Source organism: Ricinus communis, chromosome 9 (assembly GCF_019578655.1).
Source record: "Ricinus communis isolate WT05 ecotype wild-type chromosome 9, ASM1957865v1, whole genome shotgun sequence".
Classification (NCBI taxonomy): domain Eukaryota; kingdom Viridiplantae; phylum Streptophyta; class Magnoliopsida; order Malpighiales; family Euphorbiaceae; genus Ricinus; species Ricinus communis.
Genome location: NC_063264.1, coordinates 8,669,176 through 8,739,894, shown reverse-complemented (window position 1 = coordinate 8,739,894; position 70,719 = coordinate 8,669,176). Strand labels below are relative to the sequence as shown.

Genomic DNA, 70,719 nt, shown 5'->3' with positions numbered 1-70,719 from the left:
ACATTTGCTTATTTTATTTGTTTTTCAGTTCTTTATTATAGTAATGCATTTTTTTTTTTTGAATTACTTTGAACTAAGTAGTAGTCTTATTTTGATTGCTACTGTCCATGATTTGTTTGTGAAGTACAAGTCTTAGTATAAATTTTCCTGTGTATATAACTTCCACCTCCTTTCTGTTGTGTATGCTCCACATGGCTGAGGCGATATTTTTCCTGTAAACATAGGATGCATGTTTGGAGGAGAGGATAATACAAACTGTTCTCCTTTACTAGATAACATCTTTCCTGCATTGAATACTTGCTTACAATCTCAATATACTTGCAGATTTTCAGCTTGAGCTTTTGATGCAGTCGCTTCTCTTTTCTCGGGTATTGTCCCATAACTCTTAAATAATGAACTTTTGAAGGCTATATAAGATTACTGAACTAGTCCAATTTTGTTGCTAGGGATCTATCATGTCATAACTAGTGCTAGATATTCAATTTTATAATAGCATTTACTGACTCCATTTTTTTTTAATTTATTAAGATGCTATAAGATCTTAATCCAATTAAGCCTATGCTTTTGTTATTTAAAATGCCTTATTGTCTTAGTTCTCAAACTAGTCAATTCAATAGCAGGAGAACAAACAAATCTGCATTAAGTTGGACTGCCTAACTTCCATCATATTAAGTTCTAAAGATTTCCTTTTCAAGTATTGTTGGCAATTCACATAAATATATTATTTTGTTTGCATCAGTTGCATTTTTGAGTTCTGAGATTCATGCGAATTTTAGATCATTAAGCTGTGTGCTTCCATGAATTTTTATAAGGACTGTTGGTTGACATGATTTTTAGTAATGTGAGATTTTTTTGCTGCAATATTTCTTCTAGGCAACAGTCTCTGATGGAGAAATTGTCAATAATTTGACCACGGTTATGGTTGGTGGTCTTTTCTTAAGGTAACATTGATTGCTATTCTTTTATAAATTTGCATTAGTAATTATTTTGTCTTGTCAACTCATTTGTTTATTCTTTTTGAGCAAAGCTTAACTAAGACAACTATGAATCTGTTGTTTGGTAAGTGTTGGAAGTGGTAGCTTTTATGCATGTGGAGTTCCTTTAATAACTTCCACAGATTACCTTCACTACAATGTTAAAAAATTGAAATTAAAGGAAAGGAAGAACTACATAAATTGAAAGGATCTTGTTACATGAACAATGGCCTCTCCAAGTGTTCTGGACATTCGAAAAGCACAGTAGGAGAGTTGAAATTTTTTTAGTGTAGAATAAGGAATAATATGATCCACCAACAATCTTGTTGGGGAGACTAGAATCATCTTCTTTATTGATCAAGTTACCCAGTTTCTTTCAAGATTTGTGGGGAAACCCTTAGTAATAGAAATTATTATCTAAAACTCAATTTCGTTCCCCTAGTTATAGAGATTATTGTGTAAAGTTCAATTTTCTCATCATCCTCATTGTGATTCCTCTTAATCATCAATGAGGAACAATTATTGGCATAACTTTCTTAATTATGAATATGAACCATTCTTGACATTCTTTGGATCTCACAACTCCATACAAACTTTCCAATCTTATGGTCTCCCATTATTTCGTTGGCTGGCTCTTAGTTCTGATACTGAAAGAAAGATTTATTAAACTGTTAAAGTGGTTCCTCCATCTATTCTGCAGTGAAAGACTCCAGATGACTGATTTATCTTTTATTCTCTTTTGGGGTGAGAAAAGGGATGGGATTATGTTATCACATAACTTCGTTTTAATTAGTTTGAGCATTATCGAAATGCAGGGACACCTTCTCTCGCCCTCCATGTACTTTAGTACAACCGTCCATTGAGAATGTCACAGAAAATTGTTTGGAAATTCCTGCCTTTGGTATTATTTAAACCTTTTGATGTTGGATAAATTCTAATTTGACAAATGTAGAGATACTTTTGGATTGATAGAGGTTGATTAAAGTTTATCTATTATTACTCGTCTTTACAGCTAAGAATTTTTGCCCTCCAATACATCCTCTGGGAGACCAGCAGTTCCAGTTAAGCGCAGGTATTCCTTTGATATGCCTTCATTCACTTCAGGTCAAGCCTTCTCCACTCCCACCATCTTTTGCTTCAGAAACGGTCATTGCTTGCCAGCCACTTATGGTATGAGTTGATAATCTCAGTGTATTATTTTTTTCTCATCCACTTGGCTTTGATTATCATTCCCATTATTTTGTCAGATTCACCTTCAGGAAGAATCGTGTTTAAGGATATCTTCCTTCTTAGCTGATGGCATTGTTGTCAATCCTGGGGATGTTCTGCCAGATTTTTCAGTAAACTCCCTCATGTTTATTCTCAAGGAATTAGATGTCACTGTTCCTCTGGACATGAGTAATTCAGACAATCAAGCTTACAACAAAAACAATACTGTCCAGAGTTCCTTCACTGGAGCAAGGCTTCACATTGAAAACTTGTTTTTCTCAGAGTCACCTTCCCTAAAACTTAGGTTACTGAAGCTAGAGAAGGATCCTGCTTGCTTCTGTATGTGGGAGGGCCAACCTGTTGATGCAAGCCAGAAGAAATGGACTACTGGAGCCTCTCATCTTAGTTTATCTCTCGAAACATCTATCAGCTCTGCTGGGCAGCTGAGTTCTCATGGATTGACTTCAGGCTTGTGGCGATGTGTTGAACTAAAAGATGCTTCTATTGAGGTAGCCATGGTAACTGCTGATGGAGGTCCATTGACAATTGTTCCTCCTCCTGGTGGCGTTGTCAGAGTAGGTGTTGCTTGTCAACAGTATTTGTCCAACACTTCTGTTGATCAGTTGTTTTTTGTCCTGGATCTTTATGCATACTTTGGCAGAGTCGGTGAAAAGATTGCCTCTGTTGGAAAAAACAAGAGAACAGAGAGTAGAAATGAATCTTCTGATGATGGTAGGCTAATGGATAAAGTTCCATGTGATACTGCAGTAAGCTTAGCAGTGAAGGGACTCCAGCTTAGATTTCTTGAATCTTCTACGATAAATATTGAGGGAATGCCTCTCGTTCAATTTATTGGGAATGGTCTTTTCATCAAAGTTGCTCATAGAACCCTTGGTGGTGCTATTGCTGTTTCATCCACTTTACTCTGGCAGAGTGTTCAGGTGGACTGTGTAGAGACTGAGGGACGTTTGGCGCATGAATATAGCACAGTTTCAACTCCCATTGAGAATGGTTTGGCAACCACAAATGGCTATCCACAGCTAAGAGCTGTCTTTTGGGTGCATAACCACCAGAAACATCAACCAAATGGTCTTGCATGTACAATTCCATTTCTGGACATAAACATAGTACACGTAATTCCATTCAGTGAACGTGATAAAGAATGCCATAGTTTAAGTGTGTCAGCCTGTATCTCTGGCATACGCCTTGGTGGTGGAATGAACTATGCAGAAGCCCTGCTACATCGATTTGGAATACTTGGGCCTGATGGTGGTCCGGGAGAAGGGCTCACTAAAGGGTTAAAGAACTTATCAAGAGGCCCACTGTCAAAGCTTTTCAAAACATCACATCTCAGAGTTGATTTAGGAGAAGGTATGAAATGAAATGTTTGTTTGAATGTTTTTTTCATTATTTTAGTGCTTACAACTACTATGGTATTGTTTTGAAGTTTCTTACACCAGCTGCAGTTGTCTTAAGCTCTCAGTTTTTCTACAGATAGAAGTCCAGAAAATGGGAAAGATGGTGGGATTTTGCACTTGGGGATGCCAGATGATGTGGATGTGTGTATAGAATTGAAAGATTGGTTATTTGCTCTTGAAGGCGCACAAGAAATGGCAGAAAGGTGGTGGTTTGACAACCATGAAAATCTGGGTAGAGAAGAGAGGTGCTGGCACACAACTTTTCAAAGTTTGCTAGTGAAAGCGAAAAATAGTCCAAGGCATGAGCCGTATGCCAAAGGGAACATGCCTGGAAGACACAAGTATCCTGTGGATTTGGTCACGGTAAGGATCTTTATTTCTCTATCCATTTTCTCATCTCTTATTTTAAGGAACTGATATTAGTGTTTGTTTTCAAAGCTTTTTGAATGCTTTATTAATTAGACAAATTATCTTCATAAACATAGTTTATAAGTCAAAAGGCAGTAAATGTTGGGACCTCCTGCAGTGATCTTCTTTGAGACCTGTATTGTAGCCTCCTGCAGTGATCTTCTCCGAGACCTGTATTGTAGCCTAGGTAGTTTGACAAATAATTACTGGGTTCCACTGCTAGGAAATAACCTGTTTGAAGTAGCTTCAGTCTAAGTTGGTGAATGTTGAGGATATATCTTGTGCTACTTGGTTATCAGTTGAAGTCAGTGTTGATGTGGTTCCTGTAACCGATCTTTGGTTTAGAATTCCGTTTGTGGTTTAGGTTAAGAAAATATGTAATTGGGGCTTAGACCTCAGGTATAAAGGCAAGTTGCCATTCTGTTTTTAAACTCATTGATTGTGTTCCTTTGCCTCTACTTGTTTTTTTGCTTGCTTTTTATGATTGTGTGAGGTGCTTGTAGGTTGGTGTGGAGGGCTTGCAGATCTTGAAGCCACTGGGACAAAATGGTATTTCTCTGTCAGAGAATGAGATGAAAGAAGTTGTTGAGACATCTGGTGGGATAAATCTTGAAGCTCGTTTGGTGATGTCAGAGGAAAGTGTTGATGATGAAATGGCTACATGGGTTGTGGAAAACTTGAAATTCTCTGTCAAGCATCCGGTAATGAGATTAACACTTTCTAAATATATTATTACTATCCTGTGAACGTTTTAAGGTGATAATATGTTATACTGTAGATTGAGGCTATTGTGACCAAGGATGAATTCCAGCACCTTGCTTTCTTGTGCAAGTCTGAAGTTGATGCAATGGGTCGGATGGCTGCTGGGGTCCTGAAGTTGCTCAAACTGGAGCGATCCATTGGCCAGGCAACAATAGACCAACTAAGCAACCTTGGTATGGTTCGTCATTTCTACTTGGATAACTTTCCTAGCGTTCCACCAACTTAGTAGATTGAATCATGAAAAATAATGTTGTGTTGCAAAACATATTATGGTTTAACAGTTGATGAATTGCAAGTTGATTCAAGTCCAGATATCAGTGTTGGTAGTCCGATATTTTGTTATTTTCTTGAATCTCAACCCTTATACTGTTGATTAATCTCTTAGTCACCAACTTGCTACTCTTGGAATATGATTTAGATCCTATGGTAGAAATAAATTATTTAATACTAGAAATAATAACCTGGTTACCTCTGCATACCCCAGGTATAGCTTCCTTTTGTGGGTCTTGGTGTGGTTCATAATTTCTTGAAATGAAAAATATATGATATGTGCAGGAAGTGAGAGCTTTGACAAGATTTTCACCCCACAAAAGCTTAGCAGGGGTAGTAGTCCTCGCAGTATTGGACTCTCTCCATCCCCATATCCGATTTACGAGATTCCGCAGACAATAGAATCAACGGTTGCTTCACTCGAGGAGGCAGTTATGGATTCACAAGCCAAATGTGCTACTATTATGACTGATTTATCTGCTTCTGAGTCCTCTTTACAGTATCTTGCTGATATCAAACAACTAAGTCAGAAGCTTGAAAGTATGCAGAGTCTAGTGAGGCAATTAAGGACACAGATTTAATTTGCCTTTGCCATTCAGTCCTCCTTGTGAAATTTTGGGGTCTTATAGTAATACTTATTCTTTTCTGTATATAGAAAAAAATAGGATTATAGATGCAGGTTGAGTGTTGTGATGAGGAAAAGAAATGAGAACTGTTCATTTGTTGTAGTAAAACAAATTTTGTATCCTTATAGTTGATAAAATCTAATGTGAATTACGTTTCATATTTCAATTATAAACCCGGGTATATTTTCTGAATTGTGGACACTGTTGATATTTTCTGCATATTGTACTGTTACCTCAATGGCAGTGTTGCTGCCTGTGGATTTGATTTTGGCGCTTAGCTTGAGGATTGGAAATCTAGAACCACAGAATCAATGGTTTAGTTCTTAGTTAATGCTTTGCTTTTCTTGAAGGGAAAGTACTACTATGTATTCAGCATCGGTTCTTCACTTCTGGAAAGAAGTTAATAAAATGTGTGGTACCACATTGTGCATGGCTGAATGAAGTGAAGGGAAGGGGAAGAAAATAGAATTATAATTTTAAGACAAATTATTATAACTAATTTATTTATATATTTGAGTTTTTTATTGACAATAAAATGACCCTTCTTTTCTGCTCCTTTTTTTTTTTTAAAAAAAGAATTTTAAAATTATCATAATTGTCGAACAATTCAAGAAATAAATTCAAGCCAACCTTAAGCAGTCAGCACCATTAACTTGAAAAAAGAGTTATCTTGGTTCAAGGCTCTTCAACTTGGTTTTCAACATTTAACACTTTTTATAAACAATTCTAACAATTGAAATACATTGGTCCAATGAAAACAGACACAAGGAGAAGGAATATAAAAAAAAATAAAAACAATAAAAATAAAAATTAACAGTAGCCCTAAAACTACTGAGTCAAAAACAAGCTATCGTAAGAAAATTCTGAATTGGCCACTCTGGATATACCTAGGAAGAAGTTGATATTACATCCCAGCGCCATATTGTCCCATCCTCACAGCAACTAAGGATTGTGCTGCAACACATAAGTTTCAGCATTTAACAAATTGATGAATTAAAAAGAAATGAAGTGAACATAAATTATTCTTCATGTGGGCATTACCTTCCATCAAAGGACATTGCAGTCTGTCTAATTGGAGATTTGGACTGATTATGAGATAGCCTGAGTGAGAAAAACAATACTAGTGAGCCACTGAGCATGAGCATGACAATCGAATTCATGTGCAAACAAGTTTGTTTGAAAATAAAGGTTGGAGAATTGTAAAAAGCACCTTGCAATTAGAACTGGGGGACTACTTTGTAATTCCCAAACATATATCTTCCCTTCCCTATTCCCTGTTAGATGGAATTCAAACAGGCTGAGACCCACAAAATAATTGCACAAATTTGTGAAAATATAAAGCTCAGTGAAAGTGCTAGAAGCTTAAATTGGTGGCACAGAGCTGAAAATTAGATAAGCAAAAGTGCATATGAAAGAAAGCAAAAGAGGTGCTTAAATTGAATTACCTATAGCAGCTGCATTGTAATGGAAATCACAGGAAAACTTGATAAACCAAATATCACATTCAGGAACAGGGTATTTTTGAAGGATGTCAACAGTACCCTACGCAGGATACATTTTTCAATACATCCAAATAGCCAAGAAAAATGTGCAAGAAACAAGAAACAAAGAAGTATAGGTAAGCAGAAGTGGATTAGAAATCTCTAAAAGAACAAAAAAAATCGCCAGCACTGACCTCCCCAGGAGACTGTTCCTTTGTTTTTGGTTCCCATAGTACAATTTCATTATCAACACTCTGCATTATTGCAACACATATTACTGACATTAGCTGAGCATAGACAACCATTGACAATCTCAACTTGGAAACATATATCAAGGGGGCGTTGAAATATTTCTTATAATTAAGAATTTAAGTTAAGCTTTCATTATGCTGGATCATGTTCTGTTCTAGGCAGTAGTACAATAAGTTGTCTTACTATCAACTTCTAAAAAGAAGCAAACAATGACGACCGTAGAACTTTAAGGTGTATTACCAGGTTAACTTATGTCCTAAAGTCTTTGCAGCAGTATTATAATTTATAAGATCCCAGCTCCCAACCCCAACCAAATATAACACCAATAAAAAGGAACATATGCTCCTTGAGAATGAGAAATGAAGACTTTATAGGCAATGACAAGCCAACTTGAATTGAAGTGCATTAGGAAGTTCATGCAGCTTCATGTTAAAGCAGTTTATCAAATTTTACTTTCAAGTATCAAAAGGCCCAATTTATCAAGCAAGTCTTGTGACTCACCTTTGACAGGACAAAATCACCAAGCCACCTATTACAATCAACGTAGTTTGAATGGATTGAAGCTATGAAAACCTGCAAAGACAAAATTTTAATCTGTAAATTACAGGAAAGCCTTCCCTTATACTCAAAACTCAATAAGACAGAAAATGCTACTCACTGGAAATTGCACATATTTTGTTGGGAACTTTGAAGGAAGATCTGTCCATGTGAATGACTTCTCTACGTATGTCCAAAATTCTGCAGAACAGCCAAAAGCATGACAAAAGGGAATCTAACAGTAAATAAACAAAATAAAACCTAATTAATAATGTGACTGAATATTGCAATCGGTTTTTTGGAGAAGTACATTAAATCTAGCATCTTATAAAATTATTTTGTTGTATCCAGATTATTACCAATCCAATTCATTTCAGGAATAAAACGTAACCAATTAATCAATGAAAAAACTACTTGTTGCATTAAAACCTAGAAATGTAGACTAATCTGACTCGCATTGAACTTGGTAAAATGAAATGGATAAATAGTTGAAAAATGAGCTAGCTTATCAGACCATTTAACCTTTTCACAATCGAATTAAACTTTCTTTTTCCTTTTCTTGTGCCAGTGAAATTTTTATCAAGATCCATATTTATTTGAATGAAGAAGTACATTTTGGTTTTCTATATCATCCTGTGATCTATACAGTAGATACAGACTAGGCTATCACCCATGGAACAGTCCAATGCCCAAGCCTATCAAGAAGGAACTTGTTTGCTGCGATATACACAGGAATGATGACTAGCTCACCTTTCATTGACCAAATCTTGACAGTGTTGTCCATTCCACAGCTTGCAATCCGGTATATGTCTGATGGGTGAAAGTCCTAAAGCAACCACCATAATCATATTTCATAGTTCAAACTGACAAGAAAATGTGACAAAAGAACTACACATTTATGTGCTTTCAAGTTGCAAAGTTGAACATACAACTATCATTTTTCGCCACTTACCACACTCAAAACTTCATTGCGGTGACCCCCAGCACCAGCAAATATCAAAATGCAAATTCCAGTGTCAACGTTCCACAGCCGAACTGATTCATCCTGGTTCACTCTTAATATTGGTTATGTAAGACAATAAACAGAAGAATATGAAAATAGCATCACTTACTTTGCTTGCAGACACAACAAGTGAAGGTTTCAGAGGTTGAGTCCTTATTTCATTTATGGAGTCCCCATGGCCAACAAAACTCTGCACATAATGAAGGGGCTAAGCAAGAAAGGTCCAAGAAAGTTCAATTGCTCATAACCGAATATGAGCTTTTCAAAATGAAGCCTAATGATAGTGTCACCGATATAACAAACCGGCTTCTAACCATCATCAACGACTTGAGAAAATTGGGAAAGAACTATGAGCAAATTGACATCAACAATAAAATTCTTAAGGCACTCCTACTTAAGGACTATCGCTCAAGGGTTGCAAGTATTGAAGAGGCTAATAAGGACTTGGGTAAAATCTTAACGAACGAATTTATTGGTAAGCTTCTCACCTATGAGATGGCTCTCAAGAAGGAGGAAGAGCAAGGAAAGGAAAGAGAAGTTGAGATGTATGTCAGAAATCAAGGAAAAAGAAAACTCATCCTTTTGTGTCTCATTCACATTCTATATTATAGATTATGAGTCCGTCCAATGTGAAAACAAAATGTATTTTAATAATCAGCTCAAGAAAATAAGAAGATATACCTTGTGTATCTTCTCATTGCTGGCATCAATGACACGGATAATACCATTTATTCCTCCAGCTACGGCAAACGGAGTTCCATCAATGTTACATGCCCAGCTCACCGTGTAAAAAGATTCATCCTTCTGATCTAAAAAGCACATGGAAATTCCAAATGTTTTGTAAGGATATTTCCACACGTCTAGAGTAGTACAATAAAACTTCCTTACAATTACATAGAAATTTAAACCTTTTTTTTTAAAGGTGTCGTTTCTTACATCTTCATCAACATATGATTGCAAAACTGCTATAACACCCCCTTCAAGACATTGATACACAGTCACCTGATAGGAAACAGAAAGAGAAGGCTGTAACTTTACATCATCACAACAAACTAAAACGAAAAACAAGAAAAGGGAGACAAAATTCACCAGCACATACCCAAAAAAACTATGAAACAAGAATAACAATTTTGAATAGCCTGTTTTGGAGGTTTAAATTATACTATTATCTAACAAACAAATGGCATTATAAAGGCTGCAACTTTAAGGTAACTAAAGCTTACCTGATTTGAACCTTTAGCTAAGCTAAAGATGCTAAATTGCTATAATCAATTACTCAGCGTAAAAACTAAATAGAGAAAAGGGTCTCTCTCTCTCTCTCTTTTTCCTGTAAAGGCTGCAAACTTATGCTAAACAAAGATTATTTGAATTGGACCTTAAAAACCAAGCTAAAGAAAATAACATTACAATATCAACACAACCATAATCAATTTATTAAAGGGTATGTTTAATTGGTGATGAAAAAGAGCTGTCTATTCAGAAAAAGAGAGTGATAGTGATACAGACCCGGTTGCCACCAACAGTGGCGAAAACATTGAAGTAACGAGAATCGATGAAGTTAAAGACGACGGCGTATAAGGGACGCTTGCCTTCTTGGAGCCTGTTGGTGACTCTGTACTCTTTCTTCTTTGACGGAGTGAGCGAACCCACTACCGGCTCGCATCCTAAAGCAATTTTTGCCATATAACCCGCTTCAAAGTGAGACAACTAATAACTCTGATCGTCTTTTTCCCTTTAAAGAAAAAAAGAACTGTAATCGTTTTGGTTTCAAGTCGTGTTTTCTTTTGTCGTGTTAGATCGTTGAATGTAATATACTTTTTGGTCGTCACTATGGTTCTTGCTTTAATTTTGCAATGGGAAAATAAAGGAAACTAATATCTCTCGTTTTAGTTTTTTTAATTAAATTAATATTTTATTAATTTGAATTTTTATTAAACTTTTTTTTAATTTCTTCTGGAAATAAGAGGAAGTAAAAGTTGGCTTTTGAGTGAAGTTGATAAATGTAATTTATTTAGCTTTTTTTTTTTTTTTTCACTTTCTTTTCTTTCTCTCTTTTATTTTTACACAAAATAAATGAAAAAAGATTAAGCAAGTTTTTATTAAAAAAACAATATTTTCAAATAATGAAAGGTTTAATTGATGTTGACTATATTTGTAAATTTAAAGTTACATATTCATGATATATGTTCCCTTACTTTCACATTTGGTCTACCACATACTAGGTATTAAAAACAATCAACTTTTCTGAGAATGAGAGAAAGAAAAGGAGGCCAAATGATATTTATATTAATTAATTAATTAGTAAGAATATATTAGTTTTAAATTTGGAAATTATACATAAAACTTTTTGAAAATTACATGCACCAGTAGATAAAAGCTTTCTGAAAGTATTTTATTTCTAAAGTTTATTTTTCAGAAGAAGTGATTTTTTTTTAAAAAGAAAAAATTTATAATGGTTCAGTTGTGGTGATATTTTGAGAATTGGACAAAAACCACAGTAGTTTGAGAACATGATATTTTTCTTTTTAAATTTATTTTGATCACTTTATCCAAAAACTATCAACAAAACAAGTTCAAAGTAGTCTCCTCGCCCTCTCTTTGCTTAAAGAGGTCTCTAATGGCTTCAACTTTCCTTCAATCTCTAACTCAACCAAATCCACTTATCCTAAACCATCAATACCCAACTCAAATTTCCAGAAACCCATCAATATTCATAATCCAAAATGACCAAACCCCAAAAAGGACCAACTTCTCCTCCATCAAATGCACTTCAAATAACTCATCATCACAAGAACCCACCTTTAATGATGACACTCAATACCCAATTCCATACTCCACTACCTTAAACAACAAAGACACTTTCCCCATTGAAAAGAGAAGACAGTCTGAAATACTTAGGGAAAGAAAGCAAAAGCAAGAACTTTCAAGAGGCGACCCACCAAATTTTGAAATTGGTTGGAAAAGAACCAAGCAGGTTCAGCTTGAGAAGCCAAAAGGGTATGTGATTATGGATTTTTTAGGCAAGTTAGAGGAGCTAATGGGTAAAGAATTTGGGTCTACTTCTCTTTTGGCTAAAGCTGGAGAAATAGTAGCAGAAAGAGCTAGAGAAGAGGCGGAGGTTTTGAGAGATGAAGGAAAAGTAGAAGACAGAATGGTGACTGAATTGTTTAGGGTTTTAAAGTTGATGGAAATGGATTTAGCTATGGTTAAAGCCTCTGTTAAAGAAGAAACTTTGAGTGAGAGACTTGAACAAGCTAAAGCTAGATGCAGGCAAGCAATTCTTGTCGCTAATTCTTTCTGATTAATATGGATTTAAATAAAATATGGGTTTAATTTCTTTGATAATCTTATCTTTATTTAGTGGCATTATTGTATTTAGAGATTAATACTCTATTTACTTGGAGTTTCTTTTCTTTTTACTTGCCATTTATTACTTTCAAAATTAAAAAATGATTACAGATTCTATTGATCAATTAATTAAAGTAAATAGTAAATATAAAAAAATAATTAAATATATTTTTAAATAATTAAATAATAAATAAATAATAGTATATAAAAATCAATAAAAATCTATCTATGTTTATAAAAATATTTTTAATTAAAATTTATGAAAATTATTTATGAAATTCTAAATTCTGTAAAAAATCATTAAAAAATCATCAATTTTTTAAAAATAATTTATTTAAAAAAGTCCATAAAAATCTCAATTAAATATACCTCTTTTAAGTCCCTTTTGATTTCCCCTCTAATTAACATTTTTCAATTAATCTGTAAACAGCAGTACAAAAATCCAACTGAATGCCTCAGCTGATATTGTTCCTTTAACTCTATTAATTTTTTTTTTTTCAATAAATCACAGAAATAACAAATTCAAACAACATGATTATAGTAAGTAGAATAATTTACATGTTCCATTTTCATAGCACAATAAATATTTGATCAAATGAAAGACTAGTATTGGACTTCACCCAGTGTAAATATCCACAAATCACCAACACTAATCATGCAAAAGGACTTTTCAGAAAAAGAAAAAATAAAATCATGCAAAAGGACTAAAACCCAATGTACAAAAGACTTCTCATTCATCAAATGAGTTCAAATTCAGACAACAACTCACTTGCTCCTCTTAAGACATTATTCCTACATGGACCATAAAAGCATCAGTTACTTGTGCTATTAAGTTTTAAAGCTAGTGTTAGAACTAGCTCAATTGGTAAAGAACAATTATTTTTGAGATTTAAAGTTTTTAAATTTAAATATTTATTTTTTTACTATTTAGATTTTACTTTTAAAGCGAGTGTAAGAAAATAATTTTGCTCTTATGGCGAATATAAAAAGATGACTATCTATTGTGTAGCTCACGGCTCATTATATTTCCTATGATAAAAAAATTAATTTTAAATTTATGATTAGATAATAAACCAATAATATTAATTATGATACTATAATAGTTTTGATTTAAAGACTGCTCTAATACCATAATTAAAAATATTAATATACTTTCTAATTTTCTTGTTAACTCCAATACCATAATTAAAAATATTAATATACTTTCTAATTTTTTGTTAACTCCAACTGAGATTGATAATATAAATACTTAAGGGTATAGATTTTATTTAGACATTATTCTAAATTAAAAAAAATAATTATAAGCAACATCAAATTTGCATTCCTTAAATTAATGTAATAAGATAGAAGATGGAGAATTGGGTATCAATATTAGCAAATGTGGGAGGTGTTCTTAACAAATTACGGAAAGGTTTTTATACATAATCCTCAAATTTCATTTCAGCAAGAGTTGAGAAGCACTCCTCACTATCATTTGGCGAGTTAATTGCACCGCTGATATTAAACCTTCACACTTATTTTCAAATGGTACCAAACCTTCAATTTGTTTCTTTTTGGTACCACTATTATTATTTCTGTATCTTTCGCCAGTATCAAAGAGGAATCCGGCACTTATTTGCTGACATGGCTGCCGGATTTTGAATTGATAACACACCACTTGCCACATTTGTTGCTGACTCAACAAATAGTTATCCAACTCAGCAATTAAGAACATCTAGTTTTTATTCCCAATTTATAACCCTAACCCCCCCCCAAAAAAAAAAAAAAATCCTAAATCAGGAAAATTTCCAAATTATAAAACCTAGTTTTTATTATATCGATCGATTTACTTTCTGTAATAATCGATTCTGTAGCTTGTTCTTTATCGTGTCGTATTGGATTACAGTGTGTTTAGTGTTGGATCTATATGTGCATGGTGACTTCGTCTGTCGAACTGAAAGTGAAGCTTTGCGAAAAACAACTGAAAGTGAAGCTTTGTCTCTCGAACAGAAAGAAAATCCGGGCGCAAGTTTGGTTATGCTCTATTATAGTAAGTATTGGGGATGCTGTCTTAGCTTACACTGATATGTTTTGAGTTGTAATGAAGAACCTTTTTCTTGTACATATTCTTCATTTGTCATTTTATTAACTTAAAAATGGACAGTGGTGAATCTGACCTTACAACTGAGCTGTTGAATGAGTACAAGAATGGATTAATTTGCTAAATTCAAAGCTGCAGAAAATGAAAGAAGAAAGAAGGAGCATGAAGTGCAGAATGGACCTGTCTAAGCTTGGCTGTTATGGTGTGGCTAGGATTGTTATTTTTAAGATATAGCTTTACTTAAAGATGTAGTTTGGATACAGTAGTATTTACAACTACTGTTAGTTATGTAATTTACTGATGAATGAATGAAATGATAAATGAGTATTTAGTTTTTACAGTAGTTGATTAATAATGCTTCATTTGAATTTTACTGTTATGATAAATATGCACAGACATGTCCTATATAGAGCAATCCTCGCAACAGACAAATTGAATTAAAATAATTGTACTTTGTTGATTACTTTAAATAATGAAATGTTTAAACAAAAAGTGAATGGATGTGAAAATTTTGTCCACATGAACCCTACATCCAAGGCTGTCAAAAGCCATTACAAAAATCGAAATTCTGTCAAAGGACCACATGTTAGATGCAAAATAGCTTTCAATAACTACAGAATAACTATCGGTCCGCTTGTACTTACAGTATAGTGGTGGATCTTCGGCTTTCTCCGTTACTCGTCATTCGAGTGTCATTGTTCTACAATGTCGCAATGTCAAGGTACGAAGAAGAAGGTCAGAGACAAGAAACGAGAGATTCAGAGATTCTTGACAATGGAGGTAGAAGTCCAGCGGTTTGCGTTGATTTTGGAGGTTTGGTACCAATGGTTACTTTTGGGTTAGCTTAGAGGAAGAAATCAATTTCATTATAATTTCTCTCAATTTTTTAGCTCAAATTTAAAAGTAATTAGTTAATTGCTGACTAGGAATTAAATTGTTGAGTCAGCAACAGATGTGGCAAGTGGTGTGTTATCAATTCAAAATCTAGCAGCCACATCAGCAAATAAATGCTGGATTCCTCTTTGGTACTGGCGGAAGATACAGAAATAATAGGAGTGGTACCAAAAAGAAACAAATTGAAGGTTTGGTACCATTTAGAAAAAAGTGCGAAGGTTTAGTACCAGCGGTGCAATTAACCTATCATTTGGCAGTTTGTGAGGAGACAAGAAGAGATCCTTAACTGGTTTTGCTGTTAGGGGATTCTTTAATCAACTGGACTAACCTGAAAAGCAAAAAGTTTTTCTTCAACAATTTGTGAATCTTCCAGAACAGTAATTATCACTCTTTTAGAAAGGAAGAGTATATATATATATATATATATATATATATAAACACATATCGAGGGGTAGCTTAAAGAGAGTATTTAGAAAGGAAGTTACATTTCAGATCTAAATGAATGAGACATGAAAAGTCATTCTCTAATTTTATTTTTTCTATTAGAGGGGAAGAGTGATGATCTATTATTGAATCCAAATTTTGAAATATTTTCATGGAAGCTTTCCATCCTTTGGCAAACTACTCTTCCACCACATTTGATTTCACTTTGTTTTATTAAGGCAGAGAGCTTCAGGTTCTTGACTGATGAGAACATGCATTAATAATTTCCAACATGGTGTTAGAATTATTTAATATTTAATAAAAATAATTAACTAGCTCTAATGCCATGTTAAAATAATATTAATGTTTTATTTTATTTATTTAATAATTTAAATTATATGTATTTGAAGCTTTTATTTTCCATATGGTGAAGTTTAAACTCAAACGTTCACTTTGAAAGTAGTATTATTTTTTCAGTTTCCTAGTTAATTGACTAAGAAATAATTATACTAAAGAGTGTTTTAACATTTCATTTTGTTTAATTTCCTTATTCAATTTCAACTATTTGGAAATTCTGAATTTTGTAAAGAATATGTATTGCATCTCTTAAGAAAAAAAGGATTAAGAATTAGGAGATTATGCATATAAAACTTGATACACAAAGAGCTGAAAACCAACAATATCAATTTTGAGAATAACTTCACCTAACACTTGGAGTATTATTATTAATTGGATCTTACATTTTCAACATGAAAATATCAACTATATATATATATATGTATCCTACAAAAATTTAGGATTAATTTATTAACACATTAATTTAATTGGATAATAATGGCAATAAGAAAAACTTTTCTGATACTTATTTGTTTGATGATGCTAGTTTTGTACGAAATCTTACTCAATTTAATAAATTAAATATTTCACTTAAATTATTAAATTATAAATATGTATACTTGTCACATTTTTAAATTCGTACTTATGGAATGTAATACACTTCGAATAATAAATAAAATTAAAAATTGTTTAGCTTATAAATGAAAATAATAATAATAATAATAATAAGAACAAGGAATTGAGCCTTAGTCCATAGGCTATTTGATTGGTTTTGATGATAACGGTACTAACATGAAATATCATGATTTGTGCATTAGTTATTTTTTGGCAAAAATATTAAAGCTTGAAGCAATTATAAATAATAATTAAGTAAGCTTATCATTTTGCATTAAGTCCTTTTGAAGGTAAATTAAGAAAAAAAACTCCAAAGATTTAAGTGGTTATATGTATTTAACAATTCAATGTAAATTCAAGATATCAAATCACTAACGAAAATTTTTTAATTTTGTCACGACCCAATTTGTGGGCCGTGACCGGCGCTAGGGAATAGGTAGGCGTAAGACTACTGAAATCCGTAACAAGCCTGATCATTCGCTAACTCAAGTAAAGTATAATCCAAATTCTATCCATTATAATACTATTTCATAACTAACTTTTAATTACCTAGATATTACATATTTAATTTAGTCTGCCAGTATAAATAGGCAATATTTAGTTTAACATGTCAAAACAAAATAATAAGTCTGAAATTACTACTGCGGAGAATTTAGAGTTTTAAAAATCAAATATACTAATAAAATCAGTTACATTAAATTCGAAGATGAAAGAAATCGGGCTGCTAGAGGAAAAGAACTGCGAGAAAATAACAAACACCTGAAAAATAGTTAAATTTGAGATTGTCAGTCTCAAGAGTGAGTTAAAATCATATAATCCAAAAATAAATACAGCCAACTCAATAAAATATTTATTTAATAAAAAATAAAATATTAAGTCATATCAAAACACGTGTCATGCCATAATTCAATAGAATATACTTTACATCCTATGGGACGAGTACCTTAGCAGAACCCTAAACCCAACACTAACAGTCTTTCGGCTCTCTCATTCCAATAGGACTAGCGCTCTGAGAGCGGAGCTCGACCAGGGTCCTTAAATCCAGTATGGTCACTTAATTTCCAATAAAGCCGGCGCTCAGAAAGCAACACTAGACTAGAGACCTTTAATCCGCCAATTCAATCTTCACAGCCCAGAGAGTTGAACATGACTAGGAAAAGTCTTAAAATACTTTTTTACTACTTGTCTCATATTTATACCGGTGCGCACGTGGTCCTAATGCGACCCATCAAATGGCATGTTCTACTATTGTCTCATCACGTGTCAATATGAATAGTAACTAGAAAATTAATTCTAATAAACAGTTATTTAGATAAATAGTAAATAAATAAATAAATAAATAATTTAAATTTATAAATCAGTTAATCGGAATTGCTATATAAAATTATGGCATAACACATGTATAGCAGATTTTTTACTTTAACTTACTGTTCATATCACCCCCTTGCTCTGCTCCTAAGCCTCGGGTGGAGCGGACTGAATCGATGGATTTTGTACTCACCGGAACAATTCAATCAATAAAAATAAAACATTCACTAAATTACCATAGGCCTAGACTCCTAGAATTGACTGTCTAAAAATTTTGACTTGAAAATTCTACCGAAAATTCGATAAAACCTCTCCTAAAATACGGATGTTTACCCTTTGTATAACGGGCCAAGACCTGCAAGAAAATATTCACACAAATTTCACAAAAAATTTCATCCGAGAAAAATAAATTTTATTAAATTTACTCTACATATCAAATAATTTGTCATCAAAACCGTCGATAATTATTTTTTTACCCTATCTAATTATTTTCCTAGCACATAAAATTTCATTATAATTATTTTCCTTTACACCAATCAATAACTGGTTTAATAATGATTATCACTAGTATTTATTTATTTTCCAACATTATTATTTATTTTCTGACTATTATAATTAATCTTTAGTATTCAAAATTTATAACTGATCTATCTTACAAATTAAGAATCATACCTAACTAATAATTTCATGATAAAAATATTATTAATCATCCATCTAATATTAATTTTACTTATTTTCTCTAATCATTTATAAGTAAACCTTTAAATTATTTATTCTAACAAATATAAAATTCTTTTATCAATTATTTACTAATAACGCCATTAAATTTTATTATAAACTAATCACTTAATTAAAATCTCAATCGGAACTTATTAAATTAAATTTCTAAAATTTCTAATTGTCGTTATTAAATTCCATTAACTTGTATTTTCTAATTAATTTGTTTCACCTTATTAATATTTATAAAGCCACTAATAATAGTCTTTTTAAAAATTTTCACATTGCTAAATTTACTCAATTTAATGACACATATGCTAATTTCCAAAGATACTTACTTATATACATTAAATCATTTTTCTCTAAGTAATACCAATAATTTTTTTTAATTAACCTTTTTAAAATCATCAGAATTATTGAGTCGCTTGATAAATCGGTCAACTCGCCTTCAGCCGCCATAGTCCGATCGACGATTTTAATTAACCTTTTTAAAATCATCAGAATTATTGAGTCGCTTGATAAATCGGTCAACTCGCCTTCAGCCGCCAGAGTCCGATCGACGATCCAAGCGTGCCTACGGACTCAAGACAACGCACAGACGATGATTCTTGGATCTGATTCTCCGGTCCAGTCCCCGATCATTCTGAAAAATCACGAACAGCTTCTAACCGTCGATTTTTCAATGGAGTATGATTTTCCACAAAATTAGTGTCATTGGAAAGCTTATGACGAGGAGAGTCCGTTGGTGAGCTCTGATCAGCCTAACCTTATCGGAGATGGCCGGAAAAGCTTAAAAACTAAGCTGCCTGCGAAAACTTTTCTTTGCTGAAACTTTCTTTTCCGGCAATCCCATAACGCGATTATGGGCGGAAAAGAAAGCATGCACCTCACTGGTCATTTTGAAACCAGAATCATTCAAAATGGTCGCCGGAAACACCTTCTACAGCGGTGAGAAGCTGCGGTCATCCTCCACATGTTTCGCAGTCTGCCCAAGCTGCCAGTTGCTGCCACCGCCACCATCGTGCTCGCCGTCAACAGCTACTGCTCCGGTTGTCGCCACTGCACCTCAAGCGAGTCTTCTCCACCATCTGCCATTGTTGGCAGCCCTAAGCTTCTCCTCTCCCTTCTTCTTCGTTCTTTCCTTTCTTTTCTTTCTTTTTCTTATCGCAACTTAGTCCTCCAATTTTTTGTTACTAACTATTTCCCCACTGCAATTTCCAATTTAACCCTCCAGCTTTTCTTTAGTATTTCAATTAAACCCCTAGCTACTTATTTTGGACCAAATTAAAATTATTAAAAATAGAGAGTTACTTATTTACCCTTGCTTTTAATGATAATATTACTAAAATATCCTTACCGATATATTTAATTACAAAAGTACCAACCATAAAAATTCTCATTTTAATCACATATTAATGCAATTATACTTTTAGCCCCTATCTCATAATTAATTGTCAAATTAATTCTAACACTTAATTAACTTAAATAATCAATTTGTTGACTATTTTCCAATTGATACAATATTATTTGCTAATTAAAATTTGCCATTCCTTAATAAATTTTTTTATAAAAATATTATTTATTATTTCTTTTATGACTTTCAAATATAATATTTAATTCATATTTTCATATTGGAAAATTATAGAGTGTGACATCTAAAAGAATGTAATTCATTCTTAATATAAATCACTTAATTAATTACTTAAAAATTAAACTAATTAGATATAATTAAATAAATTATTTTTTTTATCTAGCACTAAAATTCTATTTTAAATCATCCCAATTCAATTAATTAAAATTAAAATTAATTAAATTAAATAAAAACTCGTTATTTTAATCATATCCATTAAACTATAAGAATTTTAGTTTTATTATAATTAAAAGAAGAACCTCGGGTATTACAAATTCATCCCCTAATTCTATCAACATTTTTCACCCAACGATTATAACATTAAAAGTTAATTATATATTGATATTGGAAAACATTAACATATCAACCACAATTAAAAAATTCTGCACAAAACTACTTTAATAAAATAATTACCTTTTATTTCCCACAAAAACTTGGCAACATAATTGTGCAAATTAAAATGAGGTTAATCTTTCTCCTTTTTCTTAAGTAAAAAGAAAATAAATCTAGTGGGTAAAATTTTGATTTCATAGGTTGAGTATAACAAAATAAAATAACAGATGTTTCATATATGTGTTACTATTTTAGTGCTTTAAGATTATATCAAAATACAATAAGAAATATCATGGAAAACCAAAATCATGATAAATTACTTGAAACTTTAAAATAAAGTTCTACTTCTTTTAAAAAGAATACACATACAACATATCATTTCCCATTTTTTTGGTCATGACCTACCTTCCAAAACTGTCAAATAGAGAACTTTGTCAGAATTGAGAACCCACTATCCACCAATATTTACTGATAGGTTTTGTATTATATATATTTAAGGTATTTTAACACTTTAATATATATATATATATATATATATATATATATATATATATATATATATATATATATAATTTTATTGTCCAATTTCAGATTTATTAGTTAAAAAGAAAAATATAAAGTCAAATACTCATAGATAAGTTTAAATCTATCAAGATTCAAGAGTAAAATGCATGGACTGCTATTTTCACAGACCTGACCGAAAATTATAATGCCTAAAAGGGAATTGATTAGTCTTTTTATAATTATGAACTATTATTAATTATTTATTTTATTTAAAATAATTAAGAGTTGTTAGAAGATAACTCTTAGAGGTTTTGTATTTAAAAGAAAACTCTACAAAAAACAGTATTTACAATGCCAGATAAGTATTGAAGACCAAATACACAACTCACGTAGTCTGCATCTATCCATTATTCATCTTTCTGTAATTTTCGCTACTCTCAAAACACGTTAATTTTAGTTTTATTATTCTTTTAAGATGTAACAAGTTTTTCAAAAAGTGGAGTCAAAGACCAATCATCTTCCTGCATTTAAAGGACTCTATAATTAAAAGAAACCTCCATTTTTAGTCTTGTTGTTATATTTTTTATTTAATTACTATAACTATATGATTAAATATATCAGACTAGTTTTCTTAGATATTTAGTTCAATATATTTACTTATATAAGAACTTTGTCATTTCTTATTTGACGAATGATTTTTTTACCTTTATATCTTTATTAGTTTCAGACATTATTGATAGTTGACCATCATATTAATTTAAAATAGTAACTGTTATGAAAATATTTAGGTTGAATGTATTAGAAATATCATCTTTACTTCAATTTATGTTGATAAAAAAAAAAACTTTAATTGCATCATTAGCTTGAGTAATTAAAAAAAAAAAGAAGCATCACCATTTAATTCATTAGATCTATACTTAAGGTTAAAATAAGAGAAATGCTAAGTAATTAACTAGACTAAATACTGTCTTTATAATATAGTTTTCATAAATCATATCATTGCATACTATAGTTTGTTTTATTTCTTTTATAAACTTTATTCTTTCTCAAAATATTAAGGCAAAAGGTATAAAAATGCCCTTGAACTTGTTAGAAAAGTCCAATTATGTTGCCATCCTTTTTTTAGCTCAATTAAACCCATTAACTTTTATAAAAAACTTAATAAAATTTCTATCATATTTTTTGGCTCAATTAAACTCATTAAATTTTATAAAAGGTCTAATTAACCTATAATGCTAACAGCGCCCAAAATGTTGTTAAATGTAATAATCTCATTACTTTGAGAACGCAAATAATAACCGCTCTGATTATTTTAAAGTCATACTTATATTATGTGAGGGAGAAGAAGCCACTTCTTATTCTTTATCTTTGCACAATTAGTATCTGTAAACCCTAATTTACAAAGAAGAGTAGTGATTTCTTTTCTCACTTAAAATGACAGCAACATTTTCGTCTTTTTTCTCACATTCATTTGTAAGTAAAAGGTGAATGCAAGTTGTTGAGTTAGATTATATCCACCACCTTCAATATGTTTTTGTAATAAAACTATAAAGATGCACACTTCATAAAGTGAGAACAATCCTGAAAGAAGATTCTACAGTTGTAGAAGTTATAATGTAAATTAAATAAAAAAGAAGAAGTAGTTTTCTCTCCTTCACATATACTATAGACGTGACTTTAAAATATTTAGAGCGGTAATTATTCGTGCTCTCAAAATGATGAAACTCTTACACTTAATGGCATTTTGGACGCTGTTAGCATTAGAAATTAATTGACTATTTGTATAATAGTTAAAGGGTTTAATTGACAAAAAAAAATAAAAACCTAATTGAACCTTTTATAAAAGTCAATAGATTTAATTAATTCAAAAAAAAAATTAATTGAACTTTTCTAATAAGTTTAAAGGTTTTTTTTACACCTTTTACTTTTTGATTTAAAGTATTTAAATTTATTTTTAATATTTTTATATTAACAATTAGTCTATATAATAAATAGCCTTAAGAGAAATCAGTCTCTATATAAATTTATCATTATTTATGCACTTACGAATACTAAAATTGATACATCATTCATTATCTTGGATTCTCTAATCCCTTTTAGTTCTTGTTGTTCATCAAGCTTCAAATGCACATTTCTAAATGATTGCAACTTTAATGGTATTTATCAATTTGGTGATTCACACTAACAATTCAATCCAACAAGAGCTTTCTTTCCTTAATAGTACCTAGTGTTTTTATGTTGACAATTAGCCTATATAATAAATAGCCTCATTAGAGATCAACCTCTATGTGAATTTACCATTTTACTATATAAACAGTTCGTGCACTTGCAAATACTAAGTTTGATACATAATTTACCACCTTAGATTCTCTGCTCCCTTCTAGTTCTTATTGTTCGTCAAGCTTCGAATGCACATTTCTAAAGACTTGCAACTTTAATGCTATTTATCAATTTGGTGATTCAAAATCGTATACTAGTAATTCGATCCAACAAGACTTCTTTCTTCAACAGATTACCTTTCGGCTAGGACCTTTCCAGCTAGTCGGCTATCGGTAGATGCTCCAATCCAATGGCTTGCTTATAATTGACAGTATTGCACTAAGCTAGAGTCAGATTGCTTATTGCCTATTGCCTACTTGAATCACGATGCAGCTTTTGCTACCTGTAGTCGTAAAGTGAACTTTGCAGGGGCTAGCTGTACTACCTTGCCTGTCGATGTTCTAGCACAAAAGAGTCTTTGTGCTCCTGTTACTAACTCTTCCCTTTTCAAGGATAAAGATTATGAGGCAATGACTATAACTATACATTGTCTCATGGCAAGACTATTGATGAGTCGATGATGAAGAATGGGATTGAATATAAGTTTTTTGACAGGCTTGGATCATCCTGCGAACATGAGGATCGTCTTTTTGAATTTCAGCTAGAATAACTTTTGCAGATCTATAGTCTCCTGAAGACAAAAGGGCCTGATACATTCTGCAAAGCATCAAAGAACAAAAGCCATCAGATGAGAGACAAATAGATGTTCCGTCTTACAAATGCTTGGAACATACAAACGAGCATGGAGCACCTTAAATAACTAATAACATTGTAAGGATAACCAGCTGCATGATACTCTTTCCAGATAAAAAGAGAGTTGGTCAAATCTTTGGCCTTGGCACAAGCACTGAGGAGAAAATCAAGAGATTTTCGTGATGGGCAAACACAAAGCTCGTCTTTAATGACTTGAAGTAAGTCCAAGCCAATCAGTAAATCTGTAGGCTCCATCTCAGCAATTAATGAGAAAACCTACACGAGTATAATAAAGATACTGTAAAATATAAAAATATATGTCTACATAGATCCCACATGTACCAGGCATGAGAAAATCATAAAGGGGTAGTGAAGAAAAAAAATCCTAGAAGTATGCTGAACCGCAACTCAAAATTCTGACACCAGCGTGGAAATATAGTCCAGAGTAGTCTAAGAAGTCACTCCTAGACAATAATTAATGTAACATCCAAATGTGTTATCTCCAAAGACAAAAATCTGCATCTCAAGTAAAAAGGTGCATACTAAATAAACAGGTGGTGAAGGAAGGAATAAGTCCAAACCTCGTCAAAAATAACTTGCATGGTCAATTCATCACTGCTTAATCTATCCTTGAGTTGCTTGAGTAGATTGACAGCAGAGCTAAGTTAGAAAGAGCAGAGCATAAGAAAAATCCAAAGCTAGAAAGAATAAAGGATGAAGAAATAAAGAAAGCAAAAGCAAATTAGTAAATATAATTATTATCCAAGAACACATGAAGTTGCCAACTGGGCCACGCTCACATGGTAAGGCAGATGGGAAATGTTAGAGATCATATGTTCAAGTCAGAACTCTCCTCACACACCAAAGGAGAAGAAGAGAGGGAAAGAAACCTTAGATGCTTGTTCCGTATGCACCACAACATAACTCTGCAGCAACCATCCACACAATAGTTGGGGTCTTGCAATTCCTCCAGCAGTTTAAGCAATCTACTTAGCTCACCTTCAGATTGATAGTGCTCCTAAAAGAAATTAATACGAATGTTACTGTGAATTCCAAATAGAGAGTATAAAATGCTGCCATATAAGAACTTACGATAAGACATATGACAGATTTTGGCTCCATATTGCCTCCAGCTTCCTTGATTTCTTCATATACAACAAGGGCATCAGACATTTGTCCATGTGATGCAAGAGCTGAGACAAGTGCACTTTTAATTTCAATAACGTTCTCAATAGGAATCCCTTTGTCTAAGAGTACCTAACACATAGAATGGCCTTTGTGAGATAAAATAATAAACATGAAAGCAAATGTAAAATGAAGTTGGTTGAACTTGGAAAGATGCAAACAAATGACAAGTAATAATTAATAAATTAATGAGAAATTACGAAATCTTAATAACAAACAAGCAAGACAGAATCAGAAACAGAGTGGCATGACAGCAATATAAATACGCATCAATGCAAGATCATTATATTGCATATTATTGGAATATTACATCGATAGATGTGTTTCTACTGCATGTCTAATGCAACTACCTGTTTTGCCTTCTCAAACTGCCCACAAGTTGCATATGCATTTATAAGTGCCATGAAAATTTGCTTTGAAACGTGAATTCCAACAAACTTCAGTTCTTCATAGTACTACAAAAGAATAACCAGATGGAAAATCCACAGCAGGTTAAGCCTTAACATATTGTAGCAACAGGTTCCACTTTTCTTCTTGAATACAAGCAGCAAGAATGAGACCTTGTCTGGAACATAAACTTCACACTACCTTGCTAATTTGATTTTCACTGTTACAGTTGGCTATTAAATTGCTATAAGTTTGAGAATCAGGTTTTACATCTGCAAGTTCCATTTTCTTGAGAACCATCAACCCACCATTGATGTTTTTCTGCAGGGCATTGAGTAGAAGAGAAAGTATAGACATACAAAAAAGAGGAAATCATCCTTAAATTTCTGCATGTTTACAACATATCAAGTAAGCAAAAAAAAAAAGAGAATGCTAATTGTGCAGAAAATGCAAGACCTAAATTTGAATGCAAGGTGTACGAACTTAATAAATTTAGAAGTCATGCTTCCAGAAATTGATAACTGGATTTAATTTTAAATTGATGAGGAAGATTTCTTTGACCTGGACTGAGACACCCAGGATGTAAGAACAGCTTGTATATAGGAACCGACTAGAGGATGAAATCAAGTCTCCATTACACTGACATCAGTTTTATACTCTAACTCCATTTTAGAATTATCCTCAGTCAGCCCACAAAATTGATGATTTCATTATTCACATTATTAAGCCACTTCTTATTTTCTCTTTTCTTTTTTCCGAACTTGTCCTTGCCTATTATAGATCCCTTCTATTGTATTCTGTCAATCCTTAAAAGTACAATGATGGTATTTACTCCCACGATTGACGTTGTGATGTTATCCTCAATAATTTTCATTTCTAACTATTGACCAAGAAATTCATTTCTGCCTCTAAGTTTTCGAATTGATTGTCATTTCAACCTAAGCACATATAGCCTCAGATTAGTGCTCTACTAACAATGATCAATGAATATAATGCTCCTACTTAATTGCTGGTTGTACCAAAAACCAAGCTGGAGGTGCTCAAGAATGATTCTACACCAACTTCACCACTGAGAGGTGAATTTTCTGCATACTTGAGGGTGAGAGTGGGAAGGGACACATAGACTGAGAATTAATATGTTGTGGAATCATCACGTGAAGATGCTGAAACTGAGACTGAAACTGTTAAAACAAGGAAAGATACAATTCCCAACAAACAACCAACAGGCTCTTTTCTAAATTACTCAATTCACATGAAATTATGTTTCCTATCCCCTCCTTCAGCCCCTGACAGAAAAATATTATGTTTACTCATAATAACCACAAAAAGATAGGCCTCCGCATCCATTTAATGCGCATTATATGTCCGCTGCATTCACAATTTAAGTTTCATAAACCACCTAATTTTCCCTATGCCACCCCAAGCAAATATAATTAGCAGTGTCACAACTCACAAGTAATAAAATGAAGCAAAAACTACTTAATTATGATGCTGAGTAGTGAATACAATACCTCTCGAAAGCATCCAGCCATTATAGCATTATACATGCTTGCTGTAGGTGTCAATTTGAATTTCTTCAGATCATCAAGCATATCATGTGCACCACAAAACTGAATTTAACAACAGAAAGAGACATAGAATAGGAAAGAAAGGGATTATAAATGAGAGCAATTATCCTGCAAAAGATAGATTAAAAAATGAAAACAAGAATGAAAATAAAGAGAAAAATTATGCCTGGATGGATATTATCATGCAAGCACATGCACAGAGAGAGAGAGAGAGAGAGAGAACTCCTTTAAAACTTACATCTTTCATTTTCACCCTCAGCTTTATCATGCTCCTGAATGTCTCATTATTTGGTGTCAAGTTATGGTGGCAAATCAATGAATAAATCTGTTGAACCTTAAATCAAGTCGAACAAAAAAAAAAAAGGAGGAAAAAGATTTAACAAATCTAGAAATTAACTACAGTAAAACAAAACTCAAAAGAATTCAAACCTTCTCTTCATTGTCAATTCAACATTGGATGCTTGTCTCAATGTAAATAGTTGTATCATGCTATTTCTATAAAAAGGACTTGCATGATCAAGACTAGTTTAATGTAATTGAAACATAGAGACACAAATATTAATGGTGAAAGGTGATAGACCTCAGTTGGAAACATGATTAGAATTCCTGCTACTCCAAATGTCTGAGAAGGTCGATTTGTATTTTGCAAAATTGGTTTGAGGTGCAATTGTTTGTATCCAAAATGATGAATGTAATACAACATACAAAAGTGAAAGAAGATGTACAGTCAATGCAACATACCAAATTAAACTCAAAGCTTTCCTCACAAGCACGCAATATGGAATTTAACACGTCTATAGATAAGGTTAAATCCGCTTTGCACATTTGATCGACTATATCAAGAGCTGCATGCACCTGCATTAAGATAAGTAGAGACTAATCAGGAAAAGGTTTTCTGCATTTAAATAGATAGGCAATGAAAAGTGTTTGAATAGAGCATGATAAAGGAATTATACCAGATCCCTGAGTAAGAGGGAGGTGCCCATTTCTAAGTATTGAATAGCAACACACCCTAATCTAAAGTAAGAAGATTTTGTTATACCTTGAGTAAATCACAACTATATATTATGAGCTTCTCATATGACTTTGAAGAAGGTGGCATCTCCAGCATTACGTGCAAGTTTTTGAATTTTAAAATGGCATCCTCAACCTTCAACAGAAAACATCACATTTAAAGCCAAACTAGCATTACTTTTTTTGGCAATTCCATGAATAAAAATATGGCAGTGAATATTTGCCTAAGGTAAATACTAAACACCCACATAAAGAATATCAGAAGTCCAGATCAAACTTGTTGCAGGACTCTAAGAGACATTCATTGACATCAAAATCCTTTTAATATCTTAAGCTAATATATAATAAGTCCTATAGGTTATCATGGTCATACTGCCATGCCAAGGCAACCTGACATCACGGCCTTCAAGGAAAGAATTATAATGTCAGATTTCTTTTACAATCCATTCAATTCTCTAGCATAATATGTCATAAACAAGGACCAAAAAGCAACTTTACAAGGAAGAAGAAACTACATGAGATGACATGAACTTTACACCATGGAGTACCCAAGTTAGATGGAAACGATTGCATGAACATCCAGATGAGAAGGCCTACTTTTGCACTAACAGCCAGCTTAATAATGACTGCTCAATAAATCTTCTTTTGTGACCAATACAATTACAGCAGAGACAAGCATAGCAAAGCTGGGATGAGTTTGGCCAAGCTAAAACTAAAAAGTCATAAATTATCCGAGTCTAGTATGTGTACTTTGCGAGTGAAAATAATATAAAACTCATGCCCAACTCAGCGTGGATCAAATAATTACAGAAGTTCAAATTTGAAGTACAGCGCATCAATAAACAAAATCTTTAAGGTATCAAGCTGGTGCAACCATACTATTTTGTACACCACAAGGCGAGAAAATTGCAAGTCGAAGACAGGTCAGAGAATGCAGTTTATTATAAAGAAGCAAACAGCAAGTGAAGCAAATGTGCCTCAAAGCATTACATCTTCAAGGATATTACCAGTGGCATTCATGGGAAGTTCCTCACCGCTAAATTTGGGACGCTAGTAGCATAACTAAAGATGAGAGTAGATATATTCTCTGTGTCATAATCTGCATATTATCATGTAGCACATCATAATGCGTATAAGGCAGAAAGCAATTAAAGCAGAAAGTCTTTTTTTCAGTGATACTATATGTTCCAGATCTATTTCCAGAAGTTAAAAATAGTCAAAAACCTTCATTCATAAACAAAAGGGAGGAAGAAGAAGAACCTTAGAGCTCATAAAGTGCAAAGGAAAGTTATACACAAATTGCAGCTGCAAAGAAACTGCAGTGTAAGGATGATATGCACACTGTGATATAGTCATTTGAGACTATCCAATTATGATTCTTTGGAGGTAATAGTTCTTGAGGAAAGCTAAATTTTTGAAAAGTAAGACCGTAACCTAGAAAACTACAGGGTCATAATTGCAGAATATGCATATGTTAAGAATTTATCTTTAATTTATTCAGCAGATCTATATCTGTTTCCAGTGGCCACTGTAATTTTGAAACCTTCAATGGAGTTATCAACGTAATAAATACGAATAAAGAAAATAAGAGATTCTGATGACTGTACCACATTCTTTGAATGTTGAAAGGAACTTCTTTGCCAGGGACTCCAACAATAGCCTTCCTAAGGAATTAAAGATACTGACCATGTGCTCCAAAGATGAGACTTTTGTAATATCTACAATTTCTAACAGCTGCAGGAGCTCATTCTTCCGGTCCCTTTCACAAAGTGCTAACAAATAATTTTCTGCAACCAGAGTAAGATCTTGCTAGTTTAGCTAATGTCAAGCATACAAACGCTAAGTCTTCAAAAGAGTGCACAGACAACATCATTTGTCTCCACTTCTTTTAGATATTAAATTTAGTGAACTGACAGATCTCTGGCAGCTTAACATTAGCGATTAGTTTATAATACAACTTGCACAAAATCCCCATACCTAGTAAATCGAAAGTCTCATTCAAATTGTTGTTAGCAATATAACTGCAAAGCTCCCGAATCTTTTCTTCATTATTGACTCTAATACAAAGCAGCATCTCGTAGTAACCTAATCTTGCAAGTGAACTAGAGTCATTCTCTTCAATAGCTTCACAGAAACTTCCAAATTCTGTTACCATACCCATATCAATTAAATACATAAGAAATGGACTATATGTTTCCTCATCTATGCGAAAACCCTCCTCCTTCATTAACTTCAAAAATTCAAAAGCAACGATAATGTGTTTTAATGCAACATCCTTATCATCACTTGCCCTAGCCTTCTCAATGAGAATCTTTATTAATGCATTGTATTCTTTCACACCGGTTTCACGTCCCAATTTGCTAAACAGTTCAAGGATGGCTTCTGACCCTAGCTTCTGGTCAATCATTCTAATTAGTTGGTCAAAACGAGTTTTCTGACCAGAACTGAAAATCCATTTTTGTTTCCTTGTGCGAGATACTTCTTTCCTTTGTTGATTAACATTCCCATGTGACAAATTTTGAAACCAAGGTATGTCAAATCCAATTTCTAAAGATTTAATACTACTGGTTCCTTGTGAATCAGGTGCGATAGCTGAAGACCCATCTGCAGAGTCAACTAAAACAATAAATATAAACATGCAATACAAGATAAATCCTGTTGCAAGAAAGAACCAAATGTACAATGTAAATAGACCATATAACCAGAAACATACAATGTTGAAAGAACCAAATGTACAATGTAAATAGACCATATAGCCAGAAACATACAATGTTGGTAATCACCTCCTTAGGAAATGCTAAAAGAATCAACTTCTTCATGCAACTCAATTTCTTCTTAAGGCAACTGCATAAGACAAATTGTGCACTATTTAAAGAGCCATTTCACCTAGAGGGGTATTTCTAGTGCAATATCCAAAATAATGGGCATGCAAAGGATTTACTGAATTCTTTATTTTTTTTAACCTAAAGTGGCTCTTTTCTTCTCTTTTTGTTTTTCTTCCAAAATGCCAATCCATTGGATTACAGTGTATTTGGAAAGTCTAAAAATATAAGAAATGAACTTTATTGAATTCTATTTAGTCAATTCTCATGTGCTGAAAGCTCATAGTTGCTAGAATTCAATTTTTTCAACTTACAGAAAAACAAGTCATTTTGAAAGAAATGATATCACGCCAAATAGGTAACATGAGTTTGAAGAATTTGATTCTTGCATGTGATGTTTTCCAAAGCAAGCCTATTTATATGAAAACTCAGTGCGACTTCCTCCAACTCGTTGCATAACATTTGGATAATTTAGGGACAGGAAAACATAATTTATGCAACAAGCATTAAATAATTAGCCAACAAACGAATCTTCAAAACTTACATAAATTCAATACTTAAAAAGAATAATAAAAAAAAAAAAGTGGACAAATTTATACCGCCTAATATAGATGAAATGTGCTCTGCTAGCTCCTTGGCTGCATCCTCTAAATAATAAACAAACCAAAAATAAAATAAAAAAAACCATTAATAATAATCCTGTTGCTGCAAAAGGTACAAGAATATATTCATATATTAAAGTACGTTACCAGAATCTGAAGAGGACTCTTGGAGAATGAGTTCTGGTAAGATAGGACGAACGGTCAATGATGGAGGAGCTCTTCTAGAATCGGACGGTGGCAGTGGTGATGATTTTCGGGATTTCTTTGAGGGTTTATTCACGGAACGAGAACTGAATTGAAAAGTTGAGGTGTCGAGAGATGATACATACTGTTTAAATTTTGTATCATTAGCTGGTTTGGTTTTAGGGGTGGTTGCTGTGGTGGTAACCGGAGTGACTTTCGCCGCTGAACGGAAAAGAGAGCTTAAATTTTTCAATCTTGGCATTTGGGAATTAAGGAGGGTTTACGGTGTCTTTCTCTTTTCATGGGCAGTGCTGAACAGTAAGGGTATTTAAGTATTTTTCTCTTTACTTTCATGGACAATATGATGATTAATAATATATAAATAAGAAGGTAAAGAAAATACTAAGTAATTTTACCATTTTTCTTCAGTTTTTCTAATAAAACTTTTATGTTAATAGATTGGGGTACGTCATTTATTATTAGTAAAATTAAATATATTTTGTAACATCATCAATTTTTTGTAATGAATATTTTTTATTAATAATAATGTTTAGATAATAAATAAAAAAATAAATCAACTAAATTTTGAAACATACTGTATATCTAACTCTAAATTTAGTACGACATTAATTAAAAATAAATTATTTAATAAATATATATAGTACATCGAATAAAATATACTATATTAATAAATATCAATAAACTAATAGGTTAGTTGGTAGAGGTCTTGAGTTCAAGTTTTTACCTCTCCATTAAGTGAAATTTTACTTTTATAGTAAGTGTAAGGAAACGACTAGCTTGTTAATATATGTTATTATAATATACTATATAAAATTAAAAATCCATCAAACATTTGCAGTTTGTCTTATGTGTAAAAGTGATTATTTCATCATTTATACTTTTAAATTTTCTACAATTCAAATGTAATTATTATATGTTAATTTTCCTTTTTATTAATTAACATTCAATCATTCATCAATGTGCTTCTTATTATGAGTGTTCTTTATAACTATCTATTTTCTTGTAAGCATACTATTGTAAATAACATACGTTAGGCTTATTTTTATTATTTCAAAGAATATATTACAATCATCATTTATAGATAAGCTAAATCTTTTTCTCAAGGTTTAAATTCTCACTCTCATTTCTATAATATTTTTACCTTTTCATTAAACTAATTCAAGTATTTGAGATTATTATTAGTGTTGAAAAAGTAAATTTAGTTTTTTTAATTTAATAATATTAATTGTTTTAAACATTTTTATAAACAGTTTTTCTAAATCTATTTTTGGAAAAGTATTAATTTATCTCTATTTTACAAAATTAAATTTTAAAAATTTTAAAAATTAAGATTAAAATTGAAAAAATATTGTTGTAATCTCAATGTTAAACACAGCTTAAATAGTTAGAACAAATGCATGGTTAAAATATACTAGGGATAAATTCAAAAAAACAAAAATACCATGTGATTTCACTCATTTTGAATGTGTCTTTTTAAGAATCAAGAGAAGCGTGTGAATATAGATGGTGATAAAATAATTATCTCTTTATTAATATTTTGATTGACAAATATTTAATTATTTTTATTCTAATCAACCATTATTATTATATTGCCCGTGTCTGATAATGTGTATTTAGAGCTTAACAAGTCACTGCGTTGTTATTTGACAGTTAAATCTATCTCATCAAATTAGTAATTTCTTAAATTGCGATTTAACAATCAAATAATAAAATTTAGAGTTAGTTAAAGCTCTAAAGCTATATTATCATACACAAGTTACATAATAATGATGGCTAATTGGAATAGAAATAACTAAATTTTTTCAAACGGGAACTATTTGACAATGTTAAGTTCTAAATCTATACTATTAGACACAAATAACATAATAATATTAATAGATTAGAGTGAAAATAACTAAATCCCTACTAACTGAAACTATTTAACAATGAGATAGTTTTTTTAACCAAGACTTCTAACTATATATATCGTTTTATCTCGAAAAAAAAAATACTTACTAAAATAAAATAAGACAATAAATAAAACCACATTGTGATTTTCTTAACTTATCCCAATATATTTATTTTTATTACTTTATCTTACTAGTTGCAATGTTTATAGCACATTATCATTAATCACATTCCTGGGATAACAACTTAGATTAGCAAAAACAAAAACGTCTTGTTATTTCAAAATTAGATTAGCAATATTTCACATAAGCCTTTGATATAACAAAACCTCTTAAATTTCGATTTATTTTTAAATTAGTTGTAATTTTCCATAATAATGTATCTTGTAGAATTTAAACTCGACTTCCTCATGCCAGCAGCTACCCACGTAAGCTTCCAACAAAGTAATTTATGAAATACAGAATATCAATGTGTCATTTGGTCTGTCACCACCCGGTCTATGGGCTTGTAATCTACGCTAGGGAATGGGTAGGCGTAAGGTCATCGAAACCCGTAGCAAGCCTGACCATTCGTTATCTCTATCAAGTATAATTCAAATTCTATCCATTATAACACTAATTCATCACCAACTTTTAATTACTTAGATACTACATATTTTATTCAGTCTGCAGCATAAATAGACAATACCTGAATTAATATGCCTTGACAAATGATAAATTTTGAAATTATTACTGCGGAGAATTTAGAATTTAAAAAAATCAATTACATTAGACCCGAAGATGAAGGAAGTCAGGCTGCTAGAGGAGAAGAATTGCAGAAACTAACAAATACCTGAAAAATAGTTAAATTTGAGACTTTCAGTCTCGAAAACGAGTTAAAATCATATATCCACAATAAATACAATCACCTCAACAAAATATTTATTTAATCAAATAAAATATTAGGTCATGTAAAAAAAAAGCATGTCATGCCATGATTGAACAAAATATATTTTTCATGCTACGAGACCAGTACTTCAGTAGAACCCTAACCCCAACACTAACAGCCTTTTGTGCTCTCTCATTCCAACAGAATTGACACCCAGAGAGCGAAGCTAGACCAGGGTCCTTAACTCCAGTCTAGTCACTTAATTTCCAATAAAGCCGACGCCTAGAGAGCAACGCTCGACCAAAGACCTCTAATCCGGCACTCAAACTCTACACAGCTTAGAGAGTTGAACTCGACCAGGGCAATTTTTAAAATATTCTTTTACTACCTGTCTCAGATCTATACTGGTGCACACGTGGTCCTGATGCAATCCATCAGATGGCATGTTCTACTGCCGTCTCATTCCGAGTCAACATGCAATAACAATATCAATAATGTAGAAAATAATATATATAAATAGTAAATAAATAAATAATTTAAATCTTTAAATCATTCAATCAGAATTGCTACGTAAAACTTTAGCATGACACATGTATAGTAGATATATGACTTTAACTCACAGTTCTGACGACCCCCTTGCTCTGCTTCTATGCCTCGGGTGGAGCGAGTTGAAATGATGGATTATCTATTCATAGGAATAATTTAATCAATAAAAAATATAACATTTAACAAATAACCCTAGGCCTAGACTCCTAGAACTGACTCTCTAAGAATTTCGACTATGATATTCTACCGAAAATTTGGCAGAACTTCCCCTAAAATACAGACGTTTACCCCCGTATAACAGGTCTAGGACCTGCCAGAAACACTTTTAATATTCATCAATTAATTAACAGTAGTCAGGCCACCAAAACTATATCATTTTTCTCGACTCTGCAACACATCATAGATTACAATTATTGGCAGACGGTCCGACACACTATTATTTTGACAATCAATCCTCATATAATTTTTCTGGTAAACAAAATAATAATTAATCAAATATTTTTTAGTTAACAATTTTTAAAAATTAGCGGCTAGAGAATTACCGAGACGCTTGATAAATCGGCCGACTCGCCTTCAACTGCCGGAGTCTGATCGGCGATCCAAGCGCGCCTACGGACTCGAAATAGCACACAGACGATGATTCTAGCATCTGATTCTTCGATCCAGTCCTAGATTTTCCGAAGAAAATCATAGACAGTTTCAACCGTCTATTTTCAAACGAAGTCTGATCGCTGCAAAATTAGTGCCATTAGAAAGCTTATGACGAGGAGAGTCTAAATGTGTCCTCTGATCGTCAGAAGCTCAATGGCACTGGCCAAAAAAGTAAAAATTCCAAACTGCCCTTATACTTTTTACCTCGTCGGATTTTGCAATTTCGGCAGCCTCAAGGGGTGACGATGGGTGGAAAAGGAAGTCCAGAAATTGCTGAACATTTTGAGCCTAAAACCATCGGCAATGGTTGCCTGAAACTCCATGAACGGTGGCAAGAAAGCTACGGCAGCCTTTCTTTTTTCCGCGCCTGCTGTCGTCGTCGCCACTAGTGTGCTCGCCGATGACCGTTGCATCTCCCGCCATCGCCGTCACTCTCAGTCGAGACTCCTCCACCATTGTTGGCCAACACAAGCTTCCCCCTCCTTCTTCTTCTTCGTTCTTTTTCTTTCCTTTCTTTCCTTATGGCAATTTAGTCCATCATCTTTTTTGATTACTAACTATTTCCCCTCTAAAATTCTTGTTTAACCCTCAAACTTTTTTTTAGTATTTTAATTAAGCCCCTAACTACTTATTTTGAGCCAAATTAAAATTATTAAAAATAAAAAATTACTTATTTACCTTTGCTTTTAATGGTGAAATTACTAAAATTCCCGCACCCACATATTTAATTACAAAATACCAACCTTAAAAATTCTCATTTAAATCCCATATTAATGTAATTATACTTTTAGCCCTTATTTTATAATTAATTATTAAATTAATTCTAACACTTAATTAACTTAACTAATCAATTTTTTGACTATTTTTCGATTTGATCCAACACCGTTGCTAATTAAAATTTTATCATTCCTCAATAAATTCTTTTACAAAAATATTATTTACTATTTCTTTCATAACTTTCAATTATAATATTTAATTTATATATTCATATTGGGAGAAAATTTGAGTGTGACATATATATATATATATATAATATAATTTATCATCTATGGAATTCACTTAATTAATTTCTTGAAAAATCAAACTAATTATATATAGATAAATGAATCCATTTATTTTTATCTAGCATTAAAATTCTATTTTAAATTATCCAAATTCAATTAATTAAAATTAAATTAAATTAAATTAAAACTCTTATTAGTTATTACTATTATTATTATTGAAAAAACAATTTCGGGTATTACATGGTCAGTCTGAAAATTGTCACTTGTCAACATAAAATGAAAAAGGAAATGCAATGACTAGGTAAACAGAAAAAAGTATTGGCCTAGCTATTAGATTACTTGGAACTGTCATTTTGATGGAGTACTATTGTAAGATATTACTATTTTAATTGTATTGCTACAATTCACAGCGCCTGGCTTGCTTGCTTTTGGATTGTATCAATTTGGTCTGGTTTTCAACATGAAAATTATTTTATGTTTTTCCCCGAGGAGTTTCTAATTAAGTTCTTCGAACTAAGAAGAGTAATGGTCGATTCAAAAATGCAAAGCCTTTTCCCCTTAGTGTTTTTTTTTTTTAAAATTTTGTTATGTTGTAAAGCAGGAAGAAAACCATCCAAAATCCTATCGAATTGAACTACATTTTTCAATGTATTGTCGATAACTTTTTTGTTTGCATTTAGTGCTGCTGGTTATTTTCTGCAAACTGGAGAAGTAAAGTATAAAGCTTGAAGTCATGATACTAAATAAAGACTGAAGCAAATGTGACGCGTACGGGCTCACTAAGAGAATTCAAAGATGAAGAAGAGAGGCCTCGAGATTAACAAAAACTTGTTTGACAAAAATAAAGAGGAAGACTAAGAAGGTCAGAAAATATTTATATCTGATGTAATGTTACATAACACTTCGAATCCAGTAGGATAATCCTTCTGTTGCATTTAAATGGCAATATTCATTTATTAAATAATGCAGATGATCATAGCATACTTAGTTTCTTTCCCCTTACGGTAAATGAAAATGTGGAAATCATTCTGTTCCCTTGTCAGCAAGAAAAGTTTTGACAGCAGTGAAGTGGAGATAAAGAAATGCAATGACTTGGTAGTTGCATTCTTGTTTCATGTCCTGACCATCAACATTCAGTATCCTTTACCTATTGTCATTTGCAACATATGGAAACTATGAATGGTAGTGTGAATATTCACTTAAAAGGAATCATGATAATTGAAGCATGGCATGTTTATTGGATGATTTTTCTTGAGAAACATGTATTCATGTTGAAATTCAATATATATTCTACACAAAGTTAACGATAATGATTTTATGGGAACGGACCCGTAAGGTGGATAACCTGTGTTTATCAAAATAAAAGTTTCATAGATAAACTGTAAAATTAATTGATAACATCTTGAAATATTGAAATACATAAAATATAACCCAATTGTGCCATTTGGTGATCAGACTCTATATTAATACTAGAATGATAGGTTTTCTTTCTTTCTTTTTTTTTTTTTTTAATTTTACCTTTGGTAGGGGTGGAGGGAGTTGAAATGAATAGGAGTGATGCAGGTTGATTTTTACATTTGACCTATTAAATGAAGATGGTAGATAAAAGAAGGGTGATTATCTGGGACTGAAATAAGTGGTAATACCTTAGTGTGTCAGAATGGTAAAGAAAAAGAAAGCAAAATGAAACAGACATTGGGTTTTGAAGAGAAAGGTACGGGTTTTAGAGAGAAGAGAAATGGAAGAGAGAGATGCCTACTGGGTATATAATAATGATGTAGTGTAAGAAACAAGAATAATATAAGGTTAGGGTGGGTTCAGGTCGAGCCTGAGCGGGCTCAGACTTGTTCAAAATAAAATTAAGTCCGATTAGGCCCGGTCCGAACCCGCCCAGGCCCGGCCATGAACAGGTCTATCAGCCCATAAAAATTAAATTCATCTTTTGGAGATGAGAATTCAAGAACTGACAGACTTCAGAGAATGGAAAGATCTGCACCAACTTCAAGAGGAGGAAGCAGGTGCTAAAATGAAAGACAGTCATCACTGAATAAGCTATGGTGATAAAGTAGTGCTGATCAGGCAAAACTGCGGAAATTCCTGTACTAAAGGCCATGCCTGTTGTAATTAATGCAACATATGTTAGAATGGCAGCACTAGCAAAGTAATAAACATAGGACTCGTTGCTGCCGATAGCACCCCAGAATGTGATGCATGCTGCAGTTATAGAGCAGGTCATGGCAATGCTGTCAGTGGTAATGAAAAATATCAGTTGTTTGCTTGACTGCAGAAGCGCCTTCCCTTGGTCGTAGCCAATATAATTATTATATCCACCCGGCATAGCGAAAGCTGCTGTAAATGTTACTGTTGTGATTAATGTTGCTACCATTAGAAAGGTCTGTCCGGTTTGCCTGTAATTGTGTGTTTGCAGTGTATAAGTTGGTTCATGGTTCTTGGTGATCAAAGTATGTCCGGAACCAAGTTTCTCCGAAAAGTTCTTGATTATATTCTGCAAAGAACAATCAATAGATATTTAATACAACTAATGTAAAAGCTTAAACTATACAGAACAGCACTTGCTTGTAAGAAATTATGCTCACTTCAGGACTGGTGATATATGATTCTCTAATTGACTTGTTGATATCAAATACTGTTTGGCCTTTCTTGTTTTTAGCTCTTTGATTTACTCTTCTATCCCACATTAAATACCTCAAAATCCAAGTGTGCCTTTCAATTGCAGCCATAATGTAATGGGGTCTTTCCATCATAATCTGCTTTATTTATAAGCTCTTCTATTTCTGGTGTCCGTAGCATATACCTGACGGCATTTGCTTTCCCATTAACGATAGCAGAATGAAGAGCATTCTTGCCATTTAGGTCCAGAAGTTCTCCAGAGTCTTGACAATAAAAAATTATTTGTTCTATTACATTGGTATGGCCCTTCTCGGCTGCAACATGAAGAGGTGAATGTCCATTTTTATCTGATACGTATGCAACAGAACTATCAAGTTTTAGCAATCTTTGAACTGTTTTTCCAAAGGATGCTGCATAGTAAAGTGGTATCCTGCCATGATAATCAGCTTTTGCAATAAGGTGCGGTTTGACTCTCAGGAGGACGTGTATGATATCTGCAAACACAAGAAAAGAATTGCATAAATCAACATCTCTGAATTGTTGGTCACCTGGTGCAAAACATGTGCAATTAATGGGTGTTGCATTTACTTCAATTCCAAATATAGAATTGAAAGGAAAAAATCCTGTTATGTAATGTAAGTGATTTGAAACCTGAGTGGTATGCAAGCAAATGAAGCTAGCTATTTATCTGAATGCTTCCCCATCACAGCAGCATGCAATGCTGTTTGGCTATCAGATCCCCCATGAGATGAAGATAGCGTTGATGTCAAAATCTGCCTTACAATATCTGCCCTCCCTTCTCTAGCAGCAAGAAACAATGGAGACTCACCAGCATGATTTTGCAAACAAGCCAATTTCAGGATCAGCCTTTAACAATAACTCAACCACAGCTACATGACCATTCATGATAGTCTCGTGCAAAATCGTGTCGTTCTCCTTATTTCCTCCTGTCAGCAGACTGAACTAGCAACATTTTCCATGTTCCATGTCTCTCCAAGCTATTGATGAAGCTTCTTTCACTAAAAAATCAATAATCTGGAAGTGACCATACCTGGCAGCAACATGCAGAGGAGTATCTCCATTGACTTTAGGCCTAATCAGAAGAGACTTGCATCTATAAAAGATTTCTGCAACAGCAGTTACGTGTCCAAACTGGACAGCAATGTGGAGAGGTGTATTTTCTTGGGGAGTTAGTTGAGCAAGTAGGCTTGGATTTTCATTCAGTATTTCTGTCAGGATACAAGTGTTGCCTGATTTTTCAGCTTTGTATAGCTCTAGATCCATGAATTTTCCAGGGAACTACTTGCCGCAACTTTATCCGGGTTGTTTAAGTAGTAATTTATGACTGTAGTTTAAGCAGAAAACTTGTTGTATATAAAAATTCAAAAATCCTGTTGACTATGAAATTTGTTCGTCCATTATAAATTAATCAACTAATTACTCATCTCTCATGTCTTTAGAGGGCTAACAGTAAGCTTGCATAAAAAGAAAAAGAAAAAGAAAGTCAAATCCAAATCCTTGAATAAAATGTATAATTAAATAAATTTAACTAGGACTGAAACCTGACTTAAATCATAAGATTAAACAATCATATGCTCAGATGAAAATGTCCAAGACTTACATATTTGGTGAGCTAGGTTGCACAAAAACGGAAACGGAAATGGAAAATACGACACGATATAGGAATACAAGATTTGTCATCATAAAAAATATCTTTATCATTATAAAAGATACAAATTAAATATAATTAATAAAATTGTTATGTTGGCAATTATATAATTACTATAAACTAAGAGAAAAATAAAATATAAAAAAAGTATGCATGTGTACAGAGACTTTTAAATGTATAACAATTGAGAATTAAAGAATATTTATATAATGCAAAAATTATATAATAAAAAATTAAGAATCATTTATAAATAGAGAGTAAAAAAATAGAAAAAAAATTAAAAATCTTTTTTAAAGGAAATAGAATTATTTTTTAAAAAAAATTCTTAAAATATAAAAAGATAATAAAAAATATTTTTTAAAATTTTTAAAATGCGTCGGATAGAAATATAAACTATTTTAGAATTTTTACCAATATCAGTGGAATTCAAAGGGGCGGAAAAATCATTTCTATGCAGTCTAGGCAGATTAGGATTCCCAAAACTAGAAACCTTAGAAGCAAGAATACAACAAGATGTGACACAGTCTGCAAAGTACAATCTGATTTCTAAGTTCAGGGAATTCAGATAGAACATAATTTGCATTTTGTGTATATATGGATGTGCAGTCATTAGACCGAAATCTAAATGGTAACAGTTTTAATCTAATAAATATAGACAATGACACCAAGAAAATTAATATGTACTTTGGTCACCCACAAATTTGTTGACAGAACTATAAAAACAAGAAATGCCAATGCAATCACAAGGTAAACCATACCAAATAAAAAAAAAAAAAAAAAAAAAACAGAAATTGTTTAGTTAGTCATAGATTACTTAATTCTTTGTCTGCAGATTAGTAGTACATAAAAAATATAAAAGAAAGACTTTTCATCAAATGTGATTTGTTGTGGGTCACCAAAAGGAAAATTATTTAAATAAGAATGAGCAGGACGTTTTGGACATGGCACTAGTAAAATAAAGAAATGTAATGACTTAGTAAACAAGAAAATAATTGCATATATGAGTGATTTATATTTTGAATAAGAGATGGCATCTACCAACTAAATATGAAGTGGAATCATCCTGTAAACTAGGCTATTAGTTGGCAACACTGGAAAATTTAACAAGAGATACGAACCCAAATTCTATAAAGTTTAGCTAAACAGACAGGAAAGAAATAAGTATGACTAGAAATAATGTCATCTCATCACTTTAGACAATGGAGGTGCTGCACCACTTTGTCTTCTTTTGCCTCCCAAGTCACTCTGTTCAATAACTGGCAATATCAACTTGCTTTATTTCTTTTTCTTTCTTTATCCTACAAAATTGGAAATCGGGAAAATGAAAGAAAGAACATCGAAATATAAAGACAAATTGGCGGCTATATATATATATATATATATATACACGCGGACAGAAAAAACTCGAACTTAAAATCTTACTCAGACATATCATCTTGAATTTTACTTTTATACCATTTGATGTGCATTGATAGACATTATCATTAGTGGCCAAGCCAATTCCCACTGTTATATTTGTGAAAATTTCAATAATACATCTAGTTGAGAGTTTGTGATTGTCCCCTTGAAGAAAAAACATACATATATTGAACCCATTTCTGTTTGTTCCCTTTTCTAAGAAAATCCGTTTGTCTCTTTCAATTTTAGAATCTATTTTCGGCATTGATTATCCATATCATACATCATTATTCTCTGATATGTTAATTACTAGAATTTGCATGCTCAACAAAAGTACAAGCCAAGAGTTGCCATCATACAAAAAGCTAATAATTTGATTTGCGAAAAGAAAATTAATTCTGATATGTAAAGATTCTTAAACGATTCCAAATTGATTTATCCATAATGGGTTTAAAACTACTCTTGGATGTTGAATTAAAGAGGTTTTTGAATTTTTTCGTTATTAATCTTTTTTCTTTTATTTTTTATAAAACTATTTTTCTCAAACCTGATTTCACTGTGTTATTACATAATGACAGAACATATTTTCCAAAGTTTCCTGTTGGTTGTGATTCATTGGACAAGGCTATGCAGGTCTGGAGTTTTCTTATTTTCAACTTCACACTACGTTTTATGTGAGTAGGAAGAGTAATACGTCTGTTTTCTTTTTCCCCTTGTTTCAATTTTTTTTTCAGGAAAATATTCGTTGTTATTGAAGATGTAACTTACTTGTATTCTAAAATAAACAAGAGTACTTCCCAAGACAAACAAAAATTGTTTGCATAGTACCGATGACCATAATCTTGGAAAAGTTCTGCAGCAATTAACAAGCAACTGGTTGACTGTGACATGCAGAAAAAACAAAAAAAAAAATATTTTTATATATCAAATCGATAAATCAGTAATAAATATTTATTTTAATATTAAAATTTATATTTAAATATATAATCAATTTATTTTTAACTCACTTGTTAATTGTGGTATACCCTAATAACCCTTTAATCTTTTTTAACAAAAAGACCTCCTAAGAATGAGTTATCCACAAAATAGTACAAGTTTAGTTGACACATTCAATCTTATTGGGCAGCATAGACTCTTTCCAAGATCCACATGTAGCCTGCCTGATTGGCAGACTCAATATCTGATGGCCCACCCAAATGAACCACATAAGGAAAAAGTTGTGAGACACATTTTTCTTTTGGCTTTCATAGCATTAGCATTAGCATTAGCATCTCCTGCCAAAGGATAAAAACAACTACAAAATGTGAGAGGTCTAATGGGAAGAAAACAATGTGACAAACCCTGTATCTAGCAATGTATATGGTTCTGTCAATGTCACTTTCATTTCTGGCTAATTTATTTGCTTTAAATATCTAATCTTATCTTTCATAATAAGTACACTGAATAATTCTAATCAAGTATATAAATCCACCTACTGACAAAAGAACAACAGGATTGTCTAGGTAGAGTTATAGATTCCAATATTCATTCCCTCAGCAAGAAATAGAATCTGTGCCGGCAAAATTTTTGACAGTGCAGTCAGCTAAATGCATTTGGCATTGGCATTGGCGTTGGCATAAAAAACAGGATTCAGATATTGACAATGTAAGAGATAGAGGCCTGCAATTAATTCAGCTGTGATCAATAGTACTTAACAGTGCATATAAAAAGCAATCTTTGTGCATATTAAGAACTAATGAATTTCATTAGACCTTAATTGGGAACTGCTCTCCTGTTCATACATAATGGGGGGAAAGAATAGCATGTTTCGATATGCCGATGGCATCGACAAGTTGTTGATGTTTTTCGGAGCTTTGGGCAGCATTGGAGATGGGTTGCAGTACCCTGTAACAATGTATGTTCTTAGCCATGTGATCAATGAATATGGAAGCCCTAATAGCCCCTTGACTAATGAAACAGTAGACAGGGTAAGCATTTCATACAAAGTCCTATCAATTATACTTTTATGTAGCACCTTTTTACCTGCCCTTTACTTGCCTGGTTTCCTTGTTTATCTTTTCTATTTCTGTCTATTTTTAAAGTGAACATACTTTAGCAACTTGCTGGTTCTGTTAATTATTGTTGACAGTATTCGCTCAAGCTGCTGTATGTTGCAATTGCTGTTGGACTTTCTGCTTTTATCGGTAAGCTTAGTCATTGAGACTCTTAACAAACTACATCTGAGAATATTTTGAGCTAAAACTGAATACTAGAAAAGCAATAAACAGCAAGCTGAGTGTGTTTCTGCGGTCTGTTTTGGTGAAATGTTAAATTTGCAGAAGGAATGTGTTGGACAAGAACTGCTGAGAGACAGATTTCTAGAATGAGAACAGAATATCTGAAATCTGTTCTTAGACAAGAAGTTGGTTTCTTTGACACACAAGAAGCTGGTTCTTCCACAACTTATCAAGTTGTTTCTACCATCTCTAATGATGCCAATGCAATTCAAGTTGCAATTTGCGAAAAGGTCTGATTTCAGTACTATTTCCCCTTTTTCTTTTCTATAGTTGTATATAAAACTTAGTGTCAGAACCTCGATCAAAGCAGTGCAAAGAGAGCTTGTATTCTGATTGTGGAGATATAAAAAACCTTGACTTATGAAGCCTAATTGTGGGAATCAGTAGCTTAAATTGCTAAAATTAACAAGAAAAATATAAGAAAAAGAAAAATAACTTTTCTGCGTCTCTATGCAAATGAAACTATATGTTAGAAATATCTGGTCGAAATTTGATAAAATGAATGTTCAGGCTAGGATCAGGCCACTGAAACAAACATAGAATGAAGGCTAGGTAAAATGTTGTTCAGTATCATATAAACTCAAGCAGGAAGCTAAAGGAAACAATTTTCCTTAGCTCCTTGATAACTGGTGATTAAAAATTGGATCTTTTTCCTGATTGTAGATACCTGACTGCCTTACATTCATGTCAACCTTCGTCTTCTGCCTCGTGTTTTCCTTCATACTTTCATGGAAACTTGCATTGGCCGCTCTTCCCTTAACAATGATGTTCATTATTCCGGGACTTGTATTTGGAAAGCTAATGATGGATGTAATAATGAAGATGATCGAATCTTATGGGATTGCTGGTGGGATTGTAGAACAAGCAATTTCTTCTATAAGAACAGTATATTCGTATGTGGCGGAGAGCCAGACAATAGACAACTTCAGCGGTGCACTTCAGAAGACAATGGAACTAGGAATAAAACAAGGTTTTGCTAAGGGCTTGATGATGGGGAGTATGGGAATAATATATGTAGGTTGGGCTTTCCAGGCTTGGGTTGGTACTTATTTGGTAACTTCCAAAGGTGAAAAGGGTGGCTCCATCTTTGTAGCTGGAATCAATGTCATCATGGGAGGACTGTAAGTTATCATTTTCTGTTAACTGTAATTCAGATACCAATGAGCTTTGAAATCGTGAGCAAGAACTCTTTTAATAAAAATAGATAAGAGTTTTAGGTTTAGAATTCATAGTTTCAATTTTGTATTTGCAGGAGCATTTTGGGTGCACTCCCAAATCTAACTGCCATCACAGAAGCAACAGTTGCTGCTACTCGTATTTTTGAAATGATCGATCGAAGTCCTAGTATAGACTCAGAAGACAAGAAAGGCAAGGCATTGTCTTATGTAAGAGGAGAAATTGAATTTAAGGATATCTATTTTAGTTACCCATCAAGACCTGATACACCAATCTTACAAGGATTGAATCTTACAATTCCGGCTGGTAAGACTGTTGGACTTGTAGGTGGCAGTGGCTCAGGAAAGTCTACGATTATCGCATTGCTTCAAAGATTTTATGACCCAATTGAAGGAGAGGTTTTGTTGGATGGTTACAAAATAAGGAGACTTCAGTTGAAATGGTTGAGATCCCAAATTGGTCTGGTTAATCAAGAACCAGTCCTCTTTGCTACTTCTATAAAGGAGAATATACTGTTTGGAAAGGAAGGAGCATCGATGGATGATGTGATAACTGCTGCTAAAGCTGCAAATGCTCATGATTTCATTGTTAAGTTGCCAGACGGATACGAAACTCAAGTAAGCTAACTTCGTAGTCTTAACTTTTAAAAAAAATTTCTCTTTACTATAATTATCTGCTTCAAAGCATGCTTCCATGATAAATGAAATGAATTTGGTTCGCCTTCCAGGTTGGTCAATTTGGATTCCAAATGTCTGGTGGGCAAAAGCAGCGAATTGCTATAGCAAGGGCTCTCATCAGGAACCCAAAAATCTTGCTGCTGGATGAGGCAACTAGTGCACTTGATACACAATCTGAAAGACTAGTGCAAGAGGCAATTGATCAGGCGTCCAAAGGAAGGACGACAATCACCATTGCGCATCGACTTTCCACAATCAGAACAGCAAACCTGATTCTAGTTCTTCAAGCAGGGAGAGTAATTGAATCGGGTACTCACGAAAAGCTAATGCAAATAAATGACGGACAGGGTGGAGAGTACTTCCAGATGGTGCAGTTGCAGCAGATGACAGCAGAAAATGAAGCTCCTAGTGATTTTGGTTATAACAATGATGGGAGGAACTTCCATAAGACGAATGCTGCTCCAAGCCCAATTAGCATAAGGTCAAGTGCTCAAAACACTCCAGTGCTATACCCTTTCAGCCCTGCATTTTCCTTCGGCACCCCTTATTCCTATTCAGTCCCATATGATCCTGATGATGACAGTGTTGAGGATGACATGAAGCGATTGGATTATCCTGCTCCATCACAATGGCGACTGCTGAAAATGAATGCACCTGAATGGGGGAGAGCTTTCATTGGGTGCTTAGCTGCGATAGGCTCTGGAGCAGTTCAACCCATAAATGCTTACTGCGTGGGATCACTTATATCGAATTACTTCCGCATTGATAAATCTGATATCAGGCACAGATCCAGAATCTTGTCCCTTGTTTTCTTAGGCATTGCTGCTCTCAACTTCACCTCCAGTCTCCTCCAACATTACAATTTCGCAGTTATGGGAGAAAAGTTAACAAAAAGGGTGCGAGAGAAACTGCTGGAAAAGCTTATGACTTTTGAGATAGGATGGTTTGATGACGATGAAAACACAAGTGCAGCAATTTGTGCAAAATTTGCCACTGAAGCCAACATGGTGAGATCACTTGTTGGAGATCGAATGTCGTTGCTGGTTCAAGCAGTCTTTGGTTCTATTTTTGCTTATGCACTAGCACTTGTGCTGTCATGGAGACTAGCCCTTGTGATGATTGCAGTGCAACCATTAGTCGTTGGCAGCTACTACTCGAGGAGTGTTTTGATGAAAAGTATGTCTGGAAAGGCACAAAAAGCACAAAAGGAAGGAAGCCAGTTAGCAAGTGAGGCTGTAATCAACCACAGAACAATAACTGCATTCTCTTCTCAGAAGAGAATCTTGGGGCTATTCAAAGATACCCTGAAAGGTCCTAAAGAGGAGAGTGTTAAACACGCCTGGCTCTCTGGTCTTGGCCTTTTTAGTGCTCAGTTTTTCAACACAGCTTCAACTGCATTAGCTTACTGGTATGGTGGGAGGCTCCTGACAGAAGGGCAAATATCAGCGGAGCACCTTTTCCAAGCATTTTTGATACTGCTTTTCACTGCTTATGTCATTGCTGAAGCTGGAAGTATGACTAGTGATTTATCTAAAGGAGGCAACGCTATCCGATCGGTGTTTACGATCCTGGACAGGAAGAGTGAGATCGATCCAGATAGTTCATGGGGATTAGACATTAAGAAGGAGATAAAAGGACGTGTGGATCTCAAAAATGTATTCTTTGCATATCCGACCAGACCTGATCAGATGATCTTTAAGGGTCTGAACCTTAAAATTGATGCAGGAAACACAGTAGCCCTAGTGGGGCCAAGTGGTTCAGGAAAATCTACTGTCATTGGGCTTATTGAGAGATTCTATGATCCAACAAAAGGATCTATTTTAATTGATGGACAGAACATAAAGAACTACAAGTTGAGGATGCTTAGATCTCATATTGCATTAGTCAGTCAGGAACCTACATTGTTCGCTGGAACTATCCGTGAGAACATCATTTATGGTAAGGAGAATGCAACAGAATCCGAAATACGAAAAGCTGCAGTTCTTGCCAATGCAGATGAATTTATCAGGTATATCTAACACAATAGATTCTTTGTGCAAATCCTAGCTGTTTGAGTGTTAGCCTAAGCAACTGTAAGGTATTGCTGCTTGTTTGATCATTTACTTATGCTATTTCTTGCAGTGGGATGAAAGATGGGTATGATACATACTGTGGAGAAAGAGGAGTTCAGCTATCAGGAGGTCAAAAACAGAGGATAGCACTTGCCCGTGCCATAATCAAGAACCCGTCAATCCTTCTATTGGATGAAGCTACCAGCGCTCTAGACAGTGTCTCAGAGAGCTTAGTTCAGGAAGCACTTGAGAAGATGATGGTTGGCAGAACATGCGTAGTTGTCGCTCACAGGCTATCAACAATACAGAAATCCAACTGCATTGCAGTCATCAAGAATGGGAAAATTGTGGAAGAAGGTTCACACAATGAACTCGTCTCATTGGGTCGTGGTGGAGTGTACTATTCTCTGATTAAAGGGCAAAGCAGCAGCAGCTCCCCTTATCGTTTGAACAAATGATTGTGAATTAGAATCGATGATGCTCCAATCCATATCTGACCTGTCTCAAAAGGAAAGTTTGGTCCTAAATTTTGTAGTCTCGAGTGTGGCTTTTACCTGAAGAACCATATAAATTGGTTGAGCTTGGTGACTGGTGAACTCACATCAGTTGAGCTGATAGGTTTTGGTTGTATTTACTTGCAAGGTTGAGTGGACTATGTTTATGATAGTTCAGAGTGTCAATTTTGTAATTATGAATTATAGCATATAATAAACTCATGCTGTAACTTAAATTGCATATACCTCAAGCCTAGAGAGAGTCAAAAACACTGAGATTAGAGTATCACAGTGCGACTTGCTATGGAAATATTACTGCTTACCAATATGGTTGAATGTCACTGTGGGTGCTCGTTTCTTGGAGCACAAAATTTTTCCTGGTGCAATTGATCTTTGCTTTGCTATTCAATCCTGCATTCATTTGCTACTGTCAAGAGTCTACCGCTAGTGCTCTTGACAGTGCCTCAGAGAGCTTAGTTCGAGAGGCGCTTCAAAAGCTGATGTTCGGCAGAATATGCATCCTTGTCACTTACAGGTTATGAACAATATAGGAATCCAACTGCACTGCAGTTATCAAGAATGGAAAATATTGCATTTCTCTGATAGAAGGGCAAGGAAGCAGGTACCCTTGTCATTGAACTGGAACGATTGAATAAGAATTGATAATGCTGCAATCTATATCTGCTCTATATCAGAAGGAAAGTTTGGTCCTCAATGTTGCAGACTTGAATGTAGCAATTACATGTTGAGCTATATATTGGCTGAGCTTGTCAATTCACATAACTTGGATCTTGGTTGCAGTTACTGATTAAATAGATTATATTAAAACTTCAGGTTGTCAGCTCTACTATTACGAATTATAAGCATAACTAATTAACCTGTTCTTTATATTAGATTACATATCCCTCAATCTTAGAGAGGGTTGGAAACATTCAAATTTGAGAGTCACAGTGGGATTTACCCAAGGATAGTTACTTAGTGGTTCTGATAAAGGCTAATTATCATTTCTTATGCTACTGCTCTTCACTGCCTTATTCCTGGAGGACATCCCCTACAATTAATTGACATCTTTCACCTTCATCTCAAATGAAGCTTAAAAATCCTCCACATTTTCATACAAAAACAAGTTTTCCATAAATCCTTATCTCAGTTTGCACTTGCAAAATGCGTTTTCCAGTAAAGCATTCTCCAATCAATCAAAAACTACAAACTAGAAAACTAAGAAAATTTATTATTAGTAAGAATAGTAAATAAAAATGCCTCTACATTAGAAATAACAGGTAAGTAGCCTCATCAAAAGTCTTATGCTGACCATGAACAGAATAAATGCTTCAGCATTAACTGAGTGATCAGGATAGTAGTTTCAGTAACAGAATATACAAGATTATGTGTTGAAAACCCTGATGATCAAGAGGGAAAGACAAATAAGAGAACAAGGCAAATGATGATCTTGTCACAGCCTCTGAGTTCGCAACAGCATGACTACATCCAACCTGTCAAGCCTAATCTGTCAGCAACATTGTACATAACAAGTTCATTCCAAACGGGGCCAAAGAGTCGCTCCCCTCCGATGGCAAATGTCAAGGCCCATGAGCAAAGAAGAATTGAGAATGCTGTAAACCCAACTGCTGATCTGATAACATCTGCAAATTGACCATTTCAACAATTAACAGGTTAGAGATGACGAAAATAGGATTCACCTGACCTGATTAAATCAGAGCAATGAGAGACTCAAAACACCTAGTTAACTTTACAATTGAAGGTGAAAGGACACTGGATGCTTACCAAGAAATCATTTTCAAATTGCACATCAACGATAACCTAGGGAAGCAAAAGAGTCCCATAATTGGTTTTATTATACAAATTAAAAGCCATAAATTAGGGGGATTGTTTGAGTGCGTGTAGCCCAAACATACATTTATTTCTTTATCAATTTACTGGATTACTTCTGATCAGGCCAGACTAGGAGTATAGAATGCTCATTCATGCATTGATCAGCTGAAAGTGAACACCACACTCCTATCCTCCATTCAATGCCTGCTTCAGAAATTAACAGCCAATGTTTTTTAACAGCTAACTGGCCTTTAACAGCCAAGATCAACAGCATGAACTTTTAATTATTACGTCAATCTCAATAACAAACTTATTGAAGTATAAAACTATATCATCAGGCAGTTGCAGCTTAACAGTAAACCCATTGTTGCATTATACTACCTACTCAAAGATGTAAAATAAACAAATAGAAGTTCCACTTAAAAACTCTACTGCTGCCCCACAATTCCGAATGCACAACAATTATCACTCTCACCCAAGAAATACTGACAACTGACAAGTGAAGACAAGATATGTAATTTTTCATCATGAGGCCAGTTATGCCAAGGAAGATAGCAACCATCAGGCAATCATATTAATTAAGGCAATTAACATCAACACAGTATCATATTAACAACAATGGGATTTGTCATTCTTTTGCAGCCCACCTTAACTAAATTCACTTAAGGAGGCATTCAGTAGGTCCTTGGGATTATCTTTATAAGAATGCAAAATTCTCATAAAAGTTGCACATCAGGGAAGTAATAGGTTATAATATCAATTAAAAACACAAATAAGTTTGTAACATTTTTGTTCCAACATACAACACGAACGAAACACTTAACACCAACCCATATTGTGGAAAAGTGTACACAGCAAGGACCAGAACTTGAAATTATTAACTGCAAAACTCATTAGAATGCAACATATGCCACTAGAATTTGATTTAAGAATTCTTGCAAAATCATGCTCACTTATATTATGATTCCATTTCTTTCAAAATGCCTTGCTTTCTTTTCTAAGTTGAAAGAATTGAATTCTAGCAACTATGACATTTCCAAACAAGAGAACTGACTAAAACAATATGATGATCAAGCATACTTTCCCTCGAAGAAAGAAAAAATAACTCTAATGTTGCGACTGATAAAGAAAATTAAAAAGAAATTGCAACTTCGTTTCCCCATTATTAATCGAGAATAACACCATTAATTTACTGATAGAAAACCCATAAAAAAAAAAAATGAAACAACACAAAAGGAGCCCTACCCTTTTGCTAAAAGAGAAAAAAAGAAGCCATCTTTCAGTCTTTCAAAAACTTATCTAAACTCAGAAAATGTAATTTAGACATCAAACAGTTCTCTTTTTTTTTAAAAAAAAAAAAAAAAAAAAGAAATCAAGAAAGAGAGAGAAAGAGAGTTACAGGGGCGAATGCGAGGGAAAGAGCGGGAATTGCGAAGAGCAGGCCAGAAGTAGAAGCAATTAACAGCCCAAAGCCATGGCAATAAAGCATACCCAAATTTGTAGAATCTGCGTGCGTACTTTATTGATTCTTCTTCTGATAAACCCAATGCACCATCTACTGTTGGCCACACGGATGCTGCGGATGATGATATTATTGGATCGTTACTTGAATTTGGATTTCTATTTCCATGTATAGTCGTGGAGTTTGCCTCCGAGTCTTCCATTGGATTTTCGCTCAATTTGCTTCGTCGATCTTTTAGGCTTTGGTTTTTGCTGACAGTACAGAACGCGCAAGTTGGAATTTAATACTCTGTGATGTCTCTTTTTCTTTAACAAAAAACTGAAATAAATAAATAAAGTTAATTTTAAATTTAAAATGTGAAATTTATTATAAAAATTATAAATTTTTGTCAAATAAAAAAAATACATAATATTTGATCATAGAGAAAAAGAAAACTAGAGCCACTACTTTAGTTTCATAGAATTTGACTTTTATTATGAAATAAAAATAAATAATAAAATAATATTTATATGTAATTATTTTAAAAAATTATTTTAGCAACAAAATATATATAAAAAGATAGAATATTTATAAAATTTTCTAACTAGACTTGTGGAGAACTTTAAAAAGGATATTATTACAATTTAAAGCCGATATTTGATGAGATTTAATTTGAAATTTATTTTTAGAATAATTTATTAGACTAAAATTTATTATTCTTTGCAAGTAATATAATAATAATAATAATAATAATAATAATCCACAGAATTTCAGAAACCAAAACAGTTAAAATGAATAAAGAGTCCTATAAACATATAAATGTAATAGATTTTAAACTAACCAGCAACATGGTTCTCAGCAAAGAAAGTTTTCCATAAATAGACAAAACTCACTCACATTTCCAACCAAGAAAAAACAATAAAATATTCACAAGAAAAATAATAATAGAAGAAGAAAATTTATTAAATCAGCTCTAAAGCAACAGCTTTAGAAGACAGAATACAGTACAAAGGATCTAAAAGCTGGCAAATACAAAATACAGATCAAGATTTAATCAATTAGTAGTGCAGATAGACCATATCCAAACCAGACATATTACTTCTAAGACATCTAATATATAGAGAAAAAGATGAACTGCCCAACGAAAAACAGATTATGTGGCAGCATCTTCGAATACAACAAAACTGGATGGTGACTAGTGCACTGGGGCTGAATTTCCATCCTCCTTTTCCACCATGGAGTTTCAACATGAATTGGTACACCTGAATGGATTTTCTCCTCTTGTCAAAGCAACTGCTTGACCAGTTCTGAGTGTTATGAAGTATACAAGCAATCAGTCAAAGTCTAATCCGAGGGCGGAATTTTATCATGTAATGCAGGAGTTACTAGAAGTCAGAATCGTCAGGACTAGGATCTCTCCCGCATTTTGGCTCTAGCAAAAAACACTCCAGCTAATAGACCTACAGATGCATTCTTTTCATTAGTGCTAGAAAATGCAATTCAAAACTTGCACTCAAGATTGGAAAACATGTGTGTGTGTGGATTCAAACGAATATGCGAAGTATGTTAGATGAAGAGAACATACCAAAAAAGATGCTCGCCGAGTTTTCCAAACTTGTAGGTACTTTGAACAGAACTATGCCAGCAACAGAGAGGGGAATCTTATTAAGCGATCCCACAAGGCTGCAGATTTGCAAATCAGTGATGAGAAATTCTGTAATCAATATAATTAGCCATCAACCATTTTAGTCATACCTGTAGGTGGTAGCCCCAGTTTGATGAAGAAACCACATAGAAGTGAAGCTGATTGCCAGACCCAAAAATCCACTGAAAGTCATTACCATCCAGAAGACAGGTAATCTCAGGAGGGGTCTGCCAAATAATTTCAAGCACTGTTGTTAGAATTGTACAATTCTCGATCGGAACCTTAAGATTTAATTTAATTTAATTCCCTGCTCTAGCAATTCAGACATATAGAGCGAATCACAAACCTGAATCACGGCCAAATCGAGCGACTTGCTATGATTCGGTTGATTCAGTGGATTCATTGTTTAGACTTGACCTTGGAAAGGTATTGTTAGAAAATACAACTAAAAGACCAGAAGAAGATTAGGGCAGAGGGGAAAAAATAGGGCAGTTAGATGCTGTAGGAAATAGTAACAGCATATAAATAAATTTAATAAAGTGAGTTTGGGAGGTCAGTGGAGAAAGAGGATCTAGCCAAAAGCGATTTGGATTCATAACACTTATTTTCATATTGTATAAGAACTAAACATCCATATATTTCGTCAGCGACATATGCATCAATTAAACTTCAAAACAGTAGTAAAGCTGGAAAAAGGGAAAATGGAAAGAAGAGAAAACTCACGTTTTGGAGAGATATTCCACCTCATTGAAAACGAAAATAAGAATAATTCCCAAAGGCAGTGATAGAGTATTATTTAGCAAAACCATTGAAAACTCGTTCAAGTTTCCAGATTTAGTGACTTGCTTTGCTGTATCCATGACCCTGCGTAGAGTCAGCTGTACCAATAAAATAAAAAACATGCACAATTCATCAGCTACAGTTAAAGAGTTGAGAACAAAAAGAACAAGTTAACTGAAAAGCTGGACAAAAGTTGAACCTATGAAATGGATGAAGTAAAAAATTTTTAAGAATGAACCTATTGCCCACTCTAATATGCAAATAAGAGTATAAGCAGTAAAATAAAAAATTTTAGGGCACTCTTGTGTCTTAAGCTAATATTGCCACATCAGTGTCTTAGAATGAAATAACTCCCCCAAGTGTCAAAAGAAGTCATTCCTACAAATGTCCACAAAGAACCTTAAGCATTCATATTCTCTTTTCAGTTTCAGCAGATGATAACTTCCTGCTTACTGTTACGCAAACTGGGTGAAACAAATGATATATTAAAAGGATTCAAACAGAATTCATATCAACGCCAAAAGTAAAATTTAGATTTTGTATATTCTATCCAGCAAGAAATGAAATGAGAAACCTAAATTTATCATCCTCAAATCAAGTTAATATTTTTATACCAGCCAACATTGGACTTCACATGCTTTGAGTCCAACAATCCAAATCCTAAATGCTAATCTATGTGGATTCTTGCCATATTAGTTGTTTAAGCATAATCCACTAAATGAAGCTGCAATCTTGACCCGGATTAACAATATAGAATTTCCAGAATACCTCTGTAACATTAAATCTGCAAAATCCTAAAACAAGATTAAAAAATTAAAATGCAGCTAATCAGGCCCCAAAGCCTTCTTTTGGAGATTGGATGTTTTGCAATGGCATTTGAGAGTCGTTTATGAATCTTGAGCATATCATGTGCCAACCATGTCAAAGATTTTGACAAGCTAGGATGGCAGACCTGTCTAACTGGTATAATATTCATGATCGTTACCTAGCAAAGCAACGGCAGATGCCTTTCTTGCAACAAGATTAACGTGACAAAGCAGGTTGCTTCAAGTTACTAATATGAGTTTAAAACTTCAAAAAGTAAGGTACAAAAGCTGCAACAATCTCAGCTATTAGGATCTGTAAAGCGAGTAGGAGCCTGAACAGCAAAGAAGGTAAAACCAAAACCTTAAAAACATGCACTTACAGAATAAGATGCAGTTAGGAAACAGTTGGTAATCTGCCATGCATAGCCAACAGCATGAAAAGACAGATCCGTAATCCCTCCAGAAATTGCTGAAATGATCTGTGCAAGGAAAAAGGCAATTCTTTTTCTCTCAAAGTTCAACTCACTTAAGAAAAACTATTTCTATTTAAAGGATCTCCATCTCAAGCAGAGTACTCTTAAAATAATAACAACAATTAACAATGAAGGAAGCACTATTACCAGAACCGAATTGGCTATGACTACAGTCTAAAAAATGAACTTAATTCCTATTGAACTGATTGCACATTTTCAATTTTCATTTCTCCTTTCTAAATTCATGTTCAGACGAATTTATTGATAAAAAACTAACCTTCATATTTTGAGTGTTTCTAATGTTCAAATGGCAGACATACAATAAGGTCAACAGATATACCTGTCTTAATGTATAACTCAAAATGCTATGCCAGTTTATCCCATTGCAATACTACTAAATCCATGTAAATTTATTAAAATATGCGGTAGCATACAAGATATGATAGTGGTTTAATTTATTTAATCATATATTCAAAATTTTATTTCCAAGTTACTAAAATACTATCACCTCATCTATAACATATCTTCCTCCCTGAACATAAATGACAGTATCTTTTTGTTATCTTATTTATCTGTGCCCTTCTTCTCTTTCTAGCATAGTCTCTATCTCCAAAGCTAGTAACTCATACTTTATCAATTTACTTTTCCATTATCAAAATTGGAAGTCAATCAAAGTTTCTCCATGTCCACTGAAGCATGCGCAAATAATCCAGGGGAAAAGAATGACAACTGACTAGAACTATATAAATGGATTATGTTGTTGAAGGCCCAATGTAATAATTATCAGAAAATATGAAGAAAAACAATAATAATGAATATGATGATGAATAATTCAAACTGTACATACCATTAAGAACAGAGCAGTCCATACTCTGCTGTCATGGTGCTTACTGAATAGATACATTTCACCAAGGGCAGTTATTACATTAGTAACATTCTTCAGGACTGTTACCATGGCAACATTAATATACTTCAAACTGTGGAAGCCACCAACCAGATTACAGTAAGAAGATAAAACAGTTAAAAGGTCAAATGCTGAAAATTTAAATTGTTGTGTTAAATAATGTTTTTAAACACCATATAAAGTTTTGTCAAGGCAATGCGAAATCTAATAAGTACCACAAAAGCAGATAGGTAATCATACCTAAACATGCTGGTAACAAGCATCCCAACAAATATAACATTCACAGGCAACCAGACCTTTATCAATCGCCAGGTTAGTGGTTCAGTTGATATTATGCCCAGAAAACTCAATACTGACACAATAATTACTGAGATAAAGTTCTGCAAGTAGGAAAAGATAAAGTCATCCAGTTTTCCAGATATAAATCTTTTTCTGTTATCAATATCTAAAATTAAACAACATCGATAAAATCTGTTAAATCTGTATCATCATGAATGAAATACAAACAGAATATTTAATACTACGGAAAATTACCTGGTACACCATCAAAGATATCCCAGCATTAAAATCATAGCTGGAAAGCACAAATTTATTCACAAGTATCATACTGCAGGAGGAAATGCAATATGCAAGGCCGGATAATAAAGCCTGATTTTGTATTTTTAAGGCTCTATTACTGCGTGTTGTTTTATCTCTGTCCTTTTCTAACTTTCCACCTTCCAAGTCAATTTCATCATTTTCATGAGACCTCATTGTAAAAGATGACCTGAATAGAAAAAGAATAAGATTACATAGTATCTAATAGTGGCAGCCCATGTTTATTACGGTTTGCTAAATATAGCAATATAGAAAAATAAAAGGAGGAGACATAAGAACCATTTCAAGTAGAAGACAATAGGACCCTAACAAATCTCATGAATCACATTTTGTATATAGAAAACGAAGGACTTGCTAGTTTTGTAGAATGCATAATCTCTTAGTAACTTGTATTCTCACCCTCATCTGAACACGACTGCATACAAAAACGCACATGCAAAAGAAAACAAAAACCCCCAGTTTTTATCCCCTCCACTTTATAATTGTTACTCTAATTCATGAAAGTTTCTCTTCCTATTAAAACAGTTACAATAAATATATTAAGGTTACAAAAATGATATTACTGAAGAAACATTGAAATATATTCTTTATCTAAACAGTTATGCTCTTGAACAAATCAAAATCTTACAGAAAGAGTAATATACCAAGCTTGAAAAGCTATTGGCATGATGTTAAATTCAAGCTACATTTGAATTTAAATAAATATAATTTGAACAGCATAATACTGAACTTAGGCCACTTGAGCTAGTAACAACTAGATACACTATAATCCAGGGGCATCGAGTTTTGATTGTCTCAAACAACAAATTATTTACTGCCACTAAATCACATGAGAAGAAAAAGATAAAGGAAAAACATTGGTAGGACATCAAGGAAAATGATTAATTGAGGTAAGTGATACCTGTTAACTACTTCGTTTCTTAATGGACTAGATATCTGGTCTACTACCCCATTTGACTCGTGCAGTTTGAGTAATCTGTCCCCGCTTCGGCTAACTGTACTTGAGTCCTCCATAAATATTCCACGTGTAAAAATAATTGAGAAATCTAAGGACAAAGACCTTCAAGATAGATATGGACAACAAGCATGAATTTTCATGTCCCAAGTCACAAATGATAAATTAAAAACACATGGTAGACCATAGAAGGTGCAGAAATTGAAATATTACATATGTATCATCAACACATACTATATTGATATCAAGAATCATACTACCCTATTTTCATTGACCATTATAAGGCTCTTACAACATGGAGGACATGTGCCCAAATATATGAAACACAATGAAGTTTAAGGCCTCCTTAAGTCAAGAAAAAGCCAAAAGCATTAGCATTATCTTCTGAGCAGATATTGATTGTCCAACTAGATATTCAGCCTTTTGAACGTCAGGAAAAAACAAAAGGTTCTGCATGCTTTCACAATGTAAGGCATGATTCATATGTGCTTGCGTTGGATTCTTTTTCCCATGTTTCTAACTAATAATTCTGCAAGAAAATTGTGTTGCTAAAGTGCACTCTCAGATGAGGTTGGATAATGAGTTAAATTGTTGATTGGAAAAGCCTTACAAGGCAATTAGATACTGTTAATAAAACTAGTAATTCATACTTTGAATAAGTAAATTTATTGCATATTAGCATGAATACTCAATCAAGTGTTTGGCGATGAGCCAAAGAAAAGGATTCCAAAACTTCATGCCTTCCCAATCAAAAACCCACTACAACCAGGCAAAATTGAAGAAAATACAACTAAATTACTAGAACCAGCTCATGACCACATACTCGCACCATTAAAAACAAGAACTTTGAAAAGCAAAGAAAACAACAACATACCTTAAAAAATGCTTTGAAATCTACTAATCAAGCCTTGATTTGATTAGGATATAGTTCGATAGAACCCAGTTTACACCTTCAAAAAACAAGAATTTAAAATCAAAAAACACAAAAAGATGCAAGCGACTTCCAAGAACCAACCCTTAATCCAAATATCCGTACTGTATTCTCCAGGATTTTGATGGCGTGGTGGTAACAATCCAAAGAAGAATTGCTGGTGTGATTCAGCAGGATCAGTGGAAATAATTTGTGGGTTGTGATTCTTGCTTTCAGAAACTCAAAAATTTGCTTGCTTTTGCCATTGAAAAAGGAAAATAGTACTTGTTATGGTTGCTGACAGATACTTAAGCAATAAAGAAGAAGAAGAAGAAGAAGAAGAAGAGGAAAGCAACTTTTGGGTAATTTGAAAGGTCAAAGAGAGAAGATTTCTTCTAACGAACAAAAATCGAACGGTTTGGGAGTTGAAGCTAACAGTGCTACAACATATATATATAAATATATAACAGTGTTAATTAGTTGCTTCCATTGTTGCGTTATAGGTTCAAAACTGGAGGCTCATGCGCTTTAATACTCCCCATTGGCCATTCTACACTTGAATTTTTTGTCCATCTTGTACGGTTGTTGTTACCCAGAACGGGAAAAAAAATAAAAATAAAAAAACATTTTAAGGAAATGTATTATATGAACTCTATGTTAATACAATTTGAGATTTTTAGTATATCATGTAATTTAAAGGGTTAACGAATTTAATTAAATTTTATAATATTAGTTTAAAAGTTTTATAGACATTAAAAAATGCTATCATTTTACATAGGAGTATTAAGCTATCTGTGTTGTATGATTTTATATTTTTAAATTAAATTACAAAATAGCAGTTTGTGTTTTAGTAAACAAAACTAGATTGTTTTTAAACTATACTATAAGTAATAAATTGATAAAAAATTTTAAACGGTTTATATTTATATAGTTTTTTACTTTAAGTCTTGATAAAAGAAAATGTTATACTTCAAACTTAGTTCAAGTAATAAAAATATTTATTTTTAATAATGAGATGTCTTAAATTCGAATTTTCATTTATATGTTATTTGAGTTTTCGCCTCTTGCAGTAAATGTAAAAAGATAATTATTATTTTTATATAATCTATAACTTATTTGTCTTTTTATAAATAAAAATATATATATTTCAAATAAATAGAAAAATTGAATTAATGTCGTACTTTTTGTGAATTGACGTTGACTTGTTAGTTGTTACATATGAATTTAAAATTTTTTATTTTTGAAAAAGAAAACCAATCGGTTATGAAAATAAATAAATATATTTTAGTAAAATAAATATCAATTAATTATTCATATAAAATATATATTAGTTTTTTGTAAAAAAAAAATAGTTTTCTCTAACAATCTTTAACTATTATTCTTTTTCTTTTTCTAAAAATAAGCTTATGAATAATTTGGTTATTAATTTATTTAAAAAATAATTTTAATTCGATTCATCTTTTAAATTGGTTTAATTTATCCCGTAACCGGTAATTAGAAGAGTGAAACATGTCAATGTCAATGTCTAATGTCCCACAAGTGATAAACCGATGAATTATGAAAATTTTAAGGAAAAAAAAAAGAAGGAAATTATTTTTCAAAAACTTAGCTCTTCAATAACACTAAAGTTAGATACATCTCCAATTTGAAGTGGCATAGTGGAGAAGCCAATTTGGACCATTTTCAATAGTTTAGTATATCAGACAGATGAGGGTTGCATGTTGGTGTAATTAAAAATGCACTTTGGCAGAGGTGTTTTTCATGAGTGAGTTTCTTGCTGTCTGTCCACACTATTGCTATTGTTATGTTACCTAATTATATATCTTTTTTTAATTGGATTGCAGCCATCCTCCTTTTTTCTCTATAAATTGTAGTTTTGATGCCAATTACAGCATCAGATATGAATCTCTATAATTGTATAAGATTGATATGTAAATCGATCTTCTGGTATATAACTATTACGAATTAAATAAATTTAGATAGAAATAAACTTAAAATAAGATACATCTAAATTTTAATATTATGTAAAATTATAATTCAAAACCAATTGTATCTATTCGTATTGTGTTTTATATGAGCTGAAAATATATTTAGTTTTATTTTCATTTAAGTCGGTCTCAAAAATTCTTCAAAAAAGAGAAATTTAAAGTACAAATATTTTTGATTTTTTATCTCATAGTATTTATTTCATAAATGATGTTTAATTAGATGTCATATTTGAGTAATAAAATTTATACTTAAGACCTAAGGCGATAATTTTCTTTTAAGAGGTGAAAGTCTTGAATTTAAGTATTTACTTTCTTATTAAATGAATTTCCCTTTTATAACGAGTGTGTGAAATAGCTATTTTTTGTACCGTCGGTGGAAAAAGTCTGCAATTGATTTTTTTTTTTTTAAATGTAGTTGCAATGTAAAACACAGTCAACCTTTTCTCGAACAATAACATCTGAGATTAGGTCTTTCCGTCCGTGTTGATTTCTTGGTTTGACTCTGGAGTTGAAATTGTCAAACTTGACACTTAGGATTTTGGAACAGCCTAAACCCTAACTCGAGAATTTAAGTGTAGACAACAAATAAAAAAGTGTTAATAATATACATTATATATACATACATTATATATATATATATATATATTCTATTTCTAAAATTAATAAATTTATTTAATTTTTTATTAATTTGATTAATAATTAAAACATAGATAAAATTATTTTATAAGTATTGATATCGTAATCCACAATACTTCAACCTTTATTCTTAATGCGGGATTTATCGTTATTTCAATTAAATTATTTCTTAATTTAGAACTATATATTTTATTCAAAAACTATATATATATATACATGTATATCATTTATGTTAATGTAAATAGTTAATTTAATAAATTATATTATAAAATGAAAGAAAAAATATATATATAATAAATTAAAAATTGCTACACGATTAAAAAAGAATTGATTGATTTATAAATTAATTGTATCTATATAAATTAGTATTTTAAATAATAAAATATAATATTTAAAATTATTTTACATATGAATAAAGCTAATATTATGAACTTATTATGATACATAAACAAAATTAATTGCGTCAATAAAATAGGTTATATATCACTTGAAATTAATCATGGGCCAGGGCTCGGGCCACATGAGTAATTTGGTAATTAATCTTGTAGTTCTGTCGTGCAAGAATTAATATTATTTGGATCTTATTTTGTGGGCCATTATAACCTGGTCCTGGACCACCTTGTATTTGGGCTAGAGCCCAAATAAAACAAATGCGATAAAATTCTAATATGCATGGGTTTTTTTTTAATAATTTATATTCATTAAATATGTGTTAAATATTAATTAATAATTTATATTCATTAAATATATATTAAATATTCATTAATTTATATTCATTAAATATGTACTCAATGTTTATTGTCTAAATATCAAATATTTATCGTTGAATAACTTTATTTTATTGAAAAGATATTTACACATAATATAAATATTTTTAGTATACATTTAGTTTGATTTTTTTGTTTACTAACTGTAAAGACAATTTTCATTATGTTTATATATATATATGTTTGAACCAATTAATAAATATGGCGCTAATGAATATTATGCATCAGGACAATTTTCTCCATCTGAAAGGCATTACCATTCAACATATAAAGAGATTCTGGCAGTCAAATACGGGATAAAAAAGTTTAAGTTTTTCCTGATTGGTCAACACTTCTTGGTTCGAATGGATAACTCTTAATTTCTAAAAATCCTTGAGTCCAACCAAAAGACCCTTATAATGGACATCTATAGAATGAACACTCCATAATTGAACAATTCACTTTACCTATACTGCCGACTCCACTAGATAATCCAAGTCTGACCACTGAACAAAAAGATGCCATTATGCAAGATTCTCAGCCCATGAATGATGATAGTGGTCCGTGATGTCTCATCCTTTTGCTGGCAATAAGGACTCTCTCTCCTCTATAATTCAAAATGTAAGGTGTAAAAGGACAAGATTCCAATCTTATCTTTTTCGTCCTATTAGATGTATTATTTTCTGCATTTCTGCATGTGATATCTCTATGTAAGTGTATTATTTTTTATCTTTTTAGAAAGATGATAGGACTTATCCTTTTGTAAGTGGAAAATCTCATTTTTTCTTCTTAGGAAGACATGTGTAAAAGATAAGATTCCCACCTTATCTTTTCTGTATTGTTGTATTTAGGCTCCTCTATATAAAGAGAAGTCGAGAGTAATGGAAGTAAGCAAGTTTTTCTTTCATCTATCAATATAATATTCTTCTCATGACTTTCTAAATTCTTCATCTCTTTTTCTCGATCCATTGGTTATGAGCTATTTGCTTGCACGATCTGTTTTTCTATGATTCAAAAGGACTAATTCGGCTATAAGAATCCAAAAGAGCACAAAGACCTCTCATGGCAAAGGTGCCTCTATACGGTTTTAGCTTAAGGATTTATCTTGCTTTGAGTTTACAGTATGAGAATCATTAGAATGAGCAGCTCTCAGCTACAATTGGGATATAGAGTCTCTCTTATCAGAACAAGACGATCTCACTCCAGAAAGTCTCTTTGGAATAGAAGAAGAATATTCAGACTCTACTGAATCTTTAGAAGAGTCCTCTTCAGATTCTGATGATAATGAAATTCCAATTTTGATGATCAGTCTCTCCTCAAAAGAAGAGAAGGACATTCTGACAAATGTGATGTAGTACCCTTTTTCTCCATCTCGAGTTCCTGAGTTATCTCAACTTGCTACTAAGATTCCTCCAGTTCGTTATGATCCTATACAAATCTTACTTTTAAGGTATGCAAAACATGTTCCAGTTATAGCTTTCTTTAATACTAGAGCTCAAAGAAGCATGATGAATCCTGAAGTCCTCCCATCTGAATACTAAAAATCTCATATTCAGTTTTTTAGAGCAGCAAATGGCCAAACTTTCAAGACTACCCTGATCACAAAATAAAAAATCAGAATACAGTTCTTTCCTGATTGTGTGGTATAGACGCACATCATTGGCTCATATCTCCCAAATAAAGACCTCTTAATAGGTTTTGATGTTTATCATCAAGCTCAAAGGCTTCAAATTCTTCCCAATGGAATAAAGTTCAAGAGGCAATTTCGTCCATACACAGATACATCTAATATGTTCACTATAGCAGACACAGAACCACCATTCCTGCAATACAAAGAAAAATTCCTCCCTTTTTGTCAAGAATCTCATTCATATTTTCAACACCCTCTATCCTTGTAGAAAAATTTCCAGTTATATAAGCTCAATGAAGATATCAACCCAACAAAAGCCACCCATCTAGGAATGTCTCCTACAGATCTAGCCCTTGCTAGATCGGAATGCCTGACTCTGCTACAACAAGGCCTCATCAAGCCCACAACCTCACAATGGGCCTGTCAAGCCTTTTATATGGAAAAAATATCTGAAAAGCTAAGGGGGAAAAAGAGACTTGTTATTGATTACAAGCCTCTGAATCATTTTTTGCAAGACAACAAATTTCCCCTTCCTCACATTTTGAACCTAAAAGTCCACATTCAAAAGGCCCAATTCTATTCAAAATTTGATCTCAAGGCTGGATTTTGGCAATTGGGTATCCATCCCTCAGAAAGATACAAAATAACTTTTTGTATCCCAAACATCCAATATCAATGGACAGTCATGCATTTTGGGCTCAAAACAGCTCCTTCTCAGTTCCAAAAAATAATGATAGAAATCTTTGGGCCTATCCTCTACTCCTCCCTTATCTACATTGATGACATTCTCTTATTCTCAGAGACAGCTGAGAAACATCATAAACTCCTGAAACAATTCCTTGCTATCATCCAAAAGTATGGAATCATGCTTTCAGAAAAAAAAGAGTATTATTGGCCAGCAAGAGATAGAGTTCCTTAGCATACATTTTAAAGACGGTCAATACAAGTATGGTCCACACTTGACAAAAGAGCTTGATTATTTTCCAGATGAGAATCTCTCTGTAAAGCAAATTCAACAATTTCTTGGGATACTCAACTGTGTCAGGGAAGCCATATCACACCTATCCAGTTACATATGTCATCTTTCCAAAATGCTAACAAAGGACCTTCCCCCTTGGGGAACAGAACAGACAACATCTGTCTAGAGACTAAAAGAATTGGCTCACAATCCTCCACCCCTTACCATTCCGTCTACAGGACATCTTATCCTACAGACTGACGCATCCGATCATGCATGGGGGGCAATTCTTCTTGAGAATCTCAATAACAAAAAACAACTGTGTGGTTATGCATCCTAGATGATCCAAGTCTGACCACTGAACAAAAAGATGTCATTATGCAAGATTCTCAGCCTATGGATGATGATAGTGGTCTGTGATGTTTCATCCTTTTGCTGGCAATAAGGACTCTCTCTCTCCTCTATAATTCAAAATATAAGGTGTAAAAGGATAAGATTTTAATCTTATCTTTTTCATCCTATTAGGTGTAATATTTTCTGCATTTTTGCATGTGATATCTCTATGTAAGTGTATTATTTTCACAGTGAATCTAACTTTTGTAAAGAATTAACATTATATTTTATAGTGATTTGAGAAATATATATACAGGTATAACTACCAAATTAATAAAAATAAATTAATAAACATGCAAATTATAAATGATAAACATCATTTACTGAAATAATAAGCATCTAAATATTTACAGAATCTAAAAATAAACATCGTTATAAAAAATAATTAATATTGTCCCTATGAATTATAAATATTGATATCCATTTACAAATTTAACACTTTTTGTAATGAAATTTTATCAATCAAATATTAATAAAATTCTTAATTTATCAAATATTTTAAAATAGTCGTTTCATTCACTAATAATAGAATCTTTTAGTATATAAAACTTTTTTAAAAATAATATTAATTAATTTTAATAAATAATTTATTTTATTATTTGTCGAAAGTATATTTCTCGAATAAGACTAATTTTAAAAAAATAAAAAAATAAGTTAATAATTATTAAATTTTATTTATCTATAATATATATATAATATTAAATTTTGAGATCTTTTGCCATATGTTACTATATTTTGACTTGATAAGTGTACTTATTTTTAACATATAGAATTCAAGTTTATATCTATAAAAATCAACAGCGACAATACAAAAATCTAATTTATTATTATTTCTAAAAGTATTAAAAATAATTATAAAATATAAAAAATTCTATTTAATTTTATTTATAAAGTTAACTTACCTAATTATCTATAATTAAAATAATTGAATACATGAGTAAGAAACTAATTTTCATAAATAGATAAAAGATTTACTCAATATATAATTTTTTTAATATAATTTTTTATTTTTATAATTTATTTTATCATAATTAAAAGAACCTAAATAAGCATGGACAATAGTTCCCACACGTATTTAATTTATGATTATATTAATATAAAAATAAATTTATTTTTAATTTATGATATTTTTATTTGCACCTATATTAGTCTTTTATAAAAATAATCATTTAATAAGTTTTTCTGAGATTTCTGTATGTATTATATACTAAAGTAAATAAATATGAGAAGTATATATATTTATCAATTTTAATTTTTTTATAAATTTCATTGCAATTTGAAACAGTTAATGCTTTATTCAAAATTTATTATTTCTATTGAGTCATATGGTAGAATTTTTGCATAATCTTTTATTGGTTGCTTTAGTATATTGAGACCGGCAAGATTTTTTTTTTTTTGTATTTTTGCAAGTATTATGGTTTTCTTTTCGTAACATGATAGCTATGTAAAAAATAAAAATAAAAATAAAATAAAATAATTGAAGAGAAACATAATAATCCAAATATAACTAATAAAAATTAAATTAGCATGTGTACAAATACCTTGAAATATATAATGTTATGAAAATATTAAATTGATAAAGTATCATTAAAAAAAAAACTTATATTATTACAATAAAGAACAATAACCCAACCATATCCAATATATACCTTCACAAGAATAAACTTAAATAATTTACTTCTTTTTTTTGTAATACATATACATAATAAATTAAAAAATAATAATAGATTGCATTGGCCCGTTGATTGGCATTTCTTTTATGAAAAAAAAGAGAGAAATTGATCAAAAAACATGTTGCAGAAACATGAGAAAAAAAATCAAATTGAATGTTTTTTATGTAATATAACTAGTTATTTTGAATGATTTTATTAATGTTTAGTTGATGTATGATTGATATTTGATTTATATTTGGTTGTTTATCTCCAATTTTTTTTCTTGAACTGTTATTATTTTTTTTGTGGGTCTCAACCTCTTTTTCTTCTTTTTTTTCTTTGATTTCTCTCGTTGCAGTTCTATTATCATTTTGATTTTCTTACAATTTTTTGAATTTTATTTTTTATAAAAAGTTTAGATTTTTTAAAACTTCTTGTAAGAAATTATTTTGGTATATATATATATATATATGGAGTTTTCTAATATTTGAACTACATTTACAGTTCCGTTATGAATTTTTATATTATTTGTTTTAAATTTTTATATAATTAAATAATATTGTTGATATTTGATTGATATATTGTTTGGTTGAATTTTAGATATATGTATAAGTGTGTTTAATTTCTTTCATTGAATTGTTATTTATACGCCGAAGACAATCAAGAATATTAGAAATTAGTTTTTTTTATTAAAAAAATTAGTTTTAAGTTCCTTGAACTATTATTTACATGTTGAAAAGGATCCAAAATATTAAAAATCATTTTTTAGTATTTAAATTTATCTTGTTTTGTGCTTAATTATGGTTGTTTATTTATTTATTTTGTTGATGTGAAAAAAACTAAAGATGAAAAAAATTCAAAGTCATGACTACAACTAAAAATTGATTTGCATAGATTTCATACTATTAAATAAAAAAGTAAAATAATGATTATAGAGAAATTATAAAATAATATAGTTAATTTTATAATTAATTAAAAAATTTATCAAGAAGAAAAATAATAAAAAATATTACCGATATTATTAAATTTTTTATTTTAAAATATTTATTACTTCAAGATATTTTATTTTTAGAGAAATATGAAAATCTCATACAATTTTTGATAAATGTAATTCTTATTTAATTTAAATTATGAAGATAAATGTGTGTAAAAAATTTATAAATTAAAATATAATAAATAATAATTTAAAAATGAAAAATAAATAATTACTTATTTCACAGGCTATTATATTTTTTAGAAATCTAAAAATATGTGTCACAATTATTTTAAATATAATATTTTAATTTGAAGAGATATTTGTTTAAAATTTTAATTTAATAAATAAATAAATTATAGAAAGCGCTCCAAGGGATATAGATGTCACCACGGGCAATTTTAGATCTTAAAGATATTAAGAACATCTTTTGGTTAAGTAAAAATCTCACCTAATTAAAAAATATATAATTACATTAATAATATAGATTTAGAAAAAAAATAAGAAAAAAACTTTTAAATTTAAAAAAAAAAATGTATAAAAAAGATGTCAAAAAAAGTGCTTTTTCTAGGATAATACATGTGGCAGTAACAAAAGCATTTGAAATAAAAATAATAGCGTGAAGAAAATCACATGAAATAGAAGTGGAAAACTAAAAGTGTATTTTCTTATAAAGAAATTCTTATAAGCGTCTTTTTTAAGATAAAAAATGTTATTCACTTACTAAAAAAGGGAGATTTGTGTAAGGCCGAAGCTTAAAGAGATCTGAGTAGAATTTTAAGTTGAGATGAGATTGGACATGCCAAATTGCCAATTTTGAAGCCCTTTTGATGGGTTAAGTTTACTTGCATAAACAAAACAAAGAACAACTGAGCTACTTGGCAAGAAATCTTATATTATTACAAGCATACAATTTAAAATTTCCTGCGTGGACTATTTAGTTTTGTTTGCTTTTGTCATTACCAGGAAACAAGGCAGCATCCACTCTCATGCTTCTTAAAATAATACTACTTGGCAAAGCTTAAAAAAAAAAAAAAAACCTGTTCTTTATTGTTTGCGTCTTTATTTATTTAAAAAAAGTTAAAAATTTTAAATTTAAATTGTTTTATTTTTATCTATTAATATTATTATTAAAAAAAATAACTACTATCTATTATATAGCCGATAAATATTGCCCTAAATGAACTATAAAAATTAAAAAAAATTGAATGTTCAGAATTCGAAAAATACAATATAAAATGGTATGTCATGTTGCTGTTGCTAGTAGTATTTTTTTTTTTTAATTATCAAGATTTAATAACAAATAAGTAATCTATTTGTCTTGTAATGCATCATTTCGAATATTCACACTTTTTTTTATTACCAACTGAAAAGATTGAAATGTTATATTTTCTCATTCTTTCTTGAAAATTAAAAAAAAAAAACATATAACAAAAGATAGAAGAATTTAAAATGTGGGATACAGTTATTATGATTATTAATGAATTTGTTGAATCTGAATTTGAGTCTGTTCGTAATGGATGAGTAAATTCAATTACAGTATTTAATTAATATAAGCTAATTAAATAATTAAGAAGGTAGTTATAAGTAACCACTATTGATTTGTTAGTATTCTTTTTATAATATATATTTTAGAAATTGACTATAAATGTAACTTCTCCTTAACTACTGAACTAAAAGTAAATATAGTTTTTTTTTTTTAATAAAGAAAGACATGAACATCTCTAATTTTCTTTATTAAAGTAAAAGGAATATAGAAGGTAAATTTATAAATATTTTCCATCTAAAGTTAAATAAAATTTATAATAATAACAATTTCTTAAATTCTAATTTTTGCATGTATTATTTTTATTTATTTTATTTTATGTTTATATGGTATTTCTTATTATATTACAAAATCTTTAAACTTAATTATTCTTTTGATTTTTTTTTTTTAAATTTTTTTACTCATTTTAGTTTAAAATTTACATTCATCTGTAGTTCTTATTTTTTGCTTAGTAATTTATTTTTTTCTTTTTTTATTTAATAATTGTAAAAGAATTTCTGAATATTATATAATTTTATAACATTTTGTAATTTCTACCTATAGACGGCTTGAAGAAAAAAATAAATTAGTTCAATATTAAAAATTGATTGAAATTGGCTGAAAC

General features: G+C 31.9%; 7 protein-coding genes, 1 long non-coding RNA gene and 1 pseudogene across 16 annotated transcripts in view; 3 read left to right on the top strand and 6 right to left on the bottom strand.

The window, feature by feature from the left end:
* The window catches only part of LOC8280713, a 9,383-nt gene extending 3,524 nt beyond the window's left edge, over positions 1-5,859 (top strand). For all 3 annotated transcript variants that reach the window (XM_002522789.4, XM_048379796.1, XM_048379797.1), the window contains 9 exons: positions 325-368; positions 874-941; positions 1,790-1,875; positions 1,987-2,144; positions 2,222-3,554; positions 3,678-3,964; positions 4,513-4,710; positions 4,788-4,944; positions 5,327-5,859. In XM_002522789.4, the coding sequence (XP_002522835.1) occupies positions 325-368; positions 874-941; positions 1,790-1,875; positions 1,987-2,144; positions 2,222-3,554; positions 3,678-3,964; positions 4,513-4,710; positions 4,788-4,944; positions 5,327-5,622 (2,627 nt within the window). In that variant the 3' untranslated portion in view covers positions 5,623-5,859. The remainder of the gene's footprint in view (positions 1-324; positions 369-873; positions 942-1,789; positions 1,876-1,986; positions 2,145-2,221; positions 3,555-3,677; positions 3,965-4,512; positions 4,711-4,787; positions 4,945-5,326) is intronic.
* A 498-nt stretch (positions 5,860-6,357) lies between these two features.
* LOC8280714 (polycomb group protein FERTILIZATION-INDEPENDENT ENDOSPERM) lies at positions 6,358-10,797 on the bottom strand. Of its 2 annotated transcripts, none has more exons than XM_015721577.3 (13): positions 10,447-10,797; positions 9,849-9,942; positions 9,622-9,749; positions 9,050-9,130; positions 8,890-8,982; positions 8,688-8,763; positions 8,059-8,138; positions 7,902-7,973; positions 7,343-7,402; positions 7,113-7,209; positions 6,878-6,941; positions 6,709-6,768; positions 6,358-6,621 (listed from the first exon to the last, which is right to left on the bottom strand). In XM_015721577.3, exons 1-13 carry the CDS (start codon positions 10,621-10,623, stop codon positions 6,555-6,557), a joined length of 1,149 nt encoding a protein of 382 aa, XP_015577063.2. In that variant the 5' UTR covers positions 10,624-10,797; the 3' UTR covers positions 6,358-6,554. The 2 variants fall into 2 exon arrangements, with proteins under 2 accessions (XP_015577063.2, XP_002522836.2); XM_002522790.3 differs by having other exon boundaries at positions 9,622-9,744; positions 9,877-9,942; positions 10,447-10,794.
* A 663-nt stretch (positions 10,798-11,460) lies between these two features.
* Positions 11,461-14,708, top strand: LOC8280715. Its single transcript, XM_025158026.1, has 2 exons — positions 11,461-12,210; positions 14,174-14,708. The coding sequence occupies exons 1-2, from the start codon at positions 11,558-11,560 to the stop codon at positions 14,205-14,207; spliced, it is 687 nt and encodes a 228-aa protein (XP_025013794.1). The 5' UTR covers positions 11,461-11,557; the 3' UTR covers positions 14,208-14,708.
* An 8,705-nt stretch (positions 14,709-23,413) lies between these two features.
* LOC8280716 (pentatricopeptide repeat-containing protein At4g04790, mitochondrial) lies at positions 23,414-32,238 on the bottom strand. 6 transcript variants are annotated; one of them, XM_015721598.3, is made up of 17 exons: positions 31,866-31,958; positions 31,716-31,763; positions 31,063-31,138; positions 30,272-30,898; positions 29,902-30,081; positions 29,329-29,393; positions 28,323-28,430; positions 28,022-28,135; positions 27,519-27,614; positions 27,224-27,322; positions 25,914-26,033; positions 25,676-25,780; positions 25,233-25,397; positions 25,031-25,158; positions 24,722-24,800; positions 24,199-24,416; positions 23,414-24,104 (listed from the first exon to the last, which is right to left on the bottom strand). In XM_015721598.3, exons 4-17 carry the CDS (start codon positions 30,699-30,701, stop codon positions 23,951-23,953), a joined length of 2,061 nt encoding a protein of 686 aa, XP_015577084.1. In that variant the 5' UTR covers positions 30,702-30,898; positions 31,063-31,138; positions 31,716-31,763; positions 31,866-31,958; the 3' UTR covers positions 23,414-23,950. The 6 variants fall into 6 exon arrangements, with proteins under 6 accessions (XP_015577084.1, XP_015577085.1, XP_048235038.1 ...); XM_015721599.3 differs by having other exon boundaries at positions 31,078-31,138; XM_048379081.1 differs by lacking the exon at positions 31,063-31,138 and having other exon boundaries at positions 30,272-30,910; positions 31,866-32,232.
* A 1,155-nt stretch (positions 32,239-33,393) lies between these two features.
* On the bottom strand, positions 33,394-36,400 carry LOC125371119. The gene is made up of 3 exons (XR_007217387.1): positions 35,765-36,400; positions 35,297-35,361; positions 33,394-35,127 (listed from the first exon to the last, which is right to left on the bottom strand). It is a non-coding gene; the product is annotated as an uncharacterized LOC125371119 (long non-coding RNA).
* A 2,392-nt stretch (positions 36,401-38,792) lies between these two features.
* On the bottom strand, positions 38,793-41,470 carry LOC8280717 (annotated as a pseudogene).
* A 2,857-nt stretch (positions 41,471-44,327) lies between these two features.
* LOC8280718 (putative multidrug resistance protein) lies at positions 44,328-49,561 on the top strand. Its single transcript, XM_025158029.2, has 7 exons — positions 44,328-44,542; positions 44,704-44,758; positions 44,894-45,081; positions 45,515-45,972; positions 46,104-46,644; positions 46,755-48,712; positions 48,826-49,561. The coding sequence occupies exons 1-7, from the start codon at positions 44,360-44,362 to the stop codon at positions 49,211-49,213; spliced, it is 3,771 nt and encodes a 1,256-aa protein (XP_025013797.2). The 5' UTR covers positions 44,328-44,359; the 3' UTR covers positions 49,214-49,561.
* An 899-nt stretch (positions 49,562-50,460) lies between these two features.
* LOC107261537 (probable gamma-secretase subunit PEN-2) lies at positions 50,461-52,832 on the bottom strand. Its single transcript, XM_015721580.2, has 2 exons — positions 52,482-52,832; positions 50,461-50,892 (listed from the first exon to the last, which is right to left on the bottom strand). Exons 1-2 carry the CDS (start codon positions 52,744-52,746, stop codon positions 50,732-50,734), a joined length of 426 nt encoding a protein of 141 aa, XP_015577066.1. The 5' UTR covers positions 52,747-52,832; the 3' UTR covers positions 50,461-50,731.
* A 630-nt stretch (positions 52,833-53,462) lies between these two features.
* LOC8280720 (GDP-mannose transporter GONST1) lies at positions 53,463-60,118 on the bottom strand. Its single transcript, XM_015721574.3, has 11 exons — positions 59,720-60,118; positions 59,558-59,633; positions 58,630-58,788; positions 57,666-57,897; positions 57,372-57,511; positions 57,075-57,204; positions 56,135-56,233; positions 54,892-55,046; positions 54,279-54,395; positions 54,109-54,206; positions 53,463-53,983 (listed from the first exon to the last, which is right to left on the bottom strand). The coding sequence occupies exons 3-11, from the start codon at positions 58,740-58,742 to the stop codon at positions 53,931-53,933; spliced, it is 1,137 nt and encodes a 378-aa protein (XP_015577060.1). The 5' UTR covers positions 58,743-58,788; positions 59,558-59,633; positions 59,720-60,118; the 3' UTR covers positions 53,463-53,930.
* Between the last annotated feature and the right edge of the window lie 10,601 nt (positions 60,119-70,719).

Bases quoted from the DNA above. Each gene is read 5' to 3' on its own strand.
- LOC8280714 (XM_015721577.3), bottom strand. From the start codon at position 10,623: ATGGCAAAAATTGCTTTAGGATGCGAGCCGGTAGTGGGTTCGCTCACT. The intron at 9,750-9,848 runs GTTTAAATTTCT...TGTGCTTTTTAG, and splicing joins CGACACCTTTAAAAAAAAAG to ATCAGAAGGATGAATCTTTT. The intron at 6,942-7,112 runs GTAATTCAATTT...TCCATCTAACAG, and splicing joins TTACAATGCAGCTGCTATAG to GGAATAGGGAAGGGAAGATA.
- LOC8280715 (XM_025158026.1), top strand. From the start codon at position 11,558: ATGGCTTCAACTTTCCTTCAATCTCTAACTCAACCAAATCCACTTATC. The intron at 12,211-14,173 runs GCAAGCAATTCT...ATTGGATTACAG, and splicing joins CAAGCTAAAGCTAGATGCAG to TGTGTTTAGTGTTGGATCTA.
- LOC8280716 (XM_048379081.1), bottom strand. From the start codon at position 32,163: ATGCCAAGATTGAAAAATTTAAGCTCTCTTTTCCGTTCAGCGGCGAAA. The intron at 29,394-29,901 runs GTACAGTCATCA...GATAATATGCAG, and splicing joins TTCAACATTCAAAGAATGTG to ATTATGACACAGAGAATATA. The intron at 25,781-25,913 runs GTAGTGTGAAGT...ATTCTTTTGTAG, and splicing joins GTGAAAATCAAATTAGCAAG to TACTATGAAGAACTGAAGTT.
- LOC8280718 (XM_025158029.2), top strand. From the start codon at position 44,360: ATGGGGGGAAAGAATAGCATGTTTCGATATGCCGATGGCATCGACAAG. The intron at 44,543-44,703 runs GTAAGCATTTCA...TATTGTTGACAG, and splicing joins CTAATGAAACAGTAGACAGG to TATTCGCTCAAGCTGCTGTA. The intron at 45,082-45,514 runs GTCTGATTTCAG...TCCTGATTGTAG, and splicing joins AAGTTGCAATTTGCGAAAAG to ATACCTGACTGCCTTACATT.
- LOC107261537 (XM_015721580.2), bottom strand. From the start codon at position 52,746: ATGGAAGACTCGGAGGCAAACTCCACGACTATACATGGAAATAGAAAT. The intron at 50,893-52,481 runs GTAACTCTCTTT...GTCAATTTGCAG, and splicing joins TTTCCCTCGCATTCGCCCCT to ATGTTATCAGATCAGCAGTT.
- LOC8280720 (XM_015721574.3), bottom strand. From the start codon at position 58,742: ATGGAGGACTCAAGTACAGTTAGCCGAAGCGGGGACAGATTACTCAAA. The intron at 56,234-57,074 runs GTATGTACAGTT...TTCCTTGCACAG, and splicing joins GGACTGCTCTGTTCTTAATG to ATCATTTCAGCAATTTCTGG. The intron at 53,984-54,108 runs GTATGTTCTCTT...ATGCATCTGTAG, and splicing joins CTCGGCGAGCATCTTTTTTG to GTCTATTAGCTGGAGTGTTT.